Here is a 66,948-nt window from a genome sequence, read left to right as displayed (position 1 = left end):
AATGAAAATAACTTAAGCCTTAAGGTCATCTTCAACTTAATGAAAATAATGACATGAATAATTTGTAAATGGAGCCCACTCTAATGAAAAGAGTGGAATGATAACTTTCATTAAGCAAAAGTTGTCGTCATTTTTTAATGGAATTCCTATAAAAATATAAATAATTTATACTAGCGTGGGAGACTTATGTTGAAGCTGCAAGTTTATATATGAATTTTCAATTGCACATGCGTTTTAAATTTTTATGTTATTTTATTTATTCAATTTTATTTTATTTTATTTTTTAAAAATGTAATAAATATTTTATTTGTTGATAATTTATATTAGTTAGATGATATATAGTAAGTTTGAAAAAAAACCATATATTTATTAAGGATTTATTCATCATGAAAAAATTACAACATAATTTTTTGTTTTACATTCATGGTAGAAAAGTTGAGTTGGGATGGATTCACCCATTTAATTTATTTATATTCTCAATTAAGTTTCGAAGAGTTACTCAATTTAACTGAGATATAATTTACATTTACTCAATTTAATAATTAATTGAAAAAATTATTATTAAATTATTAGCAAACAAAACCATTTGAATTAAACACTGAAAAAGTTGTTCAAGTTTTCATCCCAACTCTAAACAGTGAGAAAAATGGGAAAAAAAAAAAAGTAAAACAACTCCACTACACTCATATTTACTTTACAACTGTTCTTTTTATTTTCTGTGTGCAAATAATTTGTGAAATGAATAACCATTTCACTCAAGTAAGCAAAAATGTTTGAAATTTATTGGATAACGGAAAAAAATTCCATTGCTTTTATATAATACCCATTGCAATCGAGTGATAACTCATCAACCAAAACTTTCTGGCTTGCAATTGATTCCAAAGCATTCAATACAAGGTATGCATTTCGTTTGTCTAAGATTTAAAAATTTAAATTTGGGGAAATAATTTTTTGAGAATTATTTACTCTAAGTATGGATTCTATGTATTGATATATCCATATTTTTCCTACTTTCTACCACCAATGTTTCTTTACCCATTATTTTTGTTCATTTTCCCTTTATTTTTGTTCACGGTTTTTTCTTGATTTGCCAAAGCCGAAAAACCACAAGGTACTTAAATGTGAAAAAAAAACACATGCCTTGATTTGCAAAAACTCAAAACCATGTGTTTTTGTATAATTCTCTAAATATTCCTTTTACTTTTTCAAACTTACTCTTTTAGTCACTACCTTAAATCTACTACGTTTAGTGAGGCATATCAGTCCCTATTTTTTTATGGTTTAGGATTAGGATTTTGGGGACCCGATATGGCTAAATTAAAAATTATAAAGAGAGGGACTAAAATGAGGACTAAAAGGGTTAGTTTGGAAAAGTAGAGAGACTGTTTAGCGAATTATATATATATATATATTAACTTTTCCCTAAATTAACAAGGTAGATTGCCCTATTTAGTCCCTTTAATATAGTCAATCTGTCATTTTGGTCTCTTTAATATAGTCAATCTGCCTCTTTAGTCCCTCTAATATAATTTGTCCTTAGGAGATCTCTGTATTTTAACATCTGAGAAATGTAAATCTACTTCTCTAATATAACTTATAAATAGAGGGACTTCCTAAGGACAAATCATATTAGAGGGACATAGGGATAAATTAATTATATTAGAGGGACTAAATCGAGTATCCTACCAATTAATAAAATATTATATAAGAAATCGGTGAGAAATCGTATATAAAAGGTTAGAGTGATAAAAAAACTCAAGAACAGTCCATTGTCTCTGGCAACTTCATCACCTAAATCCCAAATTCCTAACTCACAGCCATCAATGGGCGTCTACCTCTCCACCCCCAACAATCGGACAACCCAAACTGTTCAGAGAAACAAGGTAGAATACCCTATTTAGTCTCTCTAATATAGTCAATCTGCCCTTTTAGTCCCTCTAATAAATTTGTCCCTAGGAAATCCCTCTATTTTAACATTTGAGAAATTCAAATTATATTAGAAAGAGGGACTTATATTTCCCAAATGTTAAAATAGGACATCTTAGAACAAATCATATTAGAGGGACCAAAGAGATAAATTGACTATATTAGAGGGACTTTATTGGGTATTTTACCAATTAACAAAATTATATAAGAAATTGGCCGGAAATCTCGCCAACCCCCAAAAACCGAACAACCCAACTCCTTTCCCGCTGTGAAAACCGCGCCACCCGGCCAGCCCATGCCGAAGTTTATATCCCGTCTAAACTCTTCCACATCACGAGAGAATAAAGCGCTACACTTTTGATGAGATATCGGCCTCACCTGATAGTTTCTCAGTCCAGAAAAAGCTCTCAGGGGTGGGTCAACACAGGGGCTCCTACATGATGATGACGATAGAATTGTTGTTAAACAATTTTCTCGGTTAGTTTAACCAAGCGCCAAAATGTTTTAAGGTTGGTTTTCTTTGAAGTTTAAACCCTTTTTTTTACCATCCTATTTCATATTAAGTACTGACTGGTGCAGGTTTGACTGTCCTACTTTGTACTAAGTACTGATAATACAGATTTAACCATCATATTTTATACTAATTATTGACCGGTGTAAGTCTGGCCGTCTGACAGATGACGGTCTGACTGTCCGACTGATGCCAGTTTGATCGTCCTACTTTATAATAATTATGACTGGTGCAGGTTGAATTGACCAATTTTGTAATAATTTCACCGTCCTATTTTCTAATATTCTTAAGATATATGTTTTTTAAAAAATAAAATGTCAAAAAAATTATATAACTGGACTATTATTTTCTAATATAAATTTTATAAAAAATTTAAAAATTAATTAAAAATAAATAAAAATTCTTAATGGCAGCCAAGCATGGCTGCCATTAAGATTTAAAAATAAAAAAGAAAAAGAAAAAGAGTGAGAATCTCCCTTTTCCAAAATTTTTTAATAAAAAAAAAGTTAAAAAAAACATGAAAACGAGGGAGAAGCTCTCGTTTCTATTTTTTTAAAAAAAAAAATGAAAAGGGTTGTAAATGGAGAAATTTTATCCATTTTTGCCCAACGTGCATATTTTAGTAAATAATCCACAAACTACATGATTCTGTAATTAAATTTTCTTATAATATTAAAAAAAACCTTTGTGTGAATACTGTATATATATACTATCTAGATATGTTTGTGTGTGATATTTATTGGAATTTGTAGTAGTGTGTGTGATTCTAAAAATAGTAAAAGATTGTGTGATATTTATTGGAATTTGTAGTAGTGTGTCTGATTCTAAAAATAATAAAAGATTGTTGTTGATGCTGTTCATGATGGGGAGTGACCATTGATGCACTGGGAGCTCAGGTGTTTGCAGTTGTGTACTTGAAAAGTTGAAATCTCTCTATTGCATGTTACACACACACATATATATATATATATATATATATATATTGACATGTCTAATCTTCTTCTCTCTTTTTACTTGATCAGTTTTATTTACTTTTTGTATTTCCTTCTTAATTATCATGACATCAAAGTTTTAAAACCTTATTAGCTAATTGTTTGATATTTTCTGTTTGTTAGGTGAAACATAAATTCCTGAAAATGTCTTTGTTGCTTGAATCTTATTATGGTTTATATCTATATCATGTAGTACTGCTAAAAAAAAAATAATTTACGAAATGATTTGCAAGGTCGTTGCTTGATATCTTATGGTTTATAGTTTTTAAAATATAATAATATAATTATGTATTTAACATAATTGGAAGTTAAGGTATGACTGGCGAGTGTTAAGTTATTTATTTCTGGTTGTGAAAGCCTAGTTACAAAGGCATGTGTTTGTGTTCAATCTGTATGCATGCAATCAAACTTCATGGCATCCAATGGCATTGATGTAAGTGTTGCTCAACCATCTTTGAAAAATATAACCATAGTTTTTTTTATCATCCAGTTATAAGGATTTTTGTTAGAGGATTAAATGATAATTCGGTGAAAAATATTGAAACAAAAAGAGGGTGGTATATATATGTCAATATGTGTAGGTCTGATTCACCCATGCATGCACCATACTAGAAGCCAACTCATTTAGAAGCTTTGACAAATAGATTGGCAATTATTTTTTCTATACTTCAAGATTAAATATTTTTTCTATTTTGATAATTGAGTGATATGTTAAACTACAAGAGGATTGCATTTTACAAACAACATTTTCTGTTTCTAATCCGTTGCTAAATTGAATTAGCAACGGATTATAAACGAAAATTTTCTATTTGCAAAATAAGTGTTGCTAATTTATTACAAACGAAATAACATTCTGTTGCAGACGTTAGCAACGGATTTGTAACGGGAAACTTCCGTTTGAAAATTTTGAAATTAGTAACGTAAATTATTATGTTTGAAAAGTGTTGCTACATTTTGCAACTGAATGTATGTTGTTACTAATCCGTTTAAAAATTTATCAACGGATTAGCAACGGAATAATTGCCTTTCGAAAAAATAGAAACGGATTTGTAACGGAACATATTTTGTTTTAAATTTGTTTTTTTATTAGAAACAAAAACTATTTCGTTGCAAATCCGTTTCTAAAATTTATATATATATATATATATATATATATAATTATATTTTGTAACAAATGAATTGGTTTGTAATCCGTTGCTAAAAAACTAAATAATTAAAAAAAAATATCACATTGATTTTCAAAGTTGATATAAATAATACCTGTTATGACAAATTTTTTAGCAACAATAAAGCTAACAAAAACTGATTTCATTAATGCATTTAGGAAAAGATGTCCAAAACGAACTTTAACAAAAGAAAAATATTAACAAATATCAAATAAACTAAAGCTCATCTACATGGTCAACATCATGGTCATTACTAGTCGGGTCGTGAGTCCCTGAGTGAAGCGTGATGCCAAGCATCCTAGCCTCGAAGTCCATCATCATATCCTGCATCTGACGCAACATCTGATTATGATACTCATCTCTCTCGGCCCTCATCTCGAGTAGACTCTGCTGAAGCCCCTTGTTATCATCTTTCATCTCATGCAGACTCTCCTGAAGCTCTTTGTTTTTATCTTGTAGCTGATCAACAGTCTCACACAGCTGTGTAATCTTCACTTGCAGCTCTTGGGATGATGTACCTATAGATGAAAAGCAAATCAACAATATCACATGTTTGCCTAATATTAGCATGTAGGTCTATAGATGATGCACCTGTAGATGAGCATTGCAATAGCTGGGGATAAAAAATAGATGCTTGGGAGCCCACTCCATAAACCCGGCGTTTTTTTCCCCTCCCGAAGCTTGAAGGAATATATTTGCTTTGTCTACAATATAAAGCTCATTACTCTCTTCTTGTGTTTGCGATGCTTGATCTAGAAGGTTCAAATAACTATTCTGTAGCAATATAAAATTTTGGAATGCAAATATTGTGATAAACACAATAAAAAAAACCACATGAAATCAAAAACAATATCTACAATTTCAATATAAAAAAAAAATTTAGTCATCTATAACTCAAAATATAGAGGTGTTTTGGGAACATACTTTCCACATCACATCCCTTAATAAACGGAGAATGATTTTATGAAGAAAGACCCATCTTGCATTAGTTTTTTATTAACCCATTACATGTACTTGGAGATCCTAATTAATATATTAAAAATCAATCTTCTTAGATTACTAATAATATAGAATTGAAAGTATTTGTTATTACCACTTATTGATTTCACGCAATGGTGATCATGCACAAATTAGACAACGATTTCCAAAAAATAATTTGCTTGTTAATTCTTAGAGACCTTTACCAATTTCAGTATTGCATGAAAACATATACATGTTTATAGGCAGATAGTGCGAATTCTTAGTGTACAAGAATTTAAATCAGTTCTCACAAGTATATCATTATAGTTTGATTAAAAAATAAGAAAAAACCATATCAATATAAAAGAAAATGGACAAATTGATTGTTGACAAATAGGAATATTCATCCAAGTGGCATGAGCAGGAGGATGGTTAGCTGCAAAGGTTTTGGTTTTATCGAGGGAAATTGAATAAAAAAATTTTAAGAACTTATTTGAAAACTTAAATGGATGGATGATTGAGATGATGATGTTAATCTAGAGTAGAAACTTTGACAGTTGTGAAGGTGGCTGATAGATCTGTTGAAGGAGAGAGTGAGTAGGCCATTCATAGACACTGTCCATTGGTTTCCCTTCCACTATATGTGCCTCAAAACAATAAACTAGTAATGTAAAAAACTATTTATAGGTATTTCAATAAAAATATCAAAACAGGTTATTAGTGCTTTCTCTCATTCTTAATCATATTGTAATGGGATGATGAATCTATTCCTTCACCTAAGGATTCAATGGAAACATTCTTAATTAGTACAATATAGAAGACGCTATCTTATTCTAAGGAATATGCACTTGTCCTAATACTCTTCTTTCTTAAACAAATTTGTTCAAAGCTTTTTCTTCCATTTCAATACTTGTTCAAATTAAAATAAAAACCACTCTTAGAATTGTTAGTTGACACACCTATATACAATAGTAAGTCGGATATTCTTCATGGGATAAAGAACAAAATCTTATAGAAAATTTGATTGTTTATGTGGATTAATTAAGTCATCAAGGGTCATCAGTGAGCTTAAATTCTCTCCATGGCCTACTACAATCTCAACTTGTTTTCTAATTGTTGCACCAGTAATAGAAACAAATTCATGTAATCAAACAAATTTTATGTAAGATATCTCTCTTCTTTTTCCTTGTGTGTGTCTTTGCCTCCATGGTTTTAGATAAGTGCACTAATACCCTAATGAATTACTTCAATACAAGTTCTTCCCCATTTCGATATTTGGAAAAAGAAAATATTTTAATGTTATATTTTTATTGCAGATCATATGTTCCTTTATCTTATTATTTCTGTCAAACTTTCTCCCATTGGATATCTCTTTTTCCTATAATTCCTTCTCAAATTTTTTATTTTGGAATGAATTTTTTGGGAACCCACCTTCACATTAGAAGGATGGTAACTTTTTCCTTTGCAAAGTGAAGGATTGAGGGATCAACTCATTCTCATCATTGATTTTTCAAAATGAATTTCTTCCAAACTGGCTTATGATAGAATAATAAAGTTGCATAGTTTATTAGTGTAACCAACTTGGCGATTCATGTTAGTGATAACAATTCCGAAGGAGATGATAAACGTCTTGTAAAGTTTATTATGTATCAAGAAAGGAATAAGGAAAAGAACAAGAAACTAACCCTCCTCAAATTATAGAAAAAAAAGGACAAAGAGTAAAAAATACCACATTCATGGAATGAAAAAAAGCAAGGTTTCATACAAGAAAAGAAAATTGGGTTCATGACAGTGCGTGCGGGTGGCCGTGAATTGATTCTTGGGCAATAAACATAAAACAATGTCCTTGGATGAGATTGAAAGAGTAGTGATATATCTATATACATGGAGAATGTGAGATCATGAAAGATCATGAATTATTCAATATATTAAATGTGTATCTGGCATACATATCTCTAAGTGTCCACAAGACAAGCACTAATAAATTGTAGAATGTTTCAATATCAAGAGGTCTTGAATGAAAGATGATGCCATTCAATGTAACTATTAGCACAAATGAAATTTCAAATCCAAACATACACGATGGCGAGCTACGTACAGACATCAATGGCGAGTTGCTAGAGCAAGTTCTCCATGATTTTTTTCATTGTAGTGCTAGGGTTTTGATTTTACCTGATCGAAATCAATGGCGAGTTGCTAGAGCTCCGGCTCCGCCAACCCAAGGAGAACACGCGATTCGGCGAAGTGTGGCAATGACGAGTGCACCGTGAGGGAAGCGACGATGGTGGCGGCGCCGGAGATTTGGAGAAATCGGAAGCGGAGAAGTGAAGGAGCTTCTCCTGATTGCTAGGGCTCAAAATTAATAATCTGGAGAGAAGAAACGTAGCAAGGAAAGGAAAATAGATTAACGGATCCGGATCTGTTTGATCCGGATCCGTCTGAAGACAAACGGATCAAGGATCCGTTTGTGCTGTACAAACGGATCCTGGATCCGTTTGTGCTGTACAAACGGGTCAATGGATCCGTTTGTGATAAATAATTAAATAATAATAATAATATTATTATTATTACAATTGTTATTATTATTATTATTATTTATAATATTTAAAATATTTAAAAAAAATCATTCAATCAAAAAATATATAATATGTTTAATAATTTTATATATTGCCAACTTATTAACAAACAATTGAATCTATCTTAAACTTTATTAGTAATAATATATAAATTAATATTTCATGATTAAAGTTAAAAAAATTTGTAATTAACAAAACTTATTATGGCTATGTTTATATTTAAGTTATTGTCATATATATCTTTAAGAAAATTATTGCTCTTGAGTAATTAAAAAAGTCCCAAATAATTTTTGTCATTTTATTCCTAAAAAATATACTAATAAAAAAAAGTTACTAATTTGTAACATTAATCATATCTAGAAGGAGTTAATATATATTCATAAAAATTATTTAAAAATTATTATTCTTTCATGATTACAATTAAACAAAAAATAATAACCACTTCAATTGATTTGTCACAAAAAAAAAATTTACAAAAAATATAATCAAAATTTAAAACTACTTGACCTAATATTTATTAAATCCCAATCTTTATAAATATGTATCTCCATAATATATTTATAAACAAATATTATACATATGGATAAATTTATTATAATCATCTAAAACCAAAAATTTATTTAATAAAATATACTTTAGAAATGGAAGTTCAGGGCCATTTCTAATTTACAAACGGTACCAAACTCCATTGCTAAGTTTTAGAAACCGATATTTTATCCGTTAGTATTGTACAAACAGATTTTAGAAACCGATATATAATCCGTTACTATTCTACAAACGGATTAGAAATCGGTTGGTACTTTACAAACGGAATCTTAATCGGTTGCTAATGTTTAGAAACCGATATATAATCCGTTACTATTTTACAAATGGATTACAAATCCGTTGGTAATTTACTAATGGATTATAGTATCCGTTTGTAATTGTTATTTCTAAAATTATGTATATTTTATCTTTTTAACATTCATTTTCTCTTGAAATAATCAATACATTTAGAAAATCTAAATATTCTAATTTTGTTTGAAAAACTTATTATGGTAATTAAAAAAGTCCCTAATAATTTTTGTCCTTTGTATCCTAAAAAATATATTCATAAAAAAAAGTTAATAATCTGTAACATTAATCATATCTAAAAGGAGTTAATATATATTCATAAAAATTATTTAAAAATTATTATTCTTTCATGATTACAATTAAAAAAATTATTTATACATATGGATAAATTTATTCAAATCATCTAGAACTGAAATTTTATTTAATAAAATATAACTTCACAAACGGAAGTTCGGGGCCATTGCTAATTTACCAACGGAACCAAACTCCGTTGCTAAGTTTTAGAAACGGATGACCAATATGTTGGTAATTTACAAACCGAATCTTAATCCGTTACTAGATTTTAGAAACCGATATGTGATCCGTTACTATTTTACAAACGGATTATGATTCCGTTGGTAATATACAAACCGAATATTAATCCGTTGCTAATATTTAGAAACCGATACGTAATCCGTTACTATTCTACAAACGGATTAGAAATCGGTTGGTACTTTACAAACGGAATCTTAGTCGGTTGCTAATGTTTAGAAACCGATATATAATCCGTTACTATTTTACAAACGGACTAGAAATCCGTTGGTACTTTACAAACGGACTAGGAATTCGTTACTATTTTACAAACGGACTAGAAATCCGTTATTACTTTACAAACGAAGATTTTATCCGTTTCTAAAATAGAAACGGATTAGCCACCGATGGCATTTACGTTTTAAATTTCGAAACGGTCCTAAATTTTGTTTGTAATATTGTAACGGACGGTCTAATCCGTTTCTAATCGGTTATTAAATCGCAACGGAACCAGTCCGTTGCTAAATTACTGTTTCTAATTCAATAGTTTCTTGTATACGAAATATATGAGAAATGAAACGCTTTAATTAAATGTTTTCACATTGAAATTTATTTAATTGATCAATATTTAGTATTATATTAATCAAAAGAGCATGAGAATTTGGTTTGTATTTATATATATTTAAAAAGTCTAGTATATTATTATTTTGAACATTCATAATATGTAGAGAATATTATCTTAATAATACTATTATTTATACTGAATATATTATTATTGTAAATAGAGATATGGGTAACGAGAGTTTAATTAACCAAGTTAACTTGAGCTCTTGTTTTTCATTAATGTTTCATTTTTCTTTATATATGAGAAATTATAACTGTACACATTGAAATCTTTGCTTTTCTTCACCAAATAATAATTTTTTGGTATTATTCTTCTTAGAATCTCGGATTCATTATAGATTTATAATATTTATGTTATTTTTTATATAATAATTCATTGTTAATAATATATAAAAAAATTAATTATAACAAAAATTCTTTTTCTTACACGGGGAACACTTCAAAAATATCATTTTTTTTATTATTATGTTTTAACCATGTATTGGAAAAGGGTTAGACCTCATATAAAAATTAAATATCTTAATCATTTAATTATTAAAATAGTCACAAGGTATTTCTAACGAGATCTTCATTACTATACTCACGCTTTAAGCATCACACTCAAGAAAAAGAATTGTGCATGCCATTTAAATAATATTAATTGAAGTGTCATTAGAATTTTAAAAATATATATTCAAAGATTATTTATTTATTTAATGTATAATAACATTATTATTGTATTTTAAAAGCATATATAAAATAGAAGAGTATAAATACAAACAAATCAAATTTTAAGATGTATACAAACTATTTAGTTTTATTGAAGATATACTCATAACAAGGCAATTTTTTAGAATAAAATTTTTGGGAGGGTACCCAACTATAGTGAATTATCAGTTTTGAGGTCCAAACTTTAATTTGTATCAAAATGGATCCCCATCTTTAATTCCATTTCACCGGTTAGGAATGAGCATTATTCAGAAAAACCGAATACCAATTCCAAACCAAACCAAATAAGAAGTTTGGTTTGGTATTAATTCTATTGATAATTTGGTATTCGGTTCGGCTCGTTTTTTTGTAAAAAAATTTGGTTTAACCGAAACCAAACCGAATTATGTTATACAAATAAAAATAAAAAAAATATATATGTAGGTTAGGTTTTTGTATAATTTATATATGATTAATTTATAAGCCCGTTACTTAATAGGTTATAATCAGTCTAAAATAATAGAATGATGAATAAAAAAAAATTATGAATTAATAGTTCAGTTAATTGCCCTACAAATCATTTAATTTTTTTTTTATATAATTTCGGTTAAATAACAAATTTCAGTTAATAATCTAACTGAAAAAAATTCGGTTTGGTTAATTTCGGTTTTTACCTTTATTTGGTTCGGTTCTTATTTTTTTAATATATTTTGGTTCGGTTAACCGATAATTCAGTTCGGTTCGGTTACAGAACTGGCCGATGCTCTCCCTAAATGAGGTGGCGGCCGAGAAATCCTCGTCAGCATGGATGGTCCATTCTTCCTCGCCACGTATGGTTTCCATCTCAGCAACCTTCCTTGTCAGACTGTCCCTCACGTGACCCGTTAACCCCTCGACACACCCAGTTGCAGGCAATGGCTCTCCGATGAGGGAGAAATAGTGAGAAAAGGTCTCGCCATTCTTGTCACTGCGGTTTCAGCCAAGTATCTTTGGTGAGCGAAACTTATCCAGTCGTAGACACTCACCGTTGAAGATGGCATTGTGCAAGCCCTAGTTTTTTTTCTTTCAATTTTATTTTGTGTGGATGATTTTATTGTTTAGAATGCACTGAGATTTAAATTGTCTCCGACTTGTAGTTACATGTATGTAGATGTGCATTTTATGAGTTGGAATACAGTCATAGTTGTATTTAGTCATATTTGTATTCCACTGTAATCTCAATTGAGGTTGTGTTAGAATGAATTTGTTTTGTTGTTCAATTTTATGAATTTGTTTTTCATAGAAGTTCTTGTAATGGTAATGCAGTTGTAGTCTTTTAGCAGCAACAAATTTAACAATTCATTAATGGGTAATGAAATTTTAAATTTTTTAAAAGGGAGATTATTATCACAATTTATGTATAATATCTACTTACTTTTAAATTTTTATTTAATAATGAGGAGGGTAAACTTATTCTATTTAATGTTATATGGTTATGTAAGCATCAAAATGAATTTTGTTCTTCTAGGGTATTACAAATATGTATATATGTATATATATAGTAATGGTGTTAGTTTTATCCCTTGCTATGTCACAGATGAAAAAGAATCAATCTTATATTTTTATGATGATAGTATTAAACATGTTCATAGATTGCTGAAACTGGCAATTTACATCAGTTCAATGTAAAAAACTAGCAATTGAACCTGTTAACAATTACTATTTTTATGATGATAGTATTGCATTAGAAAAAATTCTATTCATTGTGAAATCCAGTTGAAAATACATCTTTACAAAAAAATGCAAATGCTGCATTGAAAATACATCAAAATGAATCAAGTTGTGAAGATGCAATTGTACAAAATTTTCAAAACACAAAATTTGTGCAAACTGCACCAACTAACAACATTGAGTACAATGCCTCAAAGTACTATAGAAGGGTACCCAACTAACAAAAGAAAAGATTAAATAGATACACTGTCATACATAAAGATACTCAACTAACAAAAGAAAGGCTTATATTCTTCAGGTCTCCTTATTGAATATGTCAAATTAACCTGCAAATGCTCCAACCCCCGGTGGTACCCACACTCTCCTTCTCTTGTCAGCATTTGCTGCTTTACTCTCTTCTGTAGAATCTTTGTGTTTCTTTTGTGACACTTTGGATGCAACCCCAGTCACAGTTGTGTCAGCCCATTTTTTTTTCTCTCCATTGGATTCAAATGAGTTCCTGAAGAAGGTTGTCTGTCTACATCTTCCTTTCCATCTTTGGTTGCTTTTTTTCGCACCCCTTGTACTCACTTTTGGAATCCTTGATTGAGTTCCTTCTGAGTGTTTTTCCACATTGTCTGTCTGCAATGTTTCTGTAATTACATGCAGTGTTAAACTAAAGAACATTAAAGTTGATAGTCATGAAAAATCAATTGCAGTATTAAAGTAAAGCCCTAAGTCAACTAATTGCAATGAACTAATTTTATTGTTATTGACCATTTACATCTAAAACAACTAAGAATTAAAACAAACTGTAAAATAATCTAGAATGCAATTAGTTAAAGAAACACTGACTTGTGACAGAGGATCCTTGTGAGCCTTTAATGTTTGTGTGGCCTGTCAAAGATGTTCTATAATGGACTATTTCAATAGGAATTTCAATGACCTGCAATGCCAGGGGTAACAAATTAAATCACCTAGTATTGTAATGCATACAACATTTATTTTCAATAACTACTGACCAATGATGAAAACCTGCATGTGATGTTGTAGATGTTGTGGCACCAACTTTTTCAATATTACCTTGACTTGTCCAAGAATGCATTTGTCCACTTGAACAATATTTTTTCACTTGAACATAGTGCATAATAATTAAATAAGGCAATAGAATTCTATGACCATGTGTGGTTAACATAAACAACTCACTCACCTGAGCACCAGGGTACCTCTTGTTGTGTCTAACTATGCCACAAATGCTGCATTTCATCATGACATCCTTCTTACTGACTTTCCCATTGTTGAAGCCAATGTCTTCACCAACATCTTTCCTCCTTAGCAATGTTTTTCTGCCCCTTCTTTTGTTTACTGGCTCATGTGGGATGATAGGTGGGTGGTCACTACTAGGCCATAGATCCCTATCATGTGTTGGGTATGGTATGTAGCTATATGTTTCCATGTAAGTGCTAACCTTGTAACATTTGTCCAAGTAACTTTCATGCTTCTCTTTATTATAATATAACACAGATATTGAATGGAAACATGGCACCCTACTCAACTGCCATCTCCTACAGGAACAAGTGCAATGTTTTTTGTCAACTACAAATTGGCCATCAGGACCCACTACTTGATTTATATCACCCCTTGACTAGGTTATGTTATAAAATCAACTAAGTTGTTTTGAATTTTTCAAGTTTCTTCAGTATTCTAGGGCAATGCAATGTTGTTACTTTTTCATTGTATCCCTTCCCTTTGACTTCTTTTCATTAATTGTGTCCTAAGCAACTCATTCATGGTGATAACACCTTTTATCCTAGCTTCTAGGATACTGCCATTAAAACATTCACACAAATTGTTTAAGAGAATGTCACACTTAAACTGACTTTGGAAATGTGACTTGCTCCAGTGCTTAGGCTCAATTTTTTGCATATAGTCATAGGTTCCTACAGACATTCCCCTCAAAATTTCCATCTCTTTCTCAAATACAGAATGGTAAGAAGCCCTGGCACAAACCTATAGTTGATCCTTAAGAGCTTTGCCCCTAAATGTCTTATTAAAGTTTGTGTGAATGGTCCTCACACAATACCTATGTTCATTGAATGGAAATAGCTCTGCAATTGCAAACATTAACCCCTAATTCATTAAATTTGACCATTATCACCAACCAAAACCACGTAAAAAAGAAGGTAGGGAAAAAACTTAACAAACCAAAGTCAGAAATATCATGAATGGTAAGAAATAGAATATTAAAAACATATAATAAATACAAATGGCAGGTAGTGAAAACAGGATTTTACTACATTAAATGGCAAGCAATAAACACAACCCTAATTATAGGACTTTCAAGTGCCATTGAGTTGTGACAAAGGAAATAAGAAAAAAAACCCCTAGTTGCAGGAAATAAAACACTAGTTGTAGTAAACATAACCCTAATTGTAGGACTTTCAATTATAAGAGTTATGACACAACCCTAGACACTAGTTGCATGCATGAAGCCATAAATGCAGGAAATAAAACCTAATTGTTGGAAATTAAACCCTAAATGCAGAAAATTAAAACCTAATTGCAGGAAATAAAACCTAATTGTTGAAAGTTAAACCCTAAATGCAATAAACTCACCTTTTGTTTGTCTAACATGAATGACCATTGTTTACTGTCATATCCACAGATCTTGAGCCAACACCTGGAGAAAAATGAGTACATAAGGAAAGAACGGGTCAATATGGCAGAACAAAAAAGTTGATAAAAAAATATCAACTTCATCACCTGCAGGAACCACTTCCAGCTATCCTTGTTCTCCTTATTTACCATAGCCCAACAAATGGGATAGATACAATTATTTGCATCTATCCCAATAGCACAGAGTAACTGGCCTCCATAAAGGTCTTTCAAAAAGTATCCATCCACAAAAATGAGATGCCTACAACTTGGTCAACAACATTCCATTAATAGAGTTAGACAAACAAATAGAAACATTGGAAAAAAAAAGTAGGGTGCCTACAACCTGCTAAAACACTTCCCGTAAGGGAGCTAGATAAACATACAGGGCTTCAAATAGACTTTCATCATTGCAGCTCACAATGATGGTGGAACCAGGGTGGGTCTTCAACAGTTCCAGTCTATAGTCATGGAATCTTGTCACCTGGGACTCCTCATCACCATCAATGAGCCTTTCACCCAAAACACAACCCAAGAAGATTAAGACAATGAGTGTAAATTAGATTGAGTATTACAATCTAAAATATTATGACAGTATAACATAAACCAAAATTTTAATAGTGACTTACATGTAACTCTGTGCAATACTCTTTGCCCTATAGGGTTTAAGTCTGCTGATATAAATTTCATGGTTTGTCTTCGCAGCTTGAATGATCCTAGCAATTTTCCAAGATGGATCAACCTTAAACAGTTCTAAATAATGCTTTGCTATCCATTGTGCATTGGCATGCCTATTCACATGGTCTCTTGTGCACTCATGCTCCAAATGCCCAGTCTTAATCTGTATTGTGCTCTTATCCTTCACCATAGGAGAGGCCCATAAGTAGAAGGGACAGTCCTTTCTACATAATGCCTTGCATTTTTTTGTTATTAGGTTTGAAGTTCATCACATATCGATTTTTAATCCCATAGTTTCTAATAGCCTTTCTCAACTGTTTAAAACTCTGGAATTTCATTTCTATTTTAAAATATGGGTCCTTCATGTTCACCTCCTCATTGAATTTAGCATATTTAGGCTTAGCAAACAGTTACTTATCCTCATTTGTTGAAGAGCATGATTGTAGTTCCTCATATCTAGCATTTCATTTCTACTCCGATAGCTTCTCCTTCTAATTCTACCTCTGCCATTTGTCTTGTACCATTCTCCCCTTTTTCCACATTTGTGTCACCATTGAACCTATAATTTGAGTCATGAAACTCATTCTCATCATCCATTGTTTTCCCCTCACCTTGGCCCCCCCAAAAATGTCTTCCAAATCAGCATCCTCCACAATTTCATCTTCTTCCACATTTGTCAATAATGGAACCCTAGTTAATTATTCTGCCTTCACACCATCACCATTGCCTCCTCCATCATCTTCTTCCACACCATCAACAAAACTAATGCTAGAAAGTTTAATATAGACACATACTTCCTTACTTGGCCCAACAAAGATTGTCATTACAAGAGCATCTAAATCATTCTTTATCTCCTTTAACCCTTTATCCTCACCTGATGTATTCAATGACCACTAAATACAACCTTGAACATCTAACCCAAATTTTGTGGCCATAAAAGTCAGTTCTAATCTAGACATTTGATCTGCACAGCAATAATCTATATAACCTGCCATGCCTTCAATTTCACCCATAATATAATGTAGTCATATTGAGAACAACTCTGTAGTCGGTACTGAAAGCAAATATAAGTTAGGTGTCACTATATGTTATAGTGATGATACTATATAATTAGTAAATATTCACACCTACAACTACCTAGAAGTACATAGCAATAATAAGCCCTAAGAATCTCAAATCTAAAATTGAGCAATTGGAAGAATATCCAAACAACATGGTTGCAGTTTCAATTAAAAAAATATATAAAAAAATGTAAAGCATATATAAAAATATATAACATACATGTTTGGACTTCAGATACATTTAAAAAAAAAACAAACTACATTTAGATGAACACAATGCATTTAGACTTTAGATTAATTTAAAAAAAAAAACCATATCCAAGCATTCAAAAAATCATATGAACACAATTTGTTCATATAAATTACATTTAGAGAGCAATTGTCATATCTACAACATAAATTAATCATATCTAAAGCATATCTAAACCATATCTACATCTAAACCATATCTACATTTAGAGAAACAAAGGGGCCTTTATGTTGATTTAAAATGTCACTGAACCATATTTAAAGCATTGGAAAAACTTAAGGTTCTTCTTCTGTTCTTTTATTTTATTTTTTTATAAACTACATTCACAGAAACTATATTCAAAGATAAATAAAAATTAAAAAAACAGGCATTGCCATTGTCTACTCCATATCACATCCATTTCAAATGAACACAATGCATTCATATAAACTACATTCGGAGACAAATAAAAGATTAAAAAAATAAAATAAAATCATTGGAAAATTGGGAAAATTTAAGATGAACCCAATGCAATCACATAGTTACTGGTTTAGGTCAATAATGTATTTAGAGTGCGCAATCACAATGCAATCACGATGCAATCACAATACTGATTTAGGTTTCCGAAAAAGGACCCATAGTAATCTGGTGCTTCATCTCCCTCCCGTCTTCTTTCCCAATTAAATGCCATCTTCAAGGTGTGCACTCACTTCTTCTTCCTCGCCACCGATAGTGAGCTACTCCTCCCTCACGAGGCCCCAAGTTAGGAAAAACAGATGAAACCCTCTACTTGTGAGGTGTGTTTCTCGGAAGGGGAAAGGGCTCAGAAAGGGAAAGGAGACGGGTGATGCCGACCATTGCACAGCTTTTCCAACACGTGAGCCAGGGGTTAACAAGTCACGTGAGGGACAGTTTGACGAGGAAGAGGATTTCCTGGCCGCTACGTCATTAAAATATGGCCGGAGTTACTCGGATACCCAACCGGTGAAATGAAATTAAAGATGAAGATCTATTTTGATACAAATTAAAGCTTGTACCCCAAACTGATAATTCGCCATGGTTGAGTACCCTCCCAAAAATTTCACTCCAACTTTTTACTTTATACACATTAAAACACTAGGGGGCCGTTTTGTTCGTGGTAATGACATGATAATATGAGTGAGAATGTTATATAGTTGAGAATATTGCGGTAATTTAATATAACAATGTTTGGTTGGGAACTCTTATTACCAGGAATAGTTCATTACCGTGTTTGGTTGTCATGATAATCAATTTGTTAAAATATAAAAAGTTATAAAATTACCATGGTAATTCGAGATAGACACCAAATTTGGTGGTAATAGGATTACCACTTTCTTGGTAATATTTATAAGTTGACAATGTGATATTACCATCCACATTACCATCGGTGCAATACCAAACGTGATAATATTTTATGTGGTAATTTTTTTATATTACCGCGAACCAAACGGTCCTAGATAGTTTAGAAATATAAATAAAATTAATATTTATATAATAAATAAAAATAAATAAATAAATTTTAACGGCGCATGTGCCATATTTAGAATTATTAATGGTATGTGCACAATTAGTTAAATTTCCGAGTACCTTCTCGAACAAAATAAATAAATAAATAAATAAATAAATAAATAAATCATCACCTTCAACTTAAATTTGGTTAAGTAGTGAAAATCATATTCTAGAAGGGGTTTGATGCAAATATTACCAAATCCTCGAAAGTGGAAACCCTAATTTTTGCGGTTGTTTTCTTCCTCTTCACGGCATCGCCGCCGCGCTTCTCTCCCTCCCGCTGAAGCCATCGCCTCCGATTCGCCGCCGGTGATCTACAACCGCAAGCGAGCCGAACTCAAGCCACCAATGGCGAAGATCGACGCCGGAGATGGTCTGAAGAAGCTCGAGTATCTTTCGCTCGTCTCCAAGGTCTGCACGGAGCTTGAATCTCACGTCGGATGCAGTGATAAGGTCCTCGCCGAGTTCATCACTGAGCTTGGCCGGAAGTCGGAGACGGTGGAGGAGTTCGACGTGAAGCTTAAGGAGAACGGTGCCGAGATGCCAGACTACTTCGTCCGCACGCTGCTCACCATCATCCATGCTATACTTCCTCCAAAATCCAAGTCCAAAACCCCCTCAATTGATGCCTCGAAGAAATCCTCCTCTGCTTTCCCCGCTTTGTCCCGTCCTGACGACCGTGAGCACACGAAGAGGATCCAGCTCGAGATCGAGCGCGAGGCTGAGGTGAAGGTAGCGGAGGAGGAGCGCGGCCGTGAGCATGAAGACCGGGATAGAGACCGGAGGCGCGACCGTGATCGTGATCGAGATCGAGATCGAGATCGGGAACGAGAATATCACCGAAGAGATCGAGATCGGGATAGAGAAAGGGATAGAGACAGAGACAAGCATAGAGATAGAGATAGGGATCGTAGGCATAGGAATTCCAACGCTTACGATGAAGAAGAAGAAGACATGAGAAATGGTGCCACAAACCCTAGCCGGAGAATTGGGGATGAGCCTGAATTGTATCAGGTATACAAAGGGAGGATCTCGCGGGTAATGGACACTGGATGCTTTGTCCAGTTGAATGATTTCAGGGGAAAAGAAGGACTTGTTCATGTTTCTCAGATGGCAAGTCGGAGAGTTGCCAGTGCAAAGGACGTTGTGAAGAGGGATCAGGTTGTGTTTGTGAAGGTGATATCGGTTTCGGGGCAGAAACTCAGCTTTTCAATGAGGGATGTTGATCAGAATTCTGGGAAGGATCTGCTGCCAATGAAGAAGAGCTCGGAGGATGATGTTTTCAGGGCAAACCCTTCTGATGGGAGTCGGGGGCCGAGAACAAGGACGGGGCTTTCTGGGATTACAATTACAGAAGAGGATGAGACTGTGCCATCCAGGCGACCATTGAAAAGGATGAGCTCACCTGAGAGGTGGGAGGCCAAGCAGCTGATTGCTGCCGGGGTTCTGGATGTGAGAGAGTATCCAATGTTTGATGAGGATGGGGATGGGATGCTATATCAGGATGAAGGTGCTGAGGAGGAGCTCGAGATTGAATTGAATGAAGATGAGCCTGCATTCTTGCATGGACAAAGCCGGTTCTCAATTGACATGTCCCCTGTTAAGATTTTTAAGAACCCAGAAGGTTCATTGAGCAGGGCAGCGGCACTACAATCTGCTTTGATTAAAGAGAGGAGGGAGGTCCGAGAGCAGCAGCAGAGGACAATGCTGGATTCAATACCGAAGGACCTCAATCGACCGTGGGAGGACCCTATGCCTGAGACTGGTGAGCGGCATCTTGCTCAAGAGCTGAGGGGTGTTGGATTGTCAGCCTACGATATGCCTGAGTGGAAGAAAGATGCTTATGGGAAAGCTTTGACCTTTGGCCAGAGATCCAAGTTGTCAATACAGGACCAAAGGCAGAGCCTTCCGATTTTCAAGCTGAAGAAAGAGTTGGTCCAAGCTGTGCATGATAATCAAGTTTTAGTTGTGATTGGTGAGACAGGTTCAGGGAAGACAACACAAGTGACTCAGTATCTTGCTGAAGCAGGGTATACTACAAAGGGTAAGATTGGATGTACTCAGCCTCGTAGAGTAGCAGCAATGTCTGTTGCAAAGAGAGTGGCGGAGGAGTTTGGATGCCGGTTGGGTGAGGAGGTCGGTTATGCTATTCGGTTTGAAGACTGCACTGGACCAGAGACAGTGATCAAGTACATGACAGATGGTATGTTGCTGAGGGAGATTTTGGTTGATGAGAATCTTTCTCAATACTCAGTTGTTATGCTGGATGAAGCTCATGAGCGAACAATTCACACTGATGTGCTCTTTGGTCTGCTAAAACAGTTGGTAAAGAGGAGGCCTGACCTTCGGTTGATAGTCACTTCTGCCACACTTGATGCTGAGAAATTTTCTGGGTACTTCTTTAACTGCAACATTTTCACCATTCCGGGTAGAACATTTCCTGTTGAGATACTCTACACAAAACAGCCGGAAAGTGATTATCTAGATGCAGCTTTGATCACTGTGCTGCAGATCCACTTGACAGAACCTGAAGGTGATATCCTTCTCTTCTTGACAGGGCAAGAAGAGATTGACCATGCTTGTCAGTCTCTCTATGAGAGAATGAAAGGTCTGGGGAAGAATGTACCTGAATTGATTATTTTGCCTGTGTATAGTGCTCTACCAAGTGAAATGCAATCGAGGATTTTCGATCCAGCCCCACCTGGGAAGAGGAAAGTTGTTGTTGCCACTAATATTGCTGAGGCTTCTTTGACTATTGATGGGATATATTATGTTATTGATCCTGGATTTGCAAAGCAGAATGTTTATAACCCAAAGCAAGGGCTTGATTCCCTTGTTATTACGCCAATCTCACAAGCATCAGCCAAACAGCGAGCAGGGCGTGCTGGACGTACGGGGCCTGGAAAGTGTTATCGGCTCTACACAGAGAGTGCATATCGAAATGAAATGTCACCTACCACTATTCCAGAGATCCAGAGAATTAACCTTGGCACAACAACACTTACTATGAAAGCTATGGGGATAAATGATCTTTTATCTTTTGACTTTATGGATCCTCCTTCTCCTCAAGCACTTATATCTGCTATGGAGCAGCTGTACAGTCTAGGAGCTTTGGATGAAGAAGGCCTTCTCACAAAATTGGGCAGGAAAATGGCTGAATTCCCACTTGAACCTCCATTGTCAAAGATGCTGCTTGCTAGTGTAGACCTAGGCTGCAGCGATGAGATCCTGACTATCATTGCAATGATTCAGACAGGGAATATCTTTTACAGGCCCAGGGAGAAACAGGCACAAGCAGATCAGAAAAGAGCCAAATTTTTCCAACCTGAAGGAGACCATTTAACATTGCTTGCTGTTTATGAGGCTTGGAAGGCTAAAAATTTTTCTGGGCCTTGGTGCTTCGAGAATTTTGTGCAATCTCGTTCTCTTAGGAGGGCACAGGATGTTAGAAAGCAGCTCCTTACCATCATGGACAGGTGAGTGAAACTTATCATGTTGTGTTTGCTTTTCCTTATATACATCCAGTTAATTTCTTTATGTATTTTTATACATGTTTTTATGAGATGATTATTTCATGGTTGCATGAACATTTTGGGCTAGAGTGACTAAATTCTGATTTGCATCTTGTAGATATTATTTTAGATATAAAAATGACATCTCATATTCACTTCAGTTACTTGTTTCATATTGTTCAAATTTGCTTGGATATTCTCCCTGTATTTTTCCTTCATTTGAGTGATAGATATACTTGTTTAAATAGATGTATGGGATAATGGCAGCTTGGGTTTCCTGTTTGTTGTTCATTTTCACTGTTAGGCCAATGGATACATTGTTTTGAAGTGTATGTCTGGTCTGCAGGATGAACCCATTCTTCATAGCTTTTATGCATTCTTTTTCTACTCTAGGATTTTATAAATTTGAGTTTTTTATGAGTTATAAGGAGCTAGAAAAGAAGTGAATGAATTTCATTACATTATTCACTGAAGACTTGGAGTTCTAAATGGAATATCACCAATTTAAGTTTTATCGTAGTAAAGGCTATAACATTACAAGCTTTTGGTTAGAGCTATGCAAACTTTTTTACATTCAGAATTTTGGCCAAAGTTGAAAAGTGTTATCCATTTATACTATTGTTTGTCCAGGCTTAATAAACAGATATTTTAGATATTATAAATGTGTAGGGGTTCATACAATTGCATTAAAATTGCATGATGATGATATCTATTGGCAATATTTATTATTAAACCGTGAGATGGAATTCAATCTGCCTTGAAGTAATTTTATTTTTCAAGTACTGGTAATATGCTACTATCTATTACCTAATGTGGAGCAAGATTTTTTCTCTAACTTCTACAAACCATCTGTTTTGTTCAGGTATAAGCTCGATGTTGTCAGCGCTGGTAAAAATTTTACCAAGATTCGGAAAGCAATAGCCGCCGGGTTCTTCTTCCACGCAGCTAGGAAAGACCCCCAGGAAGGTTACAGGACAATAGTAGAGAACCAGGCAGTTTACATTCATCCCAGCAGTGCTCTTTTCCAAAGGCAACCTGATTGGGTTATCTATCATGAACTTGTGATGACTACAAAAGAGTACATGCGTGAAGTTACCGTTATCGACCCCAAATGGCTCGTAGAACTCGCTCCGAGATTTTTCAAAGCTGCAGATCCTACAAAAATGAGCAAGCGCAAGCGGCAAGAGCGCATTGAACCCTTATACGACCGATACCATGAACCAAATTCCTGGCGATTAAGCAAACGTCGTGCTTGACCAAATCGTATTATTATGTATATTGAGCTAACTTGTTTAAGCTTGCGGCAGAAAAAAAGGCCTGGAGATCGGTTTTGACGTGTGATCTTTGCAAGTTTTGTTTTGAAGAAGCTTTAGAAATGTTGACGAGGAGATCGGCATGGCGAAGCGTCAACATTCAACATTAGGATCTCCATTTATGGGCAGATTGAAAATGGCTGTAAAGAATGAATGATCAGAAGGGGAAGTTGTATATTGAGTGGCAAATGGTCTGTATCTTTTAGTTACCTTGTAATGGGGTAGAATTATTCCAGTTTTTGAAATAGAAATGTTCTATTGCCTTTCCCTGAGAAGAAAGAATGATACATGTTTAGTTTTAACCGGATGCATTTATCTCATTGGAATAATATAAATCCAAATGTATAAAATTCTTTCTTACCTGAAATTAAATTAAATTTGATCAAATAATTTTTATTATAAAATATTTAAATACACATCTACATTTTTTTCACTTTTTATCATGTGAGGTGTTTGGCATATCATATGCAAACTTGAAATAATCATATGTGAACTCAACTTTCACATTAGGATATACATATTCATTTTAGGGAGAATTGGTTATAAATCCCTCAAAAGTTCTATAATTATATATTTACCCTTCGAAAAAACATAATTGTATATATACCCTTGAAAAATATAGGTAATTGCGGATATGCCCTTACTGTTAGATTCCGGTAATCAAACTTGATTAACTATGGTTATAACTTGGATTAAGATATACAAAAGGTCCAAAATAACCCTTGTACAACTTAAAAAAAAACTTTTCAAGGATATATATGCAATGGTATAATGGTAATTTTATATATTTGTTGTTTGTTAATAGATGGTTTTTCAACTAATTTGAACCCCAAGGGTATATACGTAATTATGTATATTATTCAAGGGTATGTATGTAATTAACTTTTATTTAGGGGCAAATATGCAATTTCAAAATTTTTTAGGGTACACCTGCAAAAGCCCCTTCATTTTACTTTTCTTAACTCTTTATGCAAAATACCAAAAAGAAAATGAGATATTACATAAAATTATGGAGTAAAACTTGTGGATGTGAATAATATTGGGTTAATTATATGAATAGTCACCCAACTTTGCCTTTTTTTTCATTTCAGTCACCCAACTTCAAAACATATCAATGTAGTCACTCAAGTTTTTAAAAAGTTAACCGGGCAGTCACCAGAGGATACCTACGTGGCAGCCGAAAAATCTGATTCAGCCAACTTATGCCCGCATCAGCAAGCACTATTCTCTATCCACGTCATGATGATAAGCTGAGTCGGCAAGAGAAGAACACGTCAGCTTCTTCTCTACCCTCATCTTCTTCTCACCAATGTTATGGAGAGTTCCAGCTCTCCCAAGCCTAGGCATTGGTTGACGAAGCCTTGTGAAGATAGCATAATCTCACCAGGAATGTTGCAGATATTCAACGAGAACCCAAGAGAAGATGATTTTCCTGAAAGATCCGGTTGAAGCTTTACGAGTTTGCAGAGACATGCCCTAGTACCCAATAGAAGATGTTTTCCTTTTGTGTTAGCTTGATTTCTTCAGAATTTAATTGTTAATATTGAGTTCATTGTAATATGTATTTTCGGTTAATTGTAACGTTTGCAGAGCAAGAAACCAATTTTTTTTGCAAATGGATTACATACATGGTTTAATAATCCACTAATGGCAACAACTTGGCTATTCTCGGACATGGTCTAAATATCAATGCAATAGTTTAACACAACTTGGCTATTAGCAGATGTCTGTGATTTGAGCATACAAGATGGTAGTAAACAATTGTTGTTATCAAGGGAAAAGCTGGGAAAATTTTTCATTCACCAGAAGTATACAAATCCATTTTCATCTGTAGTTTGTTTGAGGTTGTCAGCCGTCAACTAATTCATATATAACAAACCAAAATATACAAATTTTTGGTCTGAAGTTTGTTAGCCAATTTCAAAATTGCATAACTGCATTTACAAAAGCATAATTTACATATTTGTCTTATGAAGATCTTCAGCAACACAATACAAAATTGAATAATTGCATTTAGATGAATGCATCTCATTCACACATGACAGAGCAAAATACCATAAAATGCAAAAGAGTGGTTTATGAAGATCTCCAGCTAAATACCACAAAATACAAAAGTTTTAGATTTGTCGACTATCTATTTTTTCACTTCCTTCCATATTTAGCACCTCCAACAGTGGAAGTTCCTGGGAGAACCCAATTCCTCTTCCTTCTACTGAGATCTCCTTCTTTAGATCTGTCCTCATTGTCCTTTTGTCTACCTCGACTTCTCAAGAAAGGATTCCTAGCAGTAATTCTTGTAGAATTTTTGTTTATTGGCTCCTTTGTAGTTTGCTGCACCTATGTATTAAAATTGGAACAACATTAATTTGCAGTAATTTCATCATTACACTTACAATAGAGATTAAATTAGATGCACTATCACTAACCTAATTCAGATGTCCATGCTGCATTATTTCTAGTTATGCCTTTGGATCCTATTATAGTCAATTTTTGGCTTATATTATTCTCAGTTAATATAACTTGGGAACCCATGGTTTGGTTAGGTTCATTAGTTATCTGAATAAATTAAGAAAATAATGAATAGTGAGAAAAGGATAATGATGATGAGCAAAATTAAGCCCTACACTAGCCTACAATGACCCTTACCTGTGACAGTGGTTCTCTAACATTCTGGCCCTGTGTAATGTTTCCTGCTTGCTGATTAGCTCCAACTAAAATGTCAACCTGGTTGAGCATTTAATTGACATAAAAAAACTCTAGAAGGCATGTGAGACATAATGCTAGATAATTTAACTATACTAAACCTCACTCACCATTTCAAAATGTGACTACAAAACCTGGGGATCAACTGTATCCATAGGATCTGTTGCTTGAACTAGTTGTTGATGTTCTTGCTCACCTATGATTCCATCAATAACCTAAAACATACAGGTGAAAACTATGAAATTACCAGCATACAGAATTGTAATAATAACATAACATATTGAAGATATGCATAACAGAGACTCACCTGGCTTCCCTTATGATGCCTTTTATTGTGTCCTTTAGGACCACAAACACAACACTTCATGGAAATCCCTTTTTTGGTGACTCTACCATGTTTGAAGCCACTGGTCTCCTCACTTGGCTCCCTTCTTCTTAGCATAGTCTTCCTACCTCTTTTCTTGTGCACTGGGTCATGTGGCATCATTGGACCTTGATTACTTTTTGGCCAACATTGTCTGTCTTAGGTGGGGTTCAATATGTGTCTATATTTATCTAAGAATGTGCTAACTTTGTAGTAGTCATTTAAGAAATTTTATGGTTTGTCTCTATTGTAAATTTGTAATAGATGACCGAAATGGCATGGCTACAAGGAATCTCTGAGAGTTCCCACTTCCTACATGAACAAGTAGCCCAATCCTTATCCACCACAAATTGACCATCGGGACCTACAACCTGATATTGTCTCCCCGGACTAAATGGTATTATAAGGCCAACTGAGCTGCTTGTGTTTTTCTAGTTTTTTTAGTACTTTAGGGCAGTGGTCTGTTTGACACTTTTGCATATCATCCTTTTTTTTTTTAAATCCTAACCATTAATGCGGTCCTTATGATCTCATTCATGGTTACTATGCCTTTAACCCTAGCCTTGAGAATTTGACTGTAAAAGCATTCACACATATTATTAAGTAGTATGTTACACTTGTACTTGGATTGGAAAAGAGACCTACTCCAATGATGAGGGTCTATTTTTTTCAAGTATTCAAAGGCACCTTGAGACATATCCTTTAATTGTTCCATGGCTTTCTCATATGAAGGAATGTTGGACTAGTCTTTCAAGGCCTTTCCTCTATAAGTTTTTTTGAAATTGGTGTGGATGTGCCTTACACAGTATCTATGTTCACAATTGGGGAATAACTCTTCAATTGCGGGCATTAGACCCTAAGGTTTTATATAAATGACACACATGTCATCCATCACAAGCAGATTAAAAGGGGAATGGAAAAAAAAAACAAAAACAAGATTGTTAGACTGAACAACAATGTAATGAGGAGCAACAATAATCCATCAAAAAACAAGCTTCCATATAAGGATCACAACAATAGTGGGCAGAACATCAACAAACAAATTATACAAGCTTATGGCAAAAATAATAACAATGTTGGGAAAACAACAACAAAATACTTAAACAAACTTCCATATAGAAAAAGTAATAACAATGGTGGGCAGAACATCAACAAATAAATTAGACATCCTTCCATATAGCAAAAATAATAACATTAGGTCAGCAGAACATCAACAAACAAATTATACAAGTTAGGAAGAACCTCATTTAGATAAGTTAAATATACACAAATTAAATATACACAAGTACTATGTGAGAACAATGTGATGTTATTGAAAATATTTTAGATAGAGTGTGTTACTTACTTGAGTGCTGCACATTTTGCCCTGTAAACCACTAATCTACTGATGTGAACCTCTTGATTTGTCTTGACAGCCTGGATGATGCCAGATATTTTCCATGCAGGGTCATATCTAAATTGTTCCAAATAACTTCTTGCTATCCAGTCTGCATTCACATGCCTATTACAGTGATCCCTTGAACACTCATGCTCCAATTTCCCTGATTTTATCTGGATTGTACTCCCATCCTTCACCATTGGTGATGCCCATAAATAAAATGAGCAGCCCCTCTTACAGATAGCTTAACACCTTTTCTTGGAATTGGGCTTAAATGCCGATACATACCTATTCTTTATCCCATAGCTCTTAACAGCATCTTTGGATTGTTTGAAGCTTCTGGATTTCATTCCTATTTTGAATTGAGAATTTTTCATGTCACATTCTTCATTGAAGTTTGAGTATTTAGGCTTTCTTGATACTAATTCATCTTCATCTGTTGATGAGCAGGAATCCAAGTCATCAGATTCAGCATAGTCTAACTCAATATGCACCCTGCTAGTGTGTGAGTAAATTTTTCCAGTGAGTACCTAAGTTTAGCCTTATATCAGTTTTAATTTCATTTCTCCGGTGGGGTAATTGGGGGTTTCTGGTGGATTTTTAGTGATGTGAGCGTCGGAAAGCTTGCGTGGATGCCTTGGCTCTACGTCACAAACTCATCAACTCAGCCACTTAACCAATGTGGCTTTTTTTGGTCCACGTAGGATGTACAATAGTGATGTGTACATCCTACGTGGACAAAAAAACACCACATTGGTTAAGTAGCTGAGCTGGCGAGTCAGTGACATGGACCTAGGGCATCCACGCAAGCTTTCCGACATCCACATCACCAAAAATCCACAGAAAATCCCCAATTAGTACACCAGAGAAATGAAATTAAAACTTGGTGCTCATCTTGATAACAATTGAAAGTTAGTGCTCAAACTGATATAAGGCCAAACTTAAGTACTCATTGGAAAAATTTACCTTCTAGTGTGTTCATGAGGTTCTTTTTCCATATGAACCATATCCCTAATTGTTTCAATGGCCTCCATAGGTTCTTCTTCTGACTCATCGCTGAAATTATAATCAGAATCATGCAAATCACTATCTTCTCCATCATTTTTCCTTTTACCATCCATTCCAATAAGTGTATCTTCCAGATCAATTTCTTCTTCTTCTACATCTTCTACTTCATTTGATTCCTTTTCCTTCACATTATCTACTTTGTCATCAATATTCTTGCTCATTCTGCTACCCCTTGTATTGACTCCACTAGATCCATCTTGATCACTAACATCTTGTTCACTCCGAATGAACTTACAGACCTCCTTATTGGAATTTACTACCATGGCCATATTAAGTGCATCTAGGTCATTTTTAATCTCTCTTAATTCCTTTGGTTCCATTATATACATCCAGCCACCATATGGTGCAACATTGTACATCTAACATAAGACTCCTGCCCATCGACAACAATTCAACTTTCGAAATTTGATCTACACAACAATAATCCACAAATCCAACCAGCTTTTCTACACCCCCTATTGTGTAATGCACCTTAATGGAGAACAGCTCTGCTGTTGGTATTGAAATAAAACACACAAGTTTTATAGTTATTGTTCTGCCCTAACTGTAAGGGAAACAATCACAATTTTGAACACCAATCCCTAAAACTAACTCTAAAACTAACTCACATGCCTCTTAAGGTTCTGACATTGTAGTTGAACATCAAGAAAAAAAGAAACAAAACAAAAAAATAACCTATGGCAAAAATTAATGTTGCACTTATATTTTACATTACAATACAAACATGTTCTCAATAATGATGCCTTTATATGTTTAAGTACGATACAAACACAAGAAAGAGATATCATTGGAAATTCATCTACATTGGAAAAATCATGAGCAGAAAAATAAACCAAGTAGGGAAAGAAGGTAAATGCAATAAATCTTCAGATGAAATGCCAACAATATATCTTAGCTAATCTATGTTTATATACAATAAAAATAATTCATTTATGGACCACAAAACATTTTTTAGGTTCTGGTCCACCTAGGACCACAAGCATTCACACAAGTTATATTCCACATATGAGAATATCCCACATATTATATTTGAATGGTGTTCCATCTGAAAACAATTCACAATCTAACACTTAGAAAACATCCACGTTTTGTACAAAATCCACATCTAACAACAAACAATAAACCCTAACTCTTGAAAGTGACAACCCTAAATCAAACTCCAAACCCTAACTCCTAATCTACATTGGAATGCAATTCTACAAAACCAAATAAGAAAGAAACTAGAAGCAAAGTTGGGGTTTCCTTACAATACTCCGGCGGCTCCTCCCCAGCTTGTCGGATCTCCTAATTGATCGACATTGTGTGTGATTTGTTTTTTTCTTTAACAGATGAAGACAACGCTTTTTTCCTCTACATCACCGGTTCATATAGTCAGAGATGAAGCTTCAATCACGGGTTCAAAAACACTCCAGACCATTGGCGAGAAGAAGATGAGGGTAGCCAAGAAGAAGAAGGAGAAAGGGAAAGTTGTCTAATGTGTCCTTTTTCTTGCTGACTCAGGTTATCATCATGACGTGGACAGAGAATAGTGCTTGCTAATGTGGACATAAGTTGGATGAGTTAGACTTTCTGGTTGCCACGTAGGTTTTTTTTTACCGAAAATCCTCTAGTGACTGCCCGGTGAACTTTTTAAAAACTTGAGTGACTACTTGATATGTTTTGAAGTTAGGTGATTGAAATGAAAAAAGCAAAGTTGGGTGACTATTCATAAAATTAACCCAATAATATTATGAATATTTAATTATTTAAATTTATTTTTAAAAAAATTATTTGTTTCGGAGGTTGTGAAATAAACTCCAAATCAAACATATGGAATTGTCTCTCACATTTTTTTTTTATTGGAAAACCTCTCAAACACAAAAAAGATAAAAAACTACTAGGGTGTTTGTTAGTTCCTGTCTTAATCCAAATCAGACAACCAAAGATATATATATATATATATATATATATATATATATGTATAATAAATTTATTTTACACATCTACCCTTTCTCCAAATACAGACATGTTCTCATATGTGCTAAGTATCAAACTTGCACAATGTACCATTGTTTTATCCGCGAGACAGAGGTACACAATTTTAGGTGCATCTTGCATGTGAAATGCTCAAAAAGGTACAATGTATCAACATTGAAATTGGAAACAATGCATTACTTGCAATAACCTTTCCATGGTTTATGGTTGATCATTACTTAGGAAAACTACCTAGTGGTCCAAAAACAAACCTCTAGGTGTTTCTGATTTTAAGCAACTCATTAAATTCTTAGATTTTTAAAATAATATCTCAATATTCTTTGACTTCTAAAATTATTATTTTACCTTTAATTTAAATTATTTTATTTTATTTTATTTTACATCTTTTCAGCAAAGTCCAATAAATTTCGATAGTTTGTATATGACTAGAGTGAACTTGTTCTTATTCGGTGAGCATCCATGTAGCTCACCAAGAATGCGGTGGGTATGTAAGATTAGACAAATTCTCCTTTATTTAAGGCGTGTTTACTCTACTCATTAGTCTCATGAGTTTTTTTTTTTTTAATTTATCTAACTCTATTTAATAATTGTACCTAAAATATCTAACATTTGCTGGGATGATTATAAATTAGATGAATTGTTAATTGTAAAATTAAAGCATACTTTGACACAGGTTTTTAGTATCAATTGTAAAAAGTGATGTTAAGCTAAGCTTGAGTAAACATAAAAGGTAATTAAGATTTTACTATCCCAATCTTGGGAGATCATTGGGATAATATTGGAAGCAAATTTGGAAAATGTTGTTGAATAAAAATTCACGACTTTTATATGAGATGTTGAAAATATTAGATAACAATTTCTTATATATCTTTTTTATTTAACTACCTATTTTATATTTAATTAGTATCAAATATTTTCAAGACTTAAATTTTGAGATCGCCTCATTATTATATCAACACATAGACAAGGAAAATCAATATAAAATAATCACAAAAAGACTATTTTGTTTTTGCCATCTTGTCCTCATCGATTGTGTTTGTAAAGAGAGAATTTTTGAAATAATTGTTTATGGTTGAAATAATTATTGTGTAATTAAATTTATTTAACATGTAATTAATTTAAAAGAATGATAAATAGAGAATTTTAAATTTAATGATTGTATTAAAAAAGATGGATTGGCTTCTAGTCCATGTTTTCCATTATGTTTCTCTTGGTCTTTATATATGACATTTCTAATTATTATATATATATTAAACATAATATATATTATTTTAATAAAAATTAAATTAAATTTTTTTGGTTCATATAAGCCAAAGACAAAAAAAACTAAATGCCAAATATTGTCAAAATTTGTTTACCATTGCCCTAGTAAATTGCACAAGTGGAAGGCAAGGCCAGAAAAGTCTACTTCAAATTGATAACATGCAATGATATTTATTATTGACTTTCAATTAATTTCCCACATGAACACCACTTGCACATATTAAATTGTTGTGGAGTGGAAAGAGACACCTCTTTCGCTCCTATGTAAAAAAAAAATTCATATAATATGCTAATAAAGCATATTTTGATTATTGATAAGCATTTAAAAAATTTCTTTTTATTATTTTAAAAATTTAACTATATTCTCAATAAGTAATAATTTTATAGAAAATAGAAGATGTTCATAATTCCTTGTTCCAAGGGGATTTGGATTCCTGTTATTAATTTGAAGAGTTAATTAATTTATATTAAAATCATAGTATGCTAGGGATTTTTTAAATAATCTTATTTATAAATATTTATTTATAAGTAAAATAACCTTTATTAATAATATTGGTTTATTAAACAAAAGATTCATAAACAATAACCTTTATTAAAAAAAAGATTGATAAAAATTTAATAACAAAAATTCTCAAATATACCAACAATGCTAGGGTTCATTTAGGGGAAGTGGTGAGGAGTCGCTTTCAAGTGGATTAACTTCTCCTCACTTCAGATGTTTATTTGCACTGAAATGAGAAAAGTGACATTTCTACCGTTTTATCATTTTTAAATTTTAAACCAAGTCTAGTTAATATTTTTCATTTAAGTGAGAGAAATGAAAGTTTATATAATCCAAATTTTGCTCACTTTTAAGTGGTGAGAAAGTGACTTTTCCTCGCTCCCCCATTTCAAATTTTTTTTCATTTTTTATAAAATGAACACCATAGATATTCAAAGTGATAGTAATTTTCAACAACCTTAGTGTTACTCTCACTTGTCTCTTCACTTCATTTCACTTTTTCTCAAGTGAATGTTCCCAAATAGCCTATTGACACAAATATTTTTGTGTGTTGACAAAAACTAGTTTTTGGATATTTGTGATACAGAGTGAAGACTTACGGCATACTTATTAAAACCTAGATGTGACTTATACATATTTATTAAAAAAAAAAATCTCAAATGCCAAACATGAAATTTGCAATTAACATAATTATAATAACCTTTTTAAATAAATTTTTTTAATAAAACTGGCATAATTGTAGTATATTTCTTAAATATAATTGGTTTCGTGGTTTTACACTAATCTTATTTAAAAACTAATTAAAAAAGTTAAAAGACTCTAAACTTGTCCCACATACTGAAAAAAACAACATGGAATCTAATAATGGCCAGACATTCCGATTGGAATCACAATGTTTCAACCTTTATCTACATTTTTAGACGTTTTCACTTTGCTTAGTTTTCACTCAAGAAATAACAGCTTTGTCAAAGTCATTAAAACAAGAAAGAATTGGCTATGAATTGTTGTCTAAGTTTACATTTTTCTGGATTAATTGGTCATAGACATTTTTTTAATTCTTTTGAAATCTTCAAATTTTTATCATTTTAATAATTTTTTACAATACTAAAAATATCGCTATCTTGTTAGGCGGGAACTCACTTTTTTTTCATGTTTAAGCATAGACTCGGCGATATAAGATGAACTCACCCCACTAATTTCATGTTTAAGCATAGATTTAGTAATACAGGACGAACTTGCCCCCTTGTCAAAGAAAAGGATAAGATCATCTTCTTAATGCCAAACCATTGGTATGCAAGGTGAGCTCATCACCCTTGCACCTACTACTCTCAAGTTTGAAGTCGGTGCAAGTGGAAGTGAGTAACACAGGGATATTTTACTAATTTTTATAAATTTAAATTTAGAAATAAATAAATTAAAAAATATGGATTCTTTAGGGATGAAAAAAATTTGAAGTTACTACTGCAATGTCTAATTAGTTAAAAGTATTTGACTCTCATGCATGATTTGACTTTTTTTTAATGTCTCGTTGAGAAGTAAATAATGTGGGTTTGTGCAGTGGCTTGTCCACATTATAATTTTATTTAAAATTAAAATAAATTGAGAGATATTCTGTTACTTATGGCTAGAAATTAATGTGCTTATCATGTTCAACATTAAAAAAAACAAATCATACACTTATTTTATGGTGTGATAAAAATATTATTATTATTTAAATAAAAAAATAAATATTGTTTTAAAATACACTGCGCTGATTTTTGAAAACGAAATTTTGCTATCCTAAGTTAGTGCTCGTAACTCATACTGAATAATGAATTGGTTTATATATATATATATATATTTTAATTATATAGTTTGACAAATTATTAATAAATATTGGAGTTGCAAAAGGAAAAATAAAATAAAATTGTTAAGCAATTTTATTACAATTGTTAGTTTATTAAAAATTAATTTCAATTTAATAATATATATTTATTTCTTTTTTAAGTTTGGACAAGCAGAACCTTGCCTTCAACTCTTCAAGTCAAATTGGAAATTAATAATATTTTTGAGAAATATGGACACAACACAACCACAGTAGATCAGAATATATGATCACTTTAAATCAGTAAATTATTAGATAAAAATAAAAGACATATAATTAAAATCAAAATTAATAATACAATTTGGAAATTTATGTTTTATAATCTCCTCCTAGTATTTTCCAATAAAAAATCTTGCAATGTCTGTTATTCAAAATTTCTTTTTCCAAAAAAAAATATGGGAATTTATGGAAATGGCTTTTAGGATATATTTTCTCATAATTTGGATTTTTAACTATAATTAACAAATTAATTACTCTTTTTGTTTCTTTTTTTATTTAACCAGAATCTTACATACCGTGAAATTTATTTATTTCATAAAATTTTATAAAAAATTAGTTATTTTTTTAAAATTACCCCTAATTTATATCTCACATTTCTCTCATATTTAATTACTCTTTCTATACTTTTTTTTATCTGTAATGATTAATCAAATTTCACATACTAAAAAATTTAGTTATTTCACAAAATTTTATAAAAAATTAGTTATTTTTTTAAAAATTATCTCTGATTTATATTTCACCTTCAATCTCATAATTAATAATAAAAAAAGAATTAAATAGAATGGTAAGAGAATTTTTAAAAAAATAATAAATATTTATCGATATTAGAAAATGACGTAACATTTTATTACGGTGAGAGTATTTGTTTATATATATATTTTTTAAATTATATATATACATATATTAAATCCATAAAATATAGTTGATAGAAATTCACAACTGCATTCATTGCAAGAACAATGCTTGTCTTTTTTCTGTTCCCAAATCAAAAGGCATCTCTTTTGATTCACTAGCAATAAAAACACTCTTTTTTATAGCCCGAGGAGGAGGAGGAGTGGTGGTGGATTGGGTTGGGAGATGGCGGGGAAGGTGAAGGAGGGGAGTAGGCCGCCGTGGGTGGGGCTGGCGGCGGCGGTGTGGGTGCAGGTGGCCGCCGGAAGTGGCTACTGCTTCCCACTTTATTCGCCATCATTGAAGTCCGTGCTGGGCTACAGCCAGCAGCAGCTCACCATGCTTGGGGTCGCCAATGATATTGGCGAGAACTTTGGGATGCTGCCTGGTGTGCTTTGCAACCGCTTCCCTCCTTGGCTTGTGCTCTTGATCGGTGGTTGCTCTTGTTTCATTGGTTATGGTGTGCTTTGGCTCGCTGTTAGTGAGACTGTCACCGTGTTGCCTTATTGGGCGGTGAGTTTGTTTGTTTGTTTGATTGATTGATTTTTTTTTTTTTTGTTTAATCTTTTGCATTTTGTATGCAGTTTATTGTTTGGTGTTTAGAGATTTTGATTTTTGATTTTTGATTGATGTTTTTGATGCTGTGAGAAGTGGATTGTGGATGAAGTGTTTTACTTGAATGGAATGTGTTTCTTGTGCTCTTGATTGGTACTGCTTCTTGTTTCCTTGGGTAGGGTTTGTTTTGAGTTGCTGTCACCCAGGCTTTCTTGTTCAGTTTGTACATTTGCTGAAAAGTTCTGATCTTTGGAATTTTTTGATGCTCTTTATTATCCTTTTGGGTTCAAATCTTTTTATTTATTTATTTATTTATTTGTTGCTCCTTTTGATTTATTGATTGGTTTTTGGGTTATTAGGGGATATGAGTGGTTTTGAGGATGGAATAATCGTAGATCAAGTGTTTGCTTGAATGATATGAGCTTCGTTTCGTTGGTTATAGTGTTCTTTGGGTCACCAATTTGCCATACTGGGTGATGAGTGATTGATTGCTTCCTCAAAGGTTTGCTCAATAAATATGATCTTTGGTTGATTTGGTGATTTTTCCCCCTTTCTATTTCATAGATTGGTTTCTCGGTGTCTAGGAAAGATGGCTGGTTTTAACAATGGGATTGTAGATGAAGTATTATGTTATGATTGTTAGCAAGGTCAGTTGATTAAAGGAATGGCTGGTGTTGTTAATTCACTGGGATGTGTTTGAAGTTGTTCTTTCCAAGGCTACATTTTATTTATCTATCTATCTATTTATTATTGACAAAGAATGAGATCAAATACAAATACCTATCCTTTTGCACTAAGACAATATATGCTGTTCACTTCTATGAAGAATATTTTTTCGTTGTGGTTAATTGTGTTCATCTGAGTGCATTGTTTTTCTATCTTCATAAGCCAGCTTTTAAAAATTTTCATTTCTTTGGCATCTGTCATATACCTCTCTGTTTTCATTATGTTGCCAATATTTTCGATCTCTTGAATAGTTCCTGAGGATGTTAGAAATTCCTCTGCTTTTTCTATTAGATAGACATGCATAAGATACATATCCTATAAAGTTTTTAAAGTTCATGTTAGCATTTCCATCATGTACATTTTTCTAAAGATTTTTTTTTTTTTTCCAAACATATTGATATGCTTAAAATTCTGTTTTCTTAGCTTTTGCTGTCATTGATTGCGTCTTAACTCACCCTGATTACACCTTTCATCTTTAAATCTTCATTCTTTAAACTAAATGTTTTCATATTGTCAACAAGAAGATATTTCTCTGATTCTTTGATTCTCTCCTAAATTCTGAATCAACAACTACTTTGTTGCCAATCATATTTATGCAGCAACTGACTTTTGTAAACCACAAACCATGTGTAGACATATTGCCAATCAATGGACTACGTTTTGTTTCCCAATCATGCTTATCACACTTTTCAGCTTTATAACAATCATCATAAAATGATTTTCTTTCTTGTGATTCACTTTCAAAGTGTAATCACATGATAAATGTTACATTCTGGGGACCTTGTATTGGTCAGTGCTGAGGTTGTCTTTGTTAAATAAATTAATGTTGTACTGTTTTTCTATCACACGATATTGCTCATCTAGTGTGAAGCCAATCAGTTTTATATCAAGAATTACGTTGCAAATTTCTGTTTTTATGCCTATTAAGGGGATAATTATATTCCGGTGTTGTGACTTGAATAAATATGACTTTTATTTTTACATTGAGAATGTTAAGTGACATATTTCATTAGAAGTCTATTGTCAATTTGTTCATTTTCTGCATGTGTGATTTTGTTTACTTCCTACTCTGGTACTCTACTATTTAGCTTTTTCTCAACCATCTGTGCTATGCATGTTCGAGAACAGACGTATTCTTTTTTTTTTTTTTTTCTAGATTCAGTTTTAGATTTACAAGTTATATACTTTAAGCATATCATTCCTTACTTCTACACACGTGGTTTATTTTAGATGAGTTGTATGTGTAGTGATAATTAGAGGACATGAAAAGGTTGTGATTTCTAAACATATGGCAAGTGCTCCTTTCATGTGGTAATTTACTTGTCCTCGCAGTATCTCCTTGGCATCATTTTCCTTTCTAGAGATTGAATGACATAGCTGCAATGCATCAACTTTCATAAACATGTTACAATTAGTAATTGAAAGCCGAAACTGTTATAGAAAATGAGCAAATCTAGGATTTCATAGCAATGGAGATGGAGGGAGGGAACTGAGAAGGGAGTATCAATCACACAATAAGATTGAAGATTTATGTTCTGCTAAAGCTTACATGCAAATAAAGAGGCAATTGATAAGAGTTTCAGTGAACTAGGAGACAAGATTAACCATAGCATCCTAAAGCTTTGTGTCAACAAACAAGCATGTTGATTCTATTGTGTCTCTGAGTAGGTAAAATGGATACTTAAATAACTTCTTAAAAGTATAAATATGAATCCTCAAAGTTCACTAGAAAAATATCTTATCCATAGCAAGTAAGAATTGAATTATCTTTTGTATAGATCTAAATTCAAATGAACAGGTGCGACTAAAGTAATTGCATTAACCAAGTGTTTATGATACACAGCGCTCGTCACTTCATAGCATCTTAATCATCAATATCTGCTTTTAACTTCTTATGTATTTACAAGTTTTGCTTTTTCTGGTGCTACGACAGCTCTGGTTTGCATTATGCATTGCTACTAATAGCAATGCATGGCTAGGCACTGGTGTGCTTGTTACCAACATGAGAAACTTCCCACTTAGCAGGGGTACTGTTGCCGGCATCCTTAAGGGCTATGTTGGGCTCAGTGCTGCAGTATACACCGAAATTTATACTGGGGTGCTTCGCAATTCACCTCCAAAACTGTTGCTCTTTCTCACTCTTGGCATTCCAACCATATGTATTGCAATGATGTACTTTGTCAGGCCTTGTACTCCATCATTAGAAGATGATTCATTAGAGCACGGGCATTTTCTATTTACCCAGATTGCGAGCGTAGTACTTGGTCTTTATCTTCTCACTGCTACAGTACTGGATGATGTTCTTTCATTAAACACTACCATAACATATACTCTGTTTGGCATTGTGATCTTATTACTCATGGCTCCCCTTGCAATTCCTTTGAAGATGACACTCTTCCCCCGTCGCAAAAAAGTCAGTTTGATTGGCCCATCTGATTCCTCTGATAAATTATATGCGGGTGACTCAGATGATGCAGAACCACTGCTTGCTTCAACTTCATCCACAACAAACATTGGGGACCTTCAAGAGGTTGATGAAGCCTCTGATATTGATATCCTTTTGGCTGAGGGTGAGGGAGCAATTAAAAAGAAGAGAAGACCGAAACGAGGAGAGGATTTCACATTCCGTGAGGCTTTAATCAAGGCTGATTACTGGCTTATATTTCTGGTATACTTTCTCGGTGTAGGCTCGGGTGTCACTGTTCTCAACAACTTGGCGCAGGTTGGGACTGCATCGGGTGTTAATGATACAACCATCTTGTTGTGTCTCTTCAGTTTCTGCAATTTTCTTGGTCGTCTCAGCGGGGGCGTTGTTTCTGAGTTCTTTGTCAGGTGAGACACTACCCAACTAAAATAGTCTGAGAATGAAAGTTGTCATTCAGTGATATCTTTTGCAGGTGGAAAATGATTCCTCGGCCGATTTTGATGACATTCACACAAATCATCATGGTCATTACTTATGTTCTCTTCGCCTCAGCTCTCAATGGCACACTCTACGCATCCACTGCATTGCTCGGCATATGTTATGGCGTACAATTCTCCGTCATGGTGCCAACCGTATCAGAGCTCTTCGGACTGAAGCATTTTGGATTGCTTTACAATTTTATGCTGCTAGGAAATCCCCTTGGAGCACTCTTGTTCTCTGGTGGTCTTGCAGGGTATATATATGACCAAGAAGCTGAGAGGCAGCGACAAGCTGGCCTCTCTGATGGTTCAACCTGCATTGGACCCGATTGCTTTAGGATCACATTTCTGGTTCTTGCCGGAGTCTGTGGCTTGGGATCTCTACTGAGTATAATCTTGACTGTCAGAATCAGGCCAGTGTATCAAATGCTGTATGCCAGTGGGTCATTTAGGCTGCCCCGAAGCTCACATTGATGATGAAGAATCACAATCAGCCATCAGTTTTGCTGCAAACTTATTATTTCGATACCAAAACTAAGGCATCTGTTATCGATGTTGTATAAGGTGTTGTATGCCTTATTTTACTGTCGTCGAGTTCTGAATTTCATCAGTTTAGTTCATGGATGGCATCTGTTGTGAAATTATATTTACCTACTTGTTAATGTTTCGGTGTGCTCTTTTACCAGTGTATCAATTATCATCATTGACTGCAAACTCTCTGTTTACAGTCTTTATGAGAATTTAGAAATTGAATGCTACTTGACATTTCAGAATGTGCCGTTTTTACTCTGTTTTTCACTCTTCTATTGATTTATGTTTTGGTGTGTTGTTTCTTGAATCTGATAATCCAAATTCTACGAACTTTTTATTCAAATCCAACGACTTGAAATTCTCCACTTTTTCAACTTTGCTTTTTAAGTGTGTGTAAAAGTAGGATGTATAGTAATTTGTTATGAACCAGTCTTTTATAGTTGCAACAGTAAACTAATAAAAACCAAAACAAAGGACAGAACCATCCAATAATTTGATCAGTCCATCTGAACCATTTATCTGAAAAAAATGAGATATACAGTAATTTGATTTGAATTGTTCATTCACAATTGTAACAGTAAATTAATAAAAACTAAAACAAAAACAAAGGACTAAGACCATGTTTGATTGTTATTTTATTGTTGTTTTCAGAAACAGTTTTCTGTTTAAAAAAAAACTAAAAAACTTGTTTAGGCCTAATTTTTTTGAAACTAATTTAAAAAATAAAATAAAAAATAAAAAAGGTGTTTTAAAAAAAAAACTGAAAACAACTTTCAAGATGTTTCAAAACTTTTGTTTTTAAAAATAACCCAAAATAAATGTGATACTTATCTATAGAGTTTTCAAAACAAGCCCTTCTCTCATATATCTAAATTGGCAGCCACCACCCCCTCTGTTCCATCTTTGGTAGGTTTCTTCCGGTTCCGATTTGGGCACCTCCAGCATACTTTCCCTCGGCTACACCTTCGATAGGTTTTTCTACAACATCATCATTTTTTTCAGAATTTTTTTCTCTTGTTTTTTATGATAAAAATATTTAAATCATGTTTGTTGATTAAGTAGATTACATGTTTTGTAATCTTTTATTCTCATACTCTTTTATTTCTTATATGACATGTATTATAGATGGCAACTAACAAAATGATAGAGGAACAAGAGATTTCTTTATGGTCCAAAAGTGTAGTTAAATCCTACATAGATATCATTGTGGAAGAAATTACAAAATGAAATATGAACTATGAAGCGTTTTGTCCTAAACATGTTTTTAAAAGCTTTTTCCAAACAAGTTTTTTCTGTTTTTGTTTTTATTTTGTTTTTAGATTTGTTTTCAAAATACTTTCATTCAAATAGATTCTTTTGTTTTTTTTCTCCAAAACTTGTTATGAAAAAACTAGTATTACAAAACTATTCTGAAAACATAAAAACAAAAACAAAATCAAGAAATCACTCCCCACTGACAGTCAGGGACGGAACCGTAAAAAAATAATCTAACAAAATAATTATTTTAAATGAAGAATAATGTGCTAATATAACCAAAATTTGAATACACATATTAAAAAAATATAAAGTATAATTTAAAATTTTGTTATTACCGATAGAAAATATATGAGATTTTCAATAATTCAACTAATAAGAATACATCTCAAGTTTGTATTTTTTTTAAAAATATGGTAAAATTGATCCTCCTCACTACAAACAACTAAACTATTGTTTATAAAAAAACTTTGTTGTTTCACTCTAGCATATATGATACATTATAACATATATGTATATATGTTAGGCCTCATTATCAATTCAAACTTTTTTTTAAATTACTAAAATTTGTATAAGATTTATTTTATTAAAATTTTGAAATAATAGTAATTTTTAAATTTAAAAATAAAATGTGAAAAAATGCACCAAGTGGGATTTGAACTTGGGTGGATCAAAATATTTCAAACCTTATGGATAAACCCACTAACCACTCAAGCACACCCACACTTCACTCTTTTATGTGTCAAAATATTGTATTTTACATAAAATTAAGTATAGAAAAATCGAATACCACCAAATTTTATATTGTTTAAAAAGTATTTTCTCCGGCGCCGAGAGGGGCTTCAGCCCCTGCTAGCCCCCCCTTGGTTCTACCCCTGTTGACAGTTATTTGAACGGTCATCTGAACCGTTCATTCATAATTGTAATTATAATAGTAAAACCACAAATATCAACTGTTAAATATGATTTTCTATTGGACATCCTACAAAACTAATAAAAACTAAAACAAAAAACCCAACCACCCATCTTGGTGGAGCAAATACAAGATTTTGGTTACTATTTCTATTACCATGCATATACCCGATTGTGACTATCTCTCTATTACTATTTTTTCACCAACTGCGGACGTTCAAATGAGCATTAACCTCTACAATATGATGAATAGTATAAAGTGGGATGCACAGTGCGATAAATAATTGCACCACTATTTTTTCCGAACGTTTGCATTTGATGAATTATAATATATATACATATATTGTATATATAAATCAAGGAATTTCAGGGGATTAGTTAAAAATTCCAAATTTATACTTTTATTAACTATTATATAATTTGATATAATTTTTTAATAGAAATTAATAAATTAATATCAATATAATGTGATGCAAGTTTGTTTCCAAACTAATAACCTCTTGGTCTATGCATTTGGTCTCATATTTAATATAAGGTGTTTGTCCCTAGTAAGGGGTAAGTTCGAAATTTAGCATATACAAAGTGAAAGCGTAGGTAATAGATATATTTGTAGAAATAACTCCGCCCTTGTGCACAATTTTAACTAATGGTTTGTTTACATCTTTTATAAATAAATAAAATAAAATAAAAGAAGAAAAAAACTCAAGTTGATTGTGATCATTAAAATTTTGTTGTGATGAGATAAACTTATTCAAGATTTATGCATTTTTTTTTTATTTAAACAACAATTATTATTTGTTTGAAATAAGATTAAACTTATTAATGACCACTAAAACTTGGAGTAATTTCCTGTTATAGTGTTACAAATAACAATTTTAAATTTTTTTAAAGAAATTTTTATTACATAATTAAAAAAATAATATTCTACTACATTTATATATTTTATTATATTAAATGTGATAATGGAAAATGTTTCTTTGCATTTATTTGTTTTGCATTAGATTTCAAATTAGACTTATATGTGAGAAACTCGGGGTCACCACACGGGGATCTCAATGGCCAACACCAAGAAAGACAACATTTTGAATTTTAAAAACCTTAAAACACCTTGCTAGTCCCTTAGCTAGTCGCGGCCACAATTAGCTTGGGAATTGTTTGAGCCAGCCTGTATTTTGAGTGGTGCTCAATGTGTTGGAAAATGTTACTTACCTGTATTACTTATAAATCATTGTGTTATCTGTTAATCTGTTGAATACTTGGAACTCCTTTTATATATCATTAATATTGTGGTTACTACAAATTGAAATACTTTATTACTCTGTTATACCTATGTTGTCACCACTCATTGGGTAACACTTGTTATTTACCACTCTCCTTTCTTCTTTCTCAGACTGCAATATTGGATTGGGTTGTGCTGGGCAAGCAATAGAGTGACCTACCTTTTCCCCTTATGTAGGTTAGTGTGCAGTGTGCATGTAAACTTTATGGATCCACTAGACTTGAGTTTTGTGTACTGTTCCTGTATTTGTACTTTTTGGTTGATTTGGAAACCTGGTTGGTCCTGTTGTGGATTTTGTATCTTTTCTTTAGTAGGTTGTGTTAGCAAGGTTATTTTGAGCCTTACGGTAACTAGGAGATGAAACGCTGTAGGGTCAACTCTTTATTGTCGTAGCGATTGCCACGTGCTTGACTAAAGTTGGGGCGTGACACCTGTAGGGTAGAAATCCTAGATCCGCCACTGTATATTTGAATGATGTTATAATTTGGAGTTATTTTTTTTTGTTACTATTGTTATGTTTGGAGTTGTTTTGCTCGGTTCTTATAAATATTATATATATATATATATATATATATATATATATATAATATTACAATTTAGATGATTAAACTACTTTATTTTTGTTTTGAATTATTTATCAATATACAATATTATTTTAAAATCACCCAAATTATAAAAATGTTGATATGAAGCAAGGGAATTTAACGGGTTCATTTCACTGGTGGCCACATAAGTTTCATAAGTATAACACTATGGCTACAAAAGTTTTTTTTGTAACGCTATGGCCATTTATGTTTACTCCGGTCACATGGTGGCCACAACGGGCTGTTTTGGGGCTATTTCCAGTGAAATTGATGATGTGGTTGTCAGCGTGGCTTATTTAATTCATTACTATATCTGCGTGGCAGTCCACCTCAGCAGACGACTGAGTAATGCCGCGTCATCTCCACATCGGCATCACACGTGGAAAATCTTCTTTTCCCATCCCCCCTCTTATAAGGCCATCCCCAATGTTGAAATGATACCCTAGCCCTAGTTCACAGACTCACAACCTAGCTCCAACCTCGCTCCCGGCCCTTTTTCTCTCAGCCAGACTAGGGCATCGCTCCGGCAAGAATCGGGCACCATTCCGGTTAGAACCAGGTATCACTCCGACAAGACTAGTATAATTCCGGCAATCTGTTTGTAAAAGAGTCAAGATTGTGAGAAGTTAAATGTGTTTGTCAATCAGTTCGAATGAGATTGTCTCTTTGTATTGTGAGATTCAAATTTATTTTGTTTTGAATGAATGCTTACAAGATTGTGAGAAGTTAAATTTGCTTCATTTAAATTTACTTCACAGCCTAAGTGTCAATGTGAGAAATTCTCCAGTGTTTGTATTTGTTATTAGGTCTATTGTGCAACTTAATTTGAGTTATTATTATCCATTTGTTTCTTCATTTGAATTATTATTTCAATTGTGCAATTTTCACCTACCAATTATGGTTGGCAACTTTCTCCTAAGAATTTCTCAAAATTATTGAACAATTTTTAGTTGTGTAATTGAATGAAAATCAAATCTGCAGAATCTTCAAAATCTGCAGAATTATTGTACCAATTTGTACAATAATTTGTATAAAACCTGGGGAAAGAAAATGGGAAAAAAAGCTAGCCCTAGTTCATTGGAATAAAACTGCAGAAACTTGGGGAAAGAGTTACTAAAACCTGGGGAAAAATAGAGAAAAATTTGTATGCAATGCTAAACCTGGGGAAAATTTTGGTACTAAAACCTAGGGGAAAATAGAGAATGTACAAATTTGTATGCAATGCTAAACCTGGGGAAAAATATGGTACTTAAACCTGGGGAAAAATAGAGAATGTACAAATTTGTATGCAATGCTAAACCTAGGGAAAAATCTGGTACTAAAACCTGGGGAAAAAAATTAGACAATATCGCATAACTGAATCATGGGAATAGGTACTAAAACCTGGGGAAAAATACTACACAATACAAACATTGCCTTGGTTTGCATGCAAAGCTAAAACCTAGGGAAAAAATCGAGAAAAAAAGCTACATCGGATCATCGAAATCGGGAAGAGCAACTAAAAACACAGCAAAAAATATACACAATACAAACATTAGAAACAATACAGAAATGTGGGAAGAGCTGAACAAATTTGGAAGAGCTGCAGAAATTCTACACAATACAAACACCAAGTTGTTCTACACAATAGAAATCTATAGAAATCTGGAATAAAACTGCAGAAATTTTACACAATACAAACAATGCAAACATTCAGCACAATAGAAATCTGCAAAAATTTGGAAGAAAACTGCAGAAATTCTACACAATACAAACAATACAAGCATTCTGAACAAAAGAAAATCTGCAGAAATTTGGAAGAAAACTACATAAATTCTACATAATATTTAAAGAAGACATAACACAACACGGAACAATTAAACAACACATATCCAAATTAAAGCGTCAGTCAATAGAATTTTGAGACATTAAACAACACAGAATAACAACCACATTAAAGTTGGAAACTGATACAATTCCCAACTATTCAATTCCTAATTTACATTAAAGAAAAATATTAGCAGTCTATATTAAAACATTGGCAATCTGCAGCTTCACACATGACTTAGGTTGGCATCAAGATTAGTTCTGACTGGGGAAGAAGCCATGTTTGCAGGTGGAGATTGAGTTGCTCCTGTGCAGTAGATAACATTCCCCAAGTTAGCTACATCGACATTGCTTGACCTATTGATTCTCACATTTAGAGTTTGTCCCTGGCTTGTAATATCAATAGGTTGAATGGACTGAGACTGTTGGATACCAATGACATCAGGAGGTGCAGCACTGCCACTTGAAGCATTTTCTGGTGCAACATTCTTTCTCCTCTGTAAAGAAAACATAGATAAAATAAGTAATACATCTTTGCAACTCATCATAAATGCAAATATATATATATATATATATATATATATATATATATATATAGAAACAATACAAGAAATAGTTTCTGTCTTTTCACACCAAGATTTGAAGGTTTGCCCTGCAATCATTAGAAAAATAATTTTATTAGCTGAAACAAATTAATTTTTGTTGCATTGGAACTGAAATAAGACAGAAACCCCTTACTTTATAATGGAGCCTTTTATTGTGGCATGTTGCATGGCAAATGCTACATTTTATTATGCTTAAACCCTTTCTTGCCAATTTTTGTTTGCTTTTGCCAGAAGTGTTGGAATCTGAATTTGATTTCTTCAAGGCTTTTTCAATTTCCTCAGGCTCTTTTCTCCTTGCAGTTGCTTTCCTTCCCTTTTTTCTTCTCCCCATTGGAGGTGGGATCACTCTTGTGCCATCATTCACCTCTGGCCAAAGTTCTTCACTGTTGGTGGGGTTTATGTAATGCTTATAGACCCTTAGATATGTGGACACCAGGTATGCAGCATGTACAAACTCCTCTTGTTGCTGATTATTGCCATATATGGCACTGATTGCATGAGGGCGTGGCAAACCTGTTAATTCCCACCTCCTGCATGTGCAAGTATGCTCAATCATATCAACAACGAAGGAACCTTCAATCCTTATGACTTGAACCTTGGGTCCACCTGAAAAATCTGCCGTGTAGCACTGAGCCTCTTCCTTCATTTGGTTAAGCCTTTTTTTGATCTTTGGGCATATAATTCCCTTATATTTCAGCATCTGATCCTTTTTCCTCTTAATCCTCCTCATCAATTTGAGTTTGATCATCTCAAACATTGTGATAATTCCCTTATCCCTTGTATCAAGTAATTACTTGTTGAAGCACTCACAAATATTGTTTAATAGGATGTCACACTTGCATGAAGTTCCAAACAATACCCTGGTCCATCTTGCATGTGGTCTATCCTCGTGATCAAGCCATCTTCTTGCATCTGGGTTCTCGTTCTCTATTTCTCCAAGCTAGTAATTAAACCTTTGAACATATGAAGCCCTTGCAGCATTCCATAAGTAATCTTTTAGGGCTTTCCCTTTGAACTTCTCCCTGAAATTTGTGTAGATATGCCTCACACAGTTTCTGTGTTCAGCATTTGGGAATATCTCTTGAACAACCCTTTTCAAGCCTTACAGTTACGATGGATAAATTAAATCACAGTTACCATGAAATATAATGTAGTTTAAGGATAGAAAACTAACCTTTTGCCGATCACTCATTATGGTGACATATCTGCTGTTCCAAATCTCTAAATCATCCCTTAATAGCTCTATAAACCATGTCCATGTTTCTGTATTTTCCACCAATACTACTGCATATGCAATGGGAAATATACAGTCATTCGGGTTAATTCCCACTGCTGATAGTAACTACCCATCATAAAAGCCTTTCAGGAAACAACCATCCAATCCTATAAATGGCCTACAACCTGACCCAAAGGCATCCTTTAATGGCTTCAAATAAACATAAAATCCTTTGAAGTGTTGTTCATCTCTCCACAAAATCACTGTGCTCCTTGGATTACTTTGTTTAAGTTCAGCTGCATACCTACACAGTTTTGTATATTGCTCAGATGCATCTCCATTGACCCACTTCATTGCCAAGTTTTTGTTTCTCCAAGCTTTCATAGCAGAAATTGTGAGGCCATGGTCATCCTTGACTTGTTTAATTAAACCATTGCAACTCCAATTTGGATCAACCTTGTATTTGTCAAGGTATTTGCTGGCTAGCCACTTTGAAGTTACATGGAAATTATTGAAGACTTTCCTACAGCTGTGATCAAGGTTGGCACTTTTAATCTGCACTGATGGATCATCTTTCTTCACGTGACCTGCATATATCTTGAAGGAGCATTGCTTGTTATGACATGCACAAATAACCCTCTTCTTGTCATTCCGCGGGAACCAAATCTAGAATCTATGCTTGATTCCCCAATTTCTTCAAGCTTTCTTCAATTGGTCAAAGTCCCTAAACACCATTCCAACTCTTAATTTGGGCTGTAGAGATCCTTTTCTTCATTAAACTCCAGAAATCTACTTTCACCATCATCATCTACTTCTTTCACTGTTAACAAGTCTTCAGAATTGCAATTTTCTGAGTCACTTTCTTCATCACTAGTATCAGGTTCACCACCATCATCAAGGGTTTCCTTTTGCACTGTCTGAAATATGAATAAGAGTATATGATCATAGTCAGGATCTGTGAAATCCTCTTCTTCAGATGTTGTTTCATCAACCAAGCCAGTACTCAAATCATCTTCCATATCACACTTGTTGCTTGCTATCACTTGGGAATAAAATAACAAATCAGGATTTAGATTATTAAAATCTACAAATCAGCACATTACCAACATATTAATATAATGAAACAAGCATTATACTTACACCAAACCTATTTTCATCACCAAGTTATGTACATAAAACTTGTCATACACAATAAATCATATGATTATTTTTTTTATGTTTTCCTCAATAGCCAAATAAACCCTTCAAGTAAAAGGAAGACCCTCCAAGTAAAAGAAAGGACATTTGATCAATCCAAACATAAATTGTATAATTTTTTTGTAAGGCATAATGGGATATCTCTTTATCCATGCCTAAAAAAGAACTAATTATCATATCTAATAATGATTAATTAAGTTCATTAACAGACTAACCACCAAATTACTTGTCTGAAGAGTTGTGACCTCTCTCCTTCCAAAAGCCAACAACTAAAAAAATCAGCTAAAAAGCACTAGCTTTACTTGTAATTTCTTTTGGTCCGAATACAAGTAAAATAGACACATTACCTTTACGATCAAAGCTTCATCTTTGTGTATCCTGTTCTGATTCTTTTGAACTATATGCAAAAAATCAAACACACACTAATACATTGTCAATTAACTTAAACAAAACCAAAATACACTATCAATTAATACACTGTAACAATGTTGTTCAATTGATCTACATATAAGAAAGAACTTTAATACACAGTCAATTAACTCAAACAAAACCAAAATAGAAGCTTACCGGGGAGGATTGGTGGGATCAAAGCTTCAACTTTGTATATCTAGTAAGAATGTTGTTCAATTGAGCAACATGTAAGAAAGAACTTTAATACAATGTCGATTAACTCAAACAAAATCATAATAGAAGCTTACCTGGTTGGTTGCCGGGATTTTCAGTGGTGAATGTGGCTGAGATTGGTGGAAGAGATGAGATGGCCGTATGGGAAAGCAAGCTTACTGTGGAGAGAAAATGGGGGTGCTCTCGGACAAGGAAGAGACCTTTGACCCTGTGGAATGCCCTAAACGTGCAACTTTATCCCTCTACTCTGCCACATGTGATGCCGACGTGGAGATGACGCGGCATTACTCTGTCGTCTGCTGAGGTGGACTGCCACGTGGATATAGTAATGAATTAAATAAGCCACGATGGTAGCCACATCATCAATTTCGCCGAAAATAGCCCGAAACAACCCGTTGTGGCCATCCATGTGACCGGAGTAAATATAAATGACCACAGCGTTACAAAAAAACTTTTGTGGGCCATATTATACTTATGAAACTTATGTGGCCACCAGTGAAATAAACCCGAATTTAACTAATGATTATTAACGTCTCATGCACGTGGGTTTACATGAGGAATTAAAATAAAATATATTCATATAGTTTTGTGGAGTTTATGCAAATGATGTCTCAAACTTGAAACTTAAGGGACCGCCAATGAGTTTAGCTTGATTAAGGTGTGAATAAAGTTATAAAAGTAAAAAAAGTACCAACTTATCAGTTACATGTGCATACAAAATATTTTATTTACTTATATTTTTTATCATAGAAAATCAACTCATAAAATTTATTAGAATATAATTTTTTTATCTGATTTTTATTTTTTAATATGAATGAATAGAAGTAAGTAAAGAATAGTTTCTTTTTAATAAAAGTTTTTAGTTGACTTCTGATTTAAATGTAGTATAAACAAATAAAAATTATTTATAAGATTATGAAAGTAAATATTATTTTTTTATAAGAGTCTATAAATAATATTTCATTTTTAAGAGGGTAAGTAAGCAAATGAGAAGGTGGCATGTAAAAATGAGAAATCACTTTTATGCCCTGTACAAATGACAGTTGCACATATACCTCTAAAAATTATTTTTATTTGCTCATATATACCTCTGATTAAAAATAAAAAAAAGGAAATATATATATATATATATATACATATTTTCTAAAAATATATAAAGAAATATAATTTTCATGAGGATACATTATCCATTACCACTTTTGGAATAACCATGGTAGCAATTTTCTTATTTTTTTAGTAATTATAAAAAAATTACTTTTTAGTCCCTGAGAAAGTTTCCTTTTTCCTGTTCAGTCCTTATGATTTTTCAATATTCCATATAGTTCCTCCTCTATTGTTCTCATTCCCTTTCGGGTCTTTGCTCAGTTAAGTTGGTGTGAATGGTCAAAAATGTCCCTTATCTCAAAAACAAAGATTGGAGGAATTTTTCCCTCCATGTCACATCAACTTTTGAAAAAAAGTTAAACCAAATTCTAAGGAAGCTTCAAATGTCTCAACCTTTTCATTTTTTTTTATCTACTTTTTTTGTATGAATCTTTTCAGTTTTTTGTTCTCCTTCGATTCTTCATTGTCTTCCTTATTATTCTACACTTTTTAGCAAGGTTGTCAGACCCGGCCGGGGCAATGACCCGGCTAAGCCCAGAGGTCAGGGGTCAATGGGTTCGACCGAGTCGAACCGGGGTTGAACCGGGGTCAATAATTAAATATAAAAAATATAATAATAATTAATAATAAGCAAATATAATATTAAACCCATAATTATATTATAAAAACATACTCAAATTTGATATTTAAATTGATAAATGACTTTATATACAGTAGAGTTTTCTAATTATGTTATTTATTTGTACATTTTTTAAATATTTACAAATTTAATATATTAATATATAATTATCGTACTTCTCTCAATGTTATTTATTTATTTATTTGTTTATTGGTTGATTTTGTTAAAAATAAATAAGAAATTTAATTCACTAATTCTTATATCTCAATTGAGTTTTTTTATTTTTGTTTTTAAATTTTTCTTATATTTTTTTATTTAATTAGAATATTTTAATTTTATATTTTTATAATAAAATTACACTCATTTATTCTTTTATTTTCTTAATAAATTAAATTTTTAGAAAGTATTTACATAACACATTAATATATTTTATTTTTAAATGTTAATTTTTGTTGGTATGTTTATAATATATATATATATTGTAATTCTATTTATTGATTATAAATTATAAATTAATATTAATAAATATACACAATTTTGTGATTTTTAATGAGAAAATAATAGTAAATTATTAAATAATGTAAAAAAAAATTAAACATTGTGACCCGATTGACCCGGCCAGGTCAACCGGTTCCCGGTTGAACCGCCCGGGTCACCGGGTTAATACCGGGTTTTTTAATACCCGGGTCAATGGGGTATACCCGGGCCGGCCACATGGCCGGTTCCCGGTTTTTCCGGTTGAACCGGCCGGGCCGGTCCGGGTCTGACAACCTTGCTTTTTAGATGCTATGAAAAGAGATTTCTTAGGTTCATCATCATTTTATCTTTTATTCTTCATCTTCTAGAGGCCGTGGAAAAAGCTTTTTTGAGGTTCTTCATCTTCTCATCTTTTATAGTAAGTAACAACCAATAACCTTTGTAGCTTTTTCAAATTATATGCAGGTCATCATAATCAATAGAAACCTTTTGTGCCATGGTGCAATACAAAGGATAAGGACATCTACTTCAATTCACCGTATTGAGCTCGTGGGAAACAGTAATGGGTGACATATGTGAGCGGTGAGCACTGGACGTTTCTCGGGTAAGGGTGATGTTCGTGACACCTGACTCGTACAAAATGCTTTGCCGAATCGAGTGCTGGTTACCTTTAATTTGTGTGTTTCTGTGTAATTAAATACTTTTATGTGTATTAAATTAGCTTCATGTGTTTCCTATAGTAATAGTATTTGTTGTGTAATATAAGTACTTTCTGTGTCATATTATGCGTTCTTGTGTAATATTATCTGTTTCTGTATAGTTTTTAGGTTTTGTGTGTAATAAACATTTTAGTGGTATGTCTGTGTTATGCATTATCATGCGGGGACTCCTTCTTAGCAAGCATGAACGCCGATGTCGAGACTTTTTTGTCCGAACATCCTCCCGCAGGGGCGCTCAGTATTGCCATCATTGAGAATGATGTTGAGCGATTTAAACGCGTGTTCTTCTCATTTCGGGCTTGTTTGTTGGGGTTCAAGCAGGAGTACATGTCATTACTTTTTGTTGACAGAATATATTTGCTTGGTAAATATGGCAGGATTCTATTAGGTGTAACCGACAAAGATGACAATGAAGGTATCTTCCATGTAGCATTCATTGTGGTTGATAATGAAACAGATGAGAATTGGACTTTGTTTCTTGCTACTTTCGGGGAGGTATTTTACGGTCAAGATGACTACGTAGAAATTATTACATTCATTTATTACATTAATCTCGCATTAATTCAAGGGTCTTGTGAACGTAGTTGTGAGAGTCTTCCTCTCATCACCACATGGTTATTGTCTGCGCCATTTAGAGGCCAACTTCATAAAAGTCAATGGTAGACTCAGGAAAGCATTGAAAGAACAATGTTGGGCAGCAATTATCAAAATTGCGTACGCGTACACATCTAAAGAGTTCGATGCACATGCTTGGTTGTTACACAAGTTCAACATTGATCATTAGTCTAACTATTTGTCAAGGGTATTCGGTGGTGCGAGATGTAATCGAATATAGCGGAGGAGTCTTTCAATGATCAAAGAGGCAAGACATTTACTGGTAACGAGCATGATCGATTCTATAAGGTTAGATTAAATCTATAGTTTAGTGTTATTCTGTGTATTAGTAAATGTTAGTTTGTAAAATTTTTCGTTAAAAGTGTAAACTCATTTGTTCTTATGTAGTATTAGATAGTCATGTGTAGATAAATCTGTTAATGTATAATATTTTTCATACTTGTGTACTACCTAATGTTAATGTGTAAAACAGTATAGTCCTATATATTATTTTAGGTATGTGTGTACGATATTACGTTCGTGTGTAATATTATCACTACCTGTGTAGTAAATATAGTTAATGCGTAAAATTGTACATTGCTATGTATTATTTTAGGTTTGTGTAACATTAATTGTTTATATAAATTACCAAATTTTAATTGGTTTCTCCCGTGTATTAACGCGTAGGTTTAAACTTATGAACATGCTAGCTGAGTTGTGCGAAATGTCAGCTAGGTGGGATACATACCTTTGCCCTGAGATACGTAAGAAGTGTCGGCTAGGTGGGATACATACCTTTGCCCCGAGATACGTAAGAAGCTTGAACAAATTGTCAAGACAATCGGTTTTTGCAGGTGGACCGATTAATCGATAATACTTACGAAGTGGTTGACGATCACAACAGTGTTGTCAACCTACGAGTCCGGAAATGCTCCTACAAGAGATGGGATATAATTGTCAATCCTGTAATGCATTTATTGTGGACTAATAATCAAAAATCATTTACGCAGTTATTTTACCTATTTGAAAGTTTTGTACAGTCTATGTGTACGTTTACATGTAGGTGTATATATAGTTTATGTTGTACCCTGTCCTGATTTAGACCTCGGGCCTCTTTAGATTTTAAGTTTGCATTAGGGGTAAAATGGTCATTTAGCAGTAGTGGCATTCTTGCATATTTGCATAGTAGATTTTATGTGAAAACCTGGGGGCAATTCCGTTATTTGGATCCATTTTCTTTTATTTTTCTATTAGGAGAGCAATTAGGTCATTCTCTATATAAAAAAAAGGGAGAAACAAAGTTAACCAACCTGGCCTTTTCCTTTCTTTCTTCTTCTTCACTTACTCCTTGCCTTCGGCCAACCATCAACCTTAGAAACAAAATTTTTTTTTCATGCGAACCAACCATCCTTTCCCTTCCTCCTTCACTTGTGAATAAGGTAAGGCTTCGATCCAAGCATATTATCCCGTATACTCCTCGTATTTCTTTGTTTTTAGAAATTTTTAAAAATCTAGATTTCTCCATGAATTTGGTTGTTTATAGGCTCAAATTGAAGCAAATGACTTGTTATTCATGTATGAGTATGTTCTTGAAGAAATTTCTTGATTTAGTATTGTAAATTGGGAGAAAATCATAGTATATGGGCTGATTTTACTGTAGTAATCCCGAAGTTACTACAGTATCAAAAAAATCTTGACATTTTCTGGTATTTCTATGGTCCAAATCGAAGCCCTTCTTACCCTAAAATCATTAGAGCTAGGTTTACTCCATTCCGATGTCGTTTGGGTCCAAAATGACGTTGTTTTGCCCTAAAAATCTAAGGTTTCATGTTCGGCACGTATAAATACATTCACGTGCATTTTTAGCTTTCATTCTTGTGTTCATTAGTACTTGGATTCCCTGCTTGTATCTAGGTGGCGAAGCATCCTCCAAAGGGAAGGAAATCGCCGATCAGTGAGAAGCGCGTCTCGAGGCGAGACGACTGGTTCAATGAGTGGTTTAATTCATAAATGCATAGATTTAACAAACAAGAGTATTGCAGTTTTTCTTTATGTGTTTTATAACATAAATTTGACGCTTTGGATTTCATTTAGTATATATATATATATATTTAGTATGAAATTATTAAAATGGCTAAACCTAGAATACTTATATGTATTTGTTTTGGAATAAACATGTGTGTAAGTATGTTATATGCAAATGGAATAAGGTTTGATGCACATTTCCGCATTTAAACATTGTATGATGAATTTCCTTGAGTTGGAAATTTGGAAAGAATTTTATTCTTGTAATTTGATTTTAATGGTAACTACGGACTTTAGTCCGACACTGCAGTGTGGAGTTCCACGGTCTGGCCTAATAGGAGGCGGCGTGGTTAACTCTGTGTTTACCCTGGTCAAGAGGTGTGTGGAGCCATTGACAGGGGATTCTTTTATGTGAGAAACCCGGGGTCACTACACGGCAATCTCAGTGGCCAACACCAAGGAAAGGCAACATATATATATATATATATATATATATATATATATATAAGGTTTTAAGACACTTTGGTGGTCCCGTAGCTAGTCGCGGCCACGACTAGCTTAGCAATTGTTTGAGGCCAGCCTGTATTTTAAACTATGTTCCTTGTGTTGGAAAATGTTACTTGCTTATACTATTGATAATCATTATGTTGTTTGTTAACCTGTTGAATACTTGGAAAGTATGTTTACATGTTATTTCTATGGTGGTAAATAAAAAAAAATTTTGAAATACTTTATTTCTTTGTTATATCTATGTTGTCACCACTCATTGGGTAACACTTGTTACTCACCACTCTCGTCTATTCTTTCACAGATTGCGACATTGGACGTGTTGTGCTGTGCAGGCATTTTATTTGTTCTCCTTGTCAAGGTTGGTTGCAGTGTGCATGTAAACTTTATGGATCCACTAGACTTGACCTTTATGTATTGTTTTTATATTGTACCTTTTGTATTGTAAGTAGAAAACCTTGGTATGTATTATTGTTGATGTTCTCTTGTATTTAGGGTCCCTGTTGTGAGGGAACCCTATTAAATTTTCATTGTTGATTTTGTCCCCTATTTTAGTAAATGTGATAACAGGTTTATGTTTAGCCTTACGGCGACTTAAAGGTGGGGGCCATTGTGGGACCCACTTCTTGTTGTCGTGGTGATTGCCACATGCCTGGTTAGGTTCGAGGCGTGACAGTTTATGTGCTTCCAGTGTAATACCATGTATTTCTATGTAATGTTAGATGTTCTTGTATATTATAAAGTGTTTCTGTGTAATTATGCTTATTTCTGTGTAATTATAGTTGTACTTATGTGCTATACAATTTTCCAGTTTACCGTCTGTTTTCCTGTGTTTATGTATTTCTAGTGTTATGGATTTGTATTTGAAAAAATGTTCATATGTTTAAATAAAGATTTTATCCATAGAAGAATAAATAATAAATAAATAAATAAAAATAACATTAATAAATAATAAACAAATAATAAATAAAAAAAGAATAAATAATAAATAAGAAGAAGAAAAATAAAATGAAGGGTGATCTCGTCATTTTGTACTGCTGGAGAAGTTTCTTAACTGAGGGGGGCACTTTAGTAATTTTCATTGCCACTTAATTTCAGATTCCACACCGTTTGTGGAATCTGAACTGAAAAAAAAAAAGTTTAATAAAAAGAGGGACCTTCAAGAAAAATGGAAACTAAACATGGAGTAACAGGAAAAGTGCAAATTTTTCAAAGACTATTAAATACTTTCCTCTTATAAAAATTAAGGATAACATACTGTTACTATAAATTTTGGAATGTTAGGTAGAAGTACTTACCATGAAATAGACATTTCCTAAAATGATGTCATATATCTTATTTAAAAAAACATTATTAATAATTTCATTATTATGGTAGGACACACAGAGTCACTTTTTCAGGGTGCCACAAACAGCCGTGTTTTATTTTTTTATTTTTTATATAATTTTCCAGCCAAAAAAAATCCAAGCAAAGAAAAGAATGAATTCTGTTGGCTGCCCTTTGTTATATCCACCCACTGTATTTCATAAAACCACCCACTCCATGCTGCTTGAACAAGATATTCATGCTAATTCTAAATACCCTGATTATTTTCATTAAAAAAATAGGTGAAATTTGAATTATATGAAAAAAAAATCATTTTAAACATAAAAATATTCGCAATTTGTTTTACAAATTATATATGATAAATATATAATATCAATTATATGAGAAATATAATAATTGAAAATTTCAAAATATACATATTTTGTTAAAAATTAACCGGAGAACACCATATAATATCATATTAATTAAATAATTAAATGATAATGGATATAAGATCACTTACCACTAACTATAGCAAATTAAACAAAACAGTAAAAAGACTAAAAAATAAAAAATCTAAACTCTTTCAATTTATTTATTCTCTTTTTAGATGGAAATGAGTATTCACTAGAGAATTAGATAAAAGACTAATACCAGATATAGAATTTAAATAATAATATTATACACCACTACTTTTATTTAAAATGCTTAATTTTTAATTACTGATAATTTAAATACGAATTAGATTCAAATTATCATATTTATCTCAAATGTCCAAATCCTAAACATTTATTTAAATAAAATTTAAATCCTAAAAAATAAATATTACATATCCCTCTCCTTTCTATCCAAAGTATATCTAAAAAAATATTTAAAAAAATAGGTGGAAATCCACAAAACAGTGGGTGTATATATCAAACTCATACTAAGACAAGAAGACCAAACTCCCCAGAGATCTGACCGTCCAATGTGCCAGCACCACTAAATCAACGGTCAAGATCTCTCAATCCCAAAAAATTTAATAAAAAATCACTTATCTAAACTGGCGCTATCAAAGCTTATAAACCGCTTTCAATACCTCGATCTGGGATCTCTCGCTTCGCTTTTTTCATCGATCTCGCGATGTTGTCATCCTTCTCTTCGATCCTCCGTCGATCTCCAATCCAACGGCTCTGCCTTCTCCGATCGGTCTCCGCCGGTGCGGCCGCCGGCGGGGTCGAGAAGGACCGAAGCCTCCCCGATGGTGGTCTCCCTCCGCTTGCCAAGGCGGTCGCTGGGGCGTTTGCTGTGGGAGCATCGGCTTTTGGGGTTTTTCTCCTTGCTTCGCCTTCGTCTGAATCTGCGAGCTCTTTGGAGGATCCCGGGATCGCCAGTTTGGAGCGGCCGCGTGGGTTTTGGAATACGATCGCTGAGAAAAAGCCGAAATTCTTACTTGGAGGTATGGTTTCTTGGATTGTGTTAATTGTTTGCGTTTCTTGTTGCGCTTTTTGAGGTTTTGATTTTGGTTTCATGAGTTTTCAGGGTTTTGAATTTGATTGTTTTTAAATTTTGACTTGATTTTGAGTGAAAAATTTATTATAGAGAGATGAATCATAGTGTTTTAGAATCAAGATGATGGTTTTCTTGGTATTGGTTTCATGGATGATTTAGATCTACTTTAGTTTTTACCTTATTTTTATGTTTGAACAGTGGAATTAGCTCAGTTTGGTGAAAAAATAGTAATACATCACAGATGAAGATGAATAAACATGTATACTATTGTTTTGAAGAGAGTTTTGAATAGAATGACTTCTGTATTGCCATGACTCTGCAACTGTCTTTCTTATTCTTTGTGAAAGCTGTTTTCTTGTGTTAGCATTGTACTTACTAAGCATTGTATTGTTTCCTTTAGTTTGCCATGATTCTGCATTATGTTGGGTTTAAATAAATTGCCGATATTTATTTATCTTACTCATTTTTCCTTGCGGTTGCAGAATCATATCGAAGGAGAGTATTCTTCAACTATGAGAAAAGAATAAGGTTGCTAAGTTCTCCTGAAAAGGTATCTTACACTGTCTTTTGTTTGACCAATGTTATGTTTGGTTGTTATGCTATCCTTATTGTGAAAAGGTTGGGCTTATGGTATTTAGCACATTTAATTTAAAAAAACAAAATCAAAGAATTTCAATGCCATTAACCAAACATAAAGAATTATATGGCCTAAATTATTTGCTGTTTGAAGATTGGAAGTGGTCTTCAAAATTAAAATGATCTTTAATTTGGACATAGGTTTGCTAGCAGTTATAAAAGTTTGTGAGCATGCATAAGTATCCAGATACTGTATAATTAGTAGGTTGTGCAAGAGCACTCATTTCATATTTTGGTTTCAGATATTTGAATACTTTGCATCTTTTCAAAGTCCAGAAGGAGAGGTATTTATGTTACCCGCAGATCTGATGAGAGCAGTAGTTCCTGTGTTCCCTCCATCCGAATCACACGCCATCAGAGAAGGGTATCTTAGAGGAGAGCGCAAACCTGGTGAACTGCATTGTGCACCATCAAAATTCTTTATGCTTTTTGATACTAACAATGATGGGCTCATTTCTTTCCCGGAGTGCGTTTCTACCTTTTTTTTCTTTTCTTCATTTTTGATGTCAGTTGATCTTCTGCTGATTGTATAGCTTGATCTGGACAACTCTTGTATATATTCTCATGTGCTTTTCTTTTTTTTCTTCATGAAGTTTTTAAGGGTTTGTCATTTTTCTTCTACAGGTATATCTTTTTTGTCACATTGCTCAGCATTCCTGAATCCAGCTTCAGTGCAGCATTTAAAATGTTTGACATTGATAATAGCGGGTAGGTTCTGCAAATGATGTCTTTTGACTGATTTATGATAGGATGTGGTTTGGATAGCTGCATTTAATTCTACTTGAATACTAAATTCTGTGGAATTAATTGAACATTGCAAATATATAATTTATCTATTTAAGTCACGACCCCATTGATTTTATGTAGTTAGAAATTTTGTAAGCAAACTTATCTTTGGGGAATAGATCATATGATTCACTGGTTTCACAAGGAGCTAGAAAGAAGAGGTCCCAATCATAGTGTACAATTAAAACTTGTATTGATTTATGTTGATGCCAGCCTAGTTTGCTGTCTTAACAACCAAATCCTGTCATAGATTATAACTAGGTGTCACATGGTTGATGGCTTGCAAATATTTTGTCATGGGCCTGTCAGAATGTTTCATGGGTCATCCCTTACGATCCTCAAATAATGTGGGAACAGTTGTCTACAGGTTCTTACACAAACTAGAGAACATTCTTTTCATAGATTGGGGAGTGTTATCCATTTAAAAACTGTATTGCATAAAAATTTAAGGGTAATGTAATTTTGTGCATATTCTGGTATTGTTCATCATTGTGGAACTTGAATTATGCATAGATGGTGTCTGCGATTCTCTTTTAGAGAATTGAAAGTGTTGTTCTTGGTTGAATTCTACGTGGTGCAGCTTTGATAGCAAGTGATATGTACTGATTTAAGTTCATTGAGTTTGAGTATCTGATGTCAGTTTGTAGTTTCTACTTTCTTGTTCACTCGTGATCATTCATGTGCAGCTAAATACTCTTGTCTCGAGCCCAGATTAAGACCCAGTATATTTGACTAATTCAACCATCAGTTTGTGTTAAATTGATGGTAAATGAGGTCTCTGATACATATTTAACTATCTTTTGTTTTATCATAATTTTGACTTATTGGCTCTGTACTTCTGACAGAGAAATTGAAAGGGATGAGTTTAAAAAGGTGATGGCATTGATGCGAACCTATAATAGACAAGGGGCTTGCCACAAAAATGGATTGCGTTTAGGTCTTAAAGTAGATAAGTCTGTGGAAAATGGGGGCCTTGTAGAGCACTTCTTTGGCAAGGATGGAAATGGACGCCTCCAGCATGATAAATTTGTCCAACTTTTGAGGGATTTGCATGATGAGGTATTCAAATTTACACCATTGTTAAGTTATCCGGCATGGCTTGATGTTCCCTTCTGATTTTACCCTCACATAATATCTTTTCTAGCTGTTCGTTTTTCTTAATTTTTTTAATTTTTTTGATGAGAACGTAATTGATCATCTATCTTTTTCCAATAAAATTATTCAATGAAGTGATGGAATGTCTGTATGGAGATTCTGCACTTAGATTAATCATTTCTCATCACTTATTCACTAGCATCCATTTCTTCTGATAGTATAAACTGCTTAATTTTCACAGATTGTGCGCTTAGAGTTTGCTCACTATGACTTCAATTCGAGGGGTACCATTCCTGCAAAAGATTTTGCATTGTCAATGGTTGCTTCTGCTGACATTAATCATATAAACAAGTTTCTTGATCGAGCAGATGAATTAGATCAATACCCAGATATAAAAAGCATGCGTGTTACCTTTGAGGTGAGCTCAACATCTTTTTATGCTATTTTTTTTATTCTCTCTTTGTCATTGTGTATTTATTAATTTTATTTCTGAAACTTTCAGGAATTCAAAGCCTTCGCAGAGTTGCGTAGAAGATTAAAACCCTTGACCCTGGCTATATTCAGCTATGGAAAAATAAATGGCTTGTTGACAAAGCAGGATTTCCAAAGAGCTGCATCTCAGGTATGTCTTGGTAGTTTTACTCTCCATGCAAACTTGAATTTCAACTTTGGTGATTTTGCATTTCAGTTGGTTTCCGTTTTTTCATGTATATTGCCTGACATGAGTTCTGTTCTTCTTCCTGGCGGGTTTTACATGCGCATTGAAATCCTTATTTTTACAATATTCTATTTCTTATCTTTTGAAGGTTTGTGGTACTCCCATCAGTGATAATGTGGTCAATATCATTTTCCACGTCTTTGATACGAACCGTGATGGTAATTTAAGCTCTGAGGAGTTCTTGAGAGTTTTGCACAGAAGGGAGACTGACATGGCCCAGCCAGCTACCACAGGGCTCACAGGATTCCTCTCATGCTGGTTTAGTTGTTCCAAGCCGCGCGACTTGGATCAGATGGCAATGCAGTCATGATCCATCGTTCTTGACCTGCGACAACAATCCTACATCGTTTTACAATTGTTCGAAAAGCCCGGTGATATCGAAGACTGACATGCTAGATATATATGGAGAATAGTAAGCTCAGTGATAATCGAAAAGTTCTTAGAGTATTTATCTTTTCGCATCTGATCTTTTGGGCATGAACAGGTTTTGGCACAATGAGAACCCTTCGGATCTTGGCCGTGACCATTCGGAAGATAAAAATAGAAAAAGGAAAGAAGGGTCTGGGAAAATTGAAGCTGATGGTGGGAAGAATGGTTGTCTAGTTAGGTTTGTACATATAAATAACTATGGCGTGTCTTGCATAGTCATGTTGTAAAAGTTGTTTATATGATAAGTTGGCAATAGTTTTAGTTCAATCTGGTTTAGTTACATGTTTGGAATATATATATATATATATATATATAGCATGGAAATACTGTATATATATATGCCTTGTGAGATTCAAGAAAGCGCTGTTAGATTTATGTTTTTATTACCTTTTGCTTGTTTTAAGTTTTTTGGAGCTACAAAACTGGGATTCTTGATTTGGTTTTGATGCACCAACTTGTTTTAAAATTGTGACTTTATAACAGATGGTAAAATTATAGGAGGGTTAAATTGGGTATTTTATTGTTTTACTATTTTAATTGTGTATATAAGCATGAGTAATTAATTTATTTTCATAAGGGTTTATTGGTAATTTTTCCTTTCATCAAATTTAACAAAATAATTAGGCAAATGTACCCGTTGAACAACTTGAAGATTTACATGGGTTCATTAATCTATCCGTAAGAGTTAAATTTTACATATATTTTAATATTTTTGTTAAAATATTATTTTTGAAGTGTTTTTGTTTAAGGAGTGTAAATATATGTACACGTATATATTTGGTCAAAAATATTAAAATGGTCTTTCTATTTTGTATTTTCTGTTGTTTTAGTTTTTTAATATAAAATTCGTTTTTTTGGTTTTTCTATTTATACATTTTTATCACTTTGGTCTCTCCAATTAATAAATCTTTTTTTTGGTTGAAAGGATAAAAAAAAAGAATAAAAATGTATAAATACGAAGATTAAAAAAGTAGATTTTATATTAAAGTGAGTAAAGAAATGAAAAAACGTAAAATAGAATGATCATTTTTAATATTTAAAACAAAAATTTAAATGGCCTTTTGTGGTTGGAAATCAGCTTTCTTAAATATACTACAATGTGTTCGTCAAGGTGAGAAGGACCTTTTGTTTTGTTTTGTGTCTCTACTTTCCACCAACCAAGATAACTTTTGACCGTAATATCAAGAACGTTCAATATTTTTCACTTTCGAATTGTTCTTTAGAGTATTATCTATCAACACTTTAGTGCCCTCTTTTATTCTCACGTTTCTTACGAGTTAAGTAATCCGTACTATTGTTAATCCAAAGTATTCCAATAATAGAATAAATTATATAATAAAAAATAATAAAAATTCTAAAATATAGATGACTTGCTCAAAATTTTTTTAATTTTAATAATATATATATATATGGAAAAACATCATCTAAGTAAGTCCCTAGATTTAAAATCTAGGGACATTTTAAATCTAAGCCGTTGGATCATCATCCGATGGTTGATTGATTATATAAATCATCTGACACTTTTTTACCGTTCATGATCATCGACAATCATCGTAGAACGCGGTTTCTACTGTTTATAATGATAAGAGCCGTCAAATTTTCATCCGATGGCTACTATGGACATCCCTAGATTTGAAATATAGGGACGTCCCTAGATGATGGATTCTATATATATATATATATATATATATATTTCTGGGTATCACCGGTTTTAGCTGGATTTTTTACAATCAAATATCAACTGAATATTTTAAAAATTAAATATTTTTATGTTAATTTATATGTCTTTCAAGTGTTAATTATCATAAATAATCAACTCTATCAAAATCCTCTAAGTAATGACCCTACCATCAGCACCACTGTTGATTCCCAGTAATTCCATGATTGAATGATTTAGATGTCATTACTTAGTTACTAATTTTTTTACTTTTATCATTATCTTATAACTACAATTATTATTGTACAAAGTGCAATAACTATTTGTTATTATCCTGTTTAGTTTTATTTAATCTATTTTTTTCTAACTTGTAATTGTAAACTTATTTATTTATTAAGAATTAATTATTTATCCACTAATTTTTTTAAAAAAATCATAAAATATAAAAAATATAAATTTTAAATTATAAAATACTCAAATTACGAAAAAGAAAATTCTATTAATTTTCAAAGAAAGAGAGTAACATATATACTAGATTTTTTTAATAAGATATTTGTAACATAGGTCTACAAATTCGGATCCGGATCCTTCTTTAGTTTAGCGGGCCAAACTTTAGAACCCGTTAACCCGGATCGGCAAAACTTGCCTCGAGATATGTGCATATGATGATCTCGAGGCAAACGGAGACTTCCTTGATCTCCAAGTATATCTCTCTCTCTATAAATATCTCAATATAAACCCTTTTCTCAACCCACTCCTCTTTCTTCCCCGATGGATTCCAACAAGAACCCCATTCCCTTCTCCTCGTCGCCGGCGAAGCTCAAGGTCGCCGGCGCTTGGTCTGGAGTTTTGGATGTCGACCTCTCTTCGTGGACTGTTCCTTTGCTGCGCGACGAGGTGGCCCGGCGATCGGCGGCGTCGCGGGACCGTATCAATTTGATTTGCGGGGGCAAAATTCTCAAGGATGGAGATGGTGTTGAAAATCTCTCGCAGCTTGGCCTGAAGAACAACTCCAAGGTGCTCGCCAGCGTTGTCTCTGCCGACCGTGGCAAGGCCCTCAACGATGAGGCCGCTGTCCAGGCCGATCGGTCCCAGAAGCTCGCCCGCCTACGGTGAGTTCCTTAATGTTTTGATCGGCGCTTGTTTTGTGTTTTTTTCTTAGTGTTTTTTTGGGAGAAATTGTTTCTAGGAGCTATGATTTTACTTTTCCAAACCATTCCAAAAAAATTATCAAATTGAAAAGCAAAATGAGATGAAGAATTTGCATGGTGGAGTGTTGAATTGTGGTTGAAATTTTGATGATCCTGAATTTGCATATCAAATGAGTTACAGAAAATCAAGTGTATGGCCTTAAGCTTTGGGTTTGGGGGTGCCTGATTATTTGCTTGCTCATAACTCAAAAGTCTTCGTTGCATTATGGTACAATATGATGAGATTTCTGTTGATGATATTAATCTAGTTATTCTATCTCTTTCCTTTCCTGTGGTATGAGTTGAGTCTTTGTTTGTGAAGAACTTAAAAGTAGTATGATTGCTTGCTTTAGACCTTCCCAAAATAGATATTTTCTTCATTGCCATTTTTCATAGAAGTCTAATTTCCTACACCTAACAACCTCATGTTCTAGACAATTGACATTTTAGGTTTGTACTTCAGTAATGGTAATTCAATACTGTTGTGAAACCTATGATATTAGACGATGCATAATTTTATCTCGATTTTTTTTCATTAGTATTGCATCTTTGAGCAAATCTGTGTGTTGCTATTCTTTTTTAATTTCCACATAGATGGTAAAAAAAAATAAAGTTGTTTCACTTGGTATCTGTTTTTTCTTATTATATTATTGTTTCCATTATAGTTGGCTACTTTGATGTCAGAAAACTTATATAGTGAAGCTTTTTATAGGGCTGCTGCTTTGGCATTGTCTGGGAGACATGCAGATGGTTCCTTACCTGTGGAAGATTTTAATATTGAACTTGAGGATCAAAATGGTCAGAAAGTGAACTTAGGATCTGAAACAGACCAAAAGTACAATATCCTGGAATTTCTACTCTTTTCTTCTCATGTTTGTCTTCGCAATAATCAACCAGTTTTAATAAAATTTTGAACATGAGTTCTTTTACACTATAATTGGCAGGGGAGTCATGATGGGTCTGATGCTACATGCAAATGCTAGAAGCCTTATGAAAAATGAAAAGTATAAGGATGCACTTGATGTTTTGTCCATGGCAGAGGTTAGTGACAGTGGTGGTGTTCTTTTCACAATGTCCTTGATCAGTTTAGAAGTGCAATCAGTTATTTAAATTTAATAGCTGGGAAAAAGGTTTTGATCAAATAAAATTTCGGTTTGGTAATGAAATTCCATAAATTCACATTCTAGTTTTCTTATTTACAGGAGGCTTTCTCATTGTGTGACCCTAAGTTTATTGAGGTACCACAAATCATTATATCTCAGCAGTCAATGATGCTTCTGGCCATGTTTTTCTTAACAATTTTTGTTGCCTTCCTGTTTATCTGCAGATGATCGACAATGTGCCAATACTTCAATTAGATACCGTATGGTGTTACTTCATGCTTCGAGACATCTCATGTCTATCCGTGGCAGGCGTACGCCTCACAAAGGCGAGAAAAGGATTTGAACAGTCTCATGGCAAGGACTCAACTCGGTTAAGACTTTTACAATCAGGACAACATGCAGAGATCGCATTGTGAGTATTCATCATGATAAAGTTGATAATCATTTCTGTTTCTTTTCTTTTATTTCATTTTAATCTGATAATTCCATTATACTGAATGGATTCTCTTAGTATTTGTCTTGAAAGTGTGGTCACTTGTGACTTACCTTTACAGATATTTAAGACTGGAACTTTTGGAAGGAGTTGTGGCTTATCACAGTGGTAATTATGCACAATCCCGCAAAGCATTGAACTCTGCGCAAGCTAAATATCTTCAGGTTCCACCAACTTTTCCTTGAGAATAACTTCATTTATCTCATACACGGACCATTGTTGTTGGGTAGTGGGAGTAGTAAAACCATTGAATTTGTTACCTATTGCCAAGAATTGCAATTTCTTATTCTTGTTATTATGATTATTTCACCTGAGATGGTAATTTCAGCTTCAAATCCCAGATGAAT

At 33.2% G+C, this 66,948-nt stretch overlaps 4 protein-coding genes and 1 long non-coding RNA gene across 6 annotated transcripts in view; 4 read left to right on the top strand and 1 right to left on the bottom strand.

The window, feature by feature from the left end:
- The first annotated feature begins 18,797 nt into the window (after window positions 1-18,797).
- Window positions 18,798-23,755, top strand: LOC120257076 (probable pre-mRNA-splicing factor ATP-dependent RNA helicase DEAH5). Its single transcript, XM_039264700.1, has 2 exons — window positions 18,798-22,104; window positions 23,003-23,755. The coding sequence occupies exons 1-2, from the start codon at window positions 18,977-18,979 to the stop codon at window positions 23,394-23,396; spliced, it is 3,522 nt and encodes a 1,173-aa protein (XP_039120634.1). The 5' UTR covers window positions 18,798-18,976; the 3' UTR covers window positions 23,397-23,755.
- A 1,760-nt stretch (window positions 23,756-25,515) lies between these two features.
- LOC120257081 lies at window positions 25,516-27,012 on the bottom strand. The gene is made up of 4 exons (XR_005535510.1): window positions 26,464-27,012; window positions 26,267-26,371; window positions 26,100-26,177; window positions 25,516-25,790 (listed from the first exon to the last, which is right to left on the bottom strand). It is a non-coding gene; the product is annotated as an uncharacterized LOC120257081 (long non-coding RNA).
- An 8,561-nt stretch (window positions 27,013-35,573) lies between these two features.
- On the top strand, window positions 35,574-40,418 carry LOC120257077 (protein NUCLEAR FUSION DEFECTIVE 4). Its single transcript, XM_039264701.1, has 3 exons — window positions 35,574-35,973; window positions 38,675-39,573; window positions 39,639-40,418. Exons 1-3 carry the CDS (start codon window positions 35,647-35,649, stop codon window positions 40,117-40,119), a joined length of 1,707 nt encoding a protein of 568 aa, XP_039120635.1. The 5' UTR covers window positions 35,574-35,646; the 3' UTR covers window positions 40,120-40,418.
- Window positions 40,419-58,086: 17,668 nt separating this feature from the next.
- LOC120257079 (calcium uptake protein, mitochondrial-like) lies at window positions 58,087-62,542 on the top strand. 2 transcript variants are annotated; one of them, XR_005535509.1, is made up of 9 exons: window positions 58,087-58,441; window positions 58,977-59,044; window positions 59,373-59,596; window positions 59,755-59,838; window positions 60,762-60,975; window positions 61,253-61,429; window positions 61,514-61,633; window positions 61,818-62,141; window positions 62,214-62,541. XR_005535509.1 is itself a non-coding variant. In XM_039264703.1 (8 exons), exons 1-8 carry the CDS (start codon window positions 58,126-58,128, stop codon window positions 62,037-62,039), a joined length of 1,425 nt encoding a protein of 474 aa, XP_039120637.1. In that variant the 5' UTR covers window positions 58,087-58,125; the 3' UTR covers window positions 62,040-62,542. The 2 variants fall into 2 exon arrangements, 1 of the variants encoding a protein (XP_039120637.1); XM_039264703.1 differs by having other exon boundaries at window positions 61,818-62,542.
- A 2,025-nt stretch (window positions 62,543-64,567) lies between these two features.
- The window catches only part of LOC120257078 (NEDD8 ultimate buster 1), a 3,977-nt gene continuing 1,596 nt past the window's right edge, over window positions 64,568-66,948 (top strand). Inside the window, exons 1-7 of the mRNA XM_039264702.1 lie at window positions 64,568-64,927; window positions 65,718-65,840; window positions 65,950-66,046; window positions 66,208-66,243; window positions 66,333-66,520; window positions 66,663-66,765; window positions 66,930-66,948. The exon at window positions 66,930-66,948 is cut by the window's right edge and continues 163 nt beyond it. Of these exons, the coding sequence (XP_039120636.1) occupies window positions 64,587-64,927; window positions 65,718-65,840; window positions 65,950-66,046; window positions 66,208-66,243; window positions 66,333-66,520; window positions 66,663-66,765; window positions 66,930-66,948 (907 nt within the window). The 5' untranslated portion in view covers window positions 64,568-64,586. The remainder of the gene's footprint in view (window positions 64,928-65,717; window positions 65,841-65,949; window positions 66,047-66,207; window positions 66,244-66,332; window positions 66,521-66,662; window positions 66,766-66,929) is intronic.

This window comes from Dioscorea cayenensis, unplaced genomic scaffold (assembly GCF_009730915.1).
Source record: "Dioscorea cayenensis subsp. rotundata cultivar TDr96_F1 unplaced genomic scaffold, TDr96_F1_v2_PseudoChromosome.rev07_lg8_w22 25.fasta BLBR01001845.1, whole genome shotgun sequence".
Classification (NCBI taxonomy): Eukaryota; Viridiplantae; Streptophyta; class Magnoliopsida; order Dioscoreales; family Dioscoreaceae; genus Dioscorea; species Dioscorea cayenensis.
This window is presented reverse-complemented; position numbering and strand designations above follow the sequence as displayed.

Excerpts from the sequence above, each read along its gene's own strand:
- LOC120257079 (XM_039264703.1), top strand. The coding sequence starts at position 58,126 with ATGTTGTCATCCTTCTCTTCGATCCTCCGTCGATCTCCAATCCAACGG. Across the intron at positions 61,430-61,513 it reads GCATGCGTGTTACCTTTGAG|GAATTCAAAGCCTTCGCAGA; the intron begins GTGAGCTCAACA and ends TGAAACTTTCAG. Across the intron at positions 61,634-61,817 it reads TCCAAAGAGCTGCATCTCAG|GTTTGTGGTACTCCCATCAG; the intron begins GTATGTCTTGGT and ends TATCTTTTGAAG.
- LOC120257077 (XM_039264701.1), top strand. The coding sequence starts at position 35,647 with ATGGCGGGGAAGGTGAAGGAGGGGAGTAGGCCGCCGTGGGTGGGGCTG. Across the intron at positions 35,974-38,674 it reads CCGTGTTGCCTTATTGGGCG|CTCTGGTTTGCATTATGCAT; the intron begins GTGAGTTTGTTT and ends GTGCTACGACAG. Across the intron at positions 39,574-39,638 it reads GTTTCTGAGTTCTTTGTCAG|GTGGAAAATGATTCCTCGGC; the intron begins GTGAGACACTAC and ends TATCTTTTGCAG.
- LOC120257076 (XM_039264700.1), top strand. The coding sequence starts at position 18,977 with ATGGCGAAGATCGACGCCGGAGATGGTCTGAAGAAGCTCGAGTATCTT. Across the intron at positions 22,105-23,002 it reads CTCCTTACCATCATGGACAG|GTATAAGCTCGATGTTGTCA; the intron begins GTGAGTGAAACT and ends TGTTTTGTTCAG.